General features: G+C 49.7%; 2 protein-coding genes across 2 annotated transcripts in view; both read left to right on the top strand.

Moving 5' to 3' along the window:
• The window catches only part of LOC128826983 (kallikrein-14-like), a 6923-nt gene extending 319 nt beyond the window's left edge, over positions 1-6604 (top strand). The window contains exons 2-5 of the mRNA XM_054010605.1: positions 1363-1534; positions 4532-4785; positions 5652-5788; positions 6437-6604. Of these exons, the coding sequence (XP_053866580.1) occupies positions 1363-1534; positions 4532-4785; positions 5652-5788; positions 6437-6604 (731 nt within the window). The remainder of the gene's footprint in view (positions 1-1362; positions 1535-4531; positions 4786-5651; positions 5789-6436) is intronic.
• A 27474-nt stretch (positions 6605-34078) lies between these two features.
• LOC128826981 (trypsin-like) lies at positions 34079-57248 on the top strand. The gene is made up of 5 exons (XM_054010598.1): positions 34079-34172; positions 36122-36281; positions 54635-54888; positions 56597-56733; positions 56998-57248. Exons 1-5 carry the CDS (start codon positions 34133-34135, stop codon positions 57175-57177), a joined length of 771 nt encoding a protein of 256 aa, XP_053866573.1. The 5' UTR covers positions 34079-34132; the 3' UTR covers positions 57178-57248.
• Positions 57249-70712: the final 13464 nt, after the last annotated feature.

Here is a 70712-nt window from a genome sequence, read left to right as displayed (position 1 = left end):
TTTTGAAATTTCCCACAAAACGAAATGTTTTGAGGGGAAAAAATAAAACTGTTTCACTGAGATTTCGATGTCTTTAAATTTAAATATATTTCAAAATATATAACTTTCACAGAGCAACATTTCTAATATAATGTCCATTCTTTTAAGAAAAACATGGAAACAAAAATTATTTAAAAAAAATAAAAACAAATCAAAATGGCCCTTTCTGATAATGTTCAATGCTCTGGTCAGAATGCCTGTCCCATGAAGCACCATGTACCGCTTGGTGAGGAGAAGTTAGTGCATCATGGAAATTCCTGGCTGTGAGGCATCATGGGAGATGTAGTTTGATTGTGGAGCCGAGCCCATAGAGGAGACTGCTTCGTTTTAAACTTTTTTAAAAAGAATATGCATCACAATCAACACATTCCTGTGGAAATTTTCAATTTTGACAAAATGGCATTTTCCGATGGGAAAGCATTCCATCCGAAAAAGTTTGACAGTTTTAATAATTTGTATTGCAGAAAAGCCTAGAAATGCCAATCACTGACCAACCTCTGCTCTCCTGAGCATGTATAAATTGTGATTTCCAGAGGTTTATAATTTGATCAAATCTAGGTGAATTTTCATGTGAACAGCAAAAGGCACCTCCCTGACTCCAGGGCTATTCCCTTGTAAAATTTCAAGTCCCTGCTGCCAATGCATTAGAGCACTGCAAAAAGTGGTTGGAAAATCATTTGAACATTAAAAAATGAAGTGTCCTCCTGGGTCATCATGACCAGTCCCTGCCACCATGGGCAGCTCGGTCATAGAAATGTATCAAGCTCCATCTTCAAACTCATGAGGGGTTTTGCCTCCTGCCCCTATTCCACAACTTCCTTCCTTCGATGGTTAGTAACCGTCTTCTAATCTCAGCCTAGATTTATCCATGGTGCTTATCCCTATTTGTTCTTGTTCCAATGCTGGTCTCCATCTCCTATAGATCTTCTCCCTCCCTGGTGTTTTTCCCCCACTGTATTTAGAGAGAACAATCAGATGTTGTCTCGGCCTTCTTTTAGGTTAAACCAGCCGAGCTCTTTCCATCTCCCCTTGTAAGATTGGCCCTTCGTTCCCCTGATCATCCGAGTGACACCTGTTCCAGTTGAAATTCCTCTTTCTGGAACACGGGTGACCGAAATTGGAGGTTTTACCAGTGGCATTAACGCCTCCCTATCCCTACTGGAAATACGTCTCCTGGTACAACCTCGAATAGCCTTTTTGAACTGCCGCGTGCAAGTAGTGGCTCATGGTCATCCTGCCACCAGCCAATCCATACGGACGTGACCGATGGTCGCTCCATTTACTACCCCACTTGTGCCTGACGTTTGCCACTCTCCATTGCAGCCTCAGACACAGAGGTAAACCAGATCATTGGCGGGAGCTTCTGCCTCTTTGGTTCGCGGCCCTACCAGGTGGCTCTCCTGAGGAACGGCCGCATCTTCTGTGGCGGGAGCCTTATAGCCCCGAAGTGGGTGCTAACTGCTGCGCACTGCAGCAGACGGATCAGACGGCTCAGGTAAGTCAGTGTGGGGGTGATGGGAGAGAGGGTGATACATGGGAATAACCCACATCCCCAGTCCTTATCGTCTCCCTTCGTGTCCTCCATCCATGCCCAGGTCTCCCTCTGCACCCCACAATCTCCTTCATTTTTTCCCATCCCTCAAACCATTTTTGTGGCTCTCCTCCACACCCTCTGCGGTTTTTCAGCGTCCTTCTTCAAATGTGCCCACCCCACACAGGACACGGCACGCCAGTATCAGTATCTCCCTAGGGCCATGTACAGAGAAAAACTCACCCCCCCGCTCGCCAGCATTACCTCTTGTAGCATCCCACGGGTGGCTCACGTGCAGTTGCTCTAGGACCTGATGGAATGGAGCGGAGCTCCGGGAAATATCTTCCCTTGATTCCAGCCTGATGCTGTTGGCGTTCAACTGGGGGTGTCTGTGGCCCCCCGCTGGTTTCAGGGCATCCACTGGGCACTGCAGCTGAAGCCCGGCACACCTGAGCCCTGGCGCACCCTACAGGGCTGAAGCCCTATGTTCCGGCAGCTCCCACGGGGCTGAAGCCACAAGCCCTGTTGCATCCTGCAGGGCTAAAGCCCAAGTAGCCCCACCCCACAGCTGAAGCCTGGAGCCCCGAATGGAGGTAGGCCATGGGGGGTCTCTGGGAAATACTCAATGAGAATTTAAGGCCTGGAATGAACGCCACGTAGGCTGCAGAAGGTGAGTGCCAGAAAAATTGAAAGCAATTCAGGTTGCCTTTTTAGAGCTCTGTCATTACTGCAGGGCCTGTAGATAGATGTGTCCTTCCCCTCCCCCAGCTTTTCTCTTAACTCTCTTTGTGTGTTAGGACGAAGCTGGTATCTTTGTTATATTTGGAAAAACAAATTAAACCATAAATAATACGTTAAAAATCACAATGTTTTGTGTCGGCATTTTCGAAATGTTTTCATGTTTCCATTCGAAACAACTTTTTCTTTCAAAGTGCCCTGTTAGTTGGTTTTCAGAAACGTTTCGCGATGACTGAAACGAACTTTGCTCCCCCGACTTTTCGATTCGGTGGAAATTTCAAAACTCTTTGACCCAGATTTTACTCTGCAATTCCCACTGCTCCCGCACGTTGGTTTAACTTGGCATGAGCGAGCCGCAGTAGCCCAGGAGAAGGCAAAAGTAAAAATAACCATGTTAAGTGGGTCCCAAAAGTAGGGTGAGCAGATAGTATGTGTGAAAAAGTGGGACACATTTTTTCATTGAAAGGAGAATGGTGGCATATATAAGACAAAACCCCTAATATTATTGGGGCGTCTGGTCAACCTGTGCCAAAGTCGAGGATAAGGACAGCTGTATAAAACCAGGTGCAAGAAGTAATAGTGTCAGAAACAGTGGCTCAGAATGTGTGGAAGGTGACTATAAAGACAGGGAGAAAAGTAACAAAATATGCTGTGTACATGTGGCATGAGAACATAGCATGATATGTACAGGAATTGGGCCTGAAAATAATCTTCCAGTTGGAGGATTGGGCTAAAGGAAATCTGATGAGGCTCAACAAGGACAAGTGCAGAGTCCTGCACTTAGGATGGAAGAATCCCATGCACTGCTACAGACTAGGGACCAAGTGGCTAGGCAGCAGTTCTGCAGAAAAGGACCTAGGGGTTACAGTGGACGAGAAGCTGGATATGAGTCAACAGTGTGCCCTTGTTGCCAAGAAAGCCAATGGTACATTGGGCTGTATTAGTAGGAGCATTGCCAGCAGATCGAGGGACGTGATTATTCCCCTCTATTCGGCACTGGTGAGTGGTGAGGCCACATCTGGAGAATTGCGTCCAGTTTCCCCACACACACACACACACACCTGGAGAATTGCGTCCAGTTCCCTCCCCTCCGTCCCCCCACTACAGAAGGGATGTGGACAAATTGGAGAGAGTCCAGTGGAGGGCACCGAAAATGATCAGGGGGCTGGGGCACATGACTTACAAGGTTAGGCTGAGGGAACTAGGGTTATTTAATCTGCAGAAGAGAAGAGTGGAGGGGGGGTTGATAGTTGATAGCAGCCTTCAACTACCTGAGGAAGGGTTCCAAAGAGGATGGAGCTCGGCTGTTCTCAGTGGTGGCAGAAGACAGAAGAAGCAGCAATGGTCTCAAGTTGCAGTGGGGGAGGTTTAGGTTGGATATTAGGAATCACTATTTCACTAGGAGGGTGGTGAAGCACTGGGATGAAGCACCTAGGGAGGTGGTGGAATCTCCATCCTTAGAGGTTTTTAAGGCCCAGCTTGACAAAGTCCTGGCTGGGATGATTTAGTTGGTGTTGGTCCTGCTTTGAGCAGGGGATTGGACTAGATGACCTCCTGAGGTCTCTTCCAACCCTAATATTCTATGGTTCTATGATAAAGTGCATGATATCATGTAAAATGGAGGATGCATATGCAATACCAACATTCCCCAGAGGGCAGGATCGAACTGGGGCCCTCTACAGCTTAGTGCATGAGCCTCTACAGAATGAGTTAAAACCCAACTGGCTGTTAGCTAACGCTGTAGAGCAGACTCATTAATCTCTAAGTAGTCTCGGTGCCACTAGATGGGACAGAACACCAAACCCAGAAGGTGTGTGGGTTACACATACATTAGAATAGGGACAAAGAGTCCTGTGGCACCTTATAGACTAACAGACGTATTGGAGCATAAGCTTTCGTGGATGAATACCCACTTCGTCAGATACATGTGGTATAGAATAGGGTTAAACTTGTATGTAAAGTAACCAATACTTGTATTCTTTGGATCTGTGGTATGCTCCATACCCACTCCTTATATGTGACTCTGACCAGCTCTGTGGAGTCTAAAAAAATGAGATCAGACAAGATTGGAGTCAACTGAATTCCTGAGGAGCCAAGTTGATGAGATCTTGGAGGCTACCCTAGGATCGAAAAATCCATTATTGGCCCAATTCTAGTTGCTTGCCAACTATGACCTTTGAATAGCCGCCCATTGATCTCTTCCTTTGTCCTCTCTCCATGCAGCTCTCTGCGGGTGCATCTGGGGGATTATAATCTACGGGTGAAAGAACCCACAGAACAGATACGAAGAATCCACAACTTCTTCATGCACCCTGGGTATAACCTTCGTCCTCGTGACAACGACTTCATGCTTCTGGAGTTGGATGAGCCCGCTCAACTCAACAACTACGTGAACACAATCAACGTGACGACCTGTTGTCCCTCTCCTGGAACACGATGCAGTGTTTCGGGATGGGGCACCATCAAGTCCCCCAAAAGTATGGCATGCTGGGGTGTAGAGGCGAGGAGTTGAGGTTGGGCTCAGCTTGGGGAGGTGGTGGAAGATCTTTAAGGAGACCTCGTTAACAGGCTGTCAAGGGTTCTTGGCTTCTTCTTGGAGAAATTTTTCAACAGAAATGATTTGTAGTGAAAAACGCAGCTTCGACAACACCAAAGTGTCCCACAAACTCAGGGCATTTTCACTCATTTCAGAAAAAAATATTCCGAAAAAAGTGAAAATTTTGCATTTTGAAAACACTGAGACACAATGGCTTGATTTTTGAAATGTTTTCTTTTGAAATTTCCTTTCCTATTCAAAACAATTTTAAAACATTACAGACGTGCTTCAAATCACAATGAAATATTATAATATGACATAAAATACTGGATCTAAATGAAACAGTTTGGTTTTTTGGCTTTTCCATTCATCAAAAATTTCCTTTTCGGGAAAATGAATGTGGCCAGATCCCAGCTGGGGTCCATCATCCGTAGCTCCATTGGAGTCAATGGGGCCAGATCCCAGCTGGGGTCAATGGGCCGTAGCTCCATTGGAGTCAATGGAACCAGATCCCAGCTGGGGTCCATCATCCGTAGCTCCATTGGAGTCAATGGGGCCAGATCCCAGCTGGGGTCAATGGGCCGTAGCTCCATTGGAGTCAATGGGGCCAGATCCCAGCTGGGGTCAATGGGCCGTAGCTCCATCGGAGTCAATGGGGCCAGATCCCAGCTGGGATCAATTAGCCATACCTCCATTGGAGTCAGTGGATCTGTGCCAGTTTACACCAGTTGAGGGTCTTACACCAAGTTTTCTTGTCTTGCACCTTGTTCCCCGCTCATGATCTCTTCTTTTTCTGTCATTGCCCAGGGCGGTTCCCAGCCATCATGCAGTGTGCAGATGTCTATAGCGTCAGCCAGGACAGCTGCCAGGAAAGTTACTGTGGCAGGATCACGGAGAACATGCTCTGCGCTGGCGTGGAACAGGGCGGCATAAGCTCGTGCAAGGTAAGGGGCATCCCGGAGAGCGGGGTAGGTGCTGGGTGTAGGAACAGCTCAATACTCTTTATCCCCTACGACCTGCAAACGCTTCTCAGCCTGCTACTGAGGGGCCATCGTCACTCAGCCCCTGGCCCCAGCCAGCCATGGAAGAGCAGCTGATTTGCCCTCTGGCCACACCGAGCCCTAAGGGCTGAGCTTCATCCAACTCCTGGACCCCTGATTCCCAGCACAGGTGTAGCAAGCTGGGGCCATCTGAACCCATTTTTGCTCCTTAAATCCTTCCTGTCCCCGTGTCCCTGCTGCCCCCTGCTGGAGGGGATGGGCCCTGCTCTGGATGTGTGTGTGTGTGTGCGTGCGCGTGTGTCCCTGCTGCCCCCTGCTGGAGGGGATGGACCCTGCTCTGGATGTGTGTGTGTGTGTGTGTGTGCGTGCGCACATGTGTCCCTGCTGCCCCCTGCTGGAGGGGATGGGCCCTGCTCTGCATGTGTGTGTGTGTGTCCCTGCTGCCCCCCTGCTGGAGGGGATGGGCCCTGCTCTGGATGTGTGTGTGTGTGTCCCTGCTGCCCCCTGCTGGAGGGGTTGGGCCCTGCTTTGTGTGTGTGGGCCCTGGGGGCATGGCTCTGTTTTGCTGATGGCTCCACGTTGTCTCTGCAGGGGGATTCAGGAGGCCCACTGGTCTGCAACGGGCAGCTGCAGGGCGTGGTCTCCTGGGGGAAGTCTGTCTGTGCCCTGCCGGGACAGCCCGGTGTCTATGCCAAAGTCTGCAAAGCTGCCCAGTGGGTGAGGAGCACCATAAGGAGGAGGCTCGCCAGATCAGACTGAGAGATCACAGCACGTCTCGCCTGCCACAATTACCCACCAAACGCACGCCCCAGCCACGCCTCTCCTCATCTCGCCACGGCACCCGGGGGGTGCTGAATGGGGTGGGGAGAGCTGGCCCAGGTGGAACGGGGATGGGGGAGCTGCAGTGGGTCAGCCCAAAGCAGCCAACAGTTACTAGCCAGGCCTCACAAAATCCTGAGACTGGGTTAAAAATGTGTGACTGGTTTATAAAAAGGATGAATCAGCCTGAAGATTGGGAGATTGGTTTAAAATGGGGGGTTTTGCTTAAAAATCCTGAATCAGTCTGAAATTCACAAGACTGGTTCAAAAATCAGGAGGTTGACTTTAAAAATCGTAAGATTTGGTTTAGAATCATGGGATTAGCTTGAAAGCCATGAGACTGCTGTAAAAATCGTGAGATCAGCCTGACGACTGTGAGATGGGTTTCAAAATCATGAGATTGGATTAAAAACTGTGAGACGGGTTTTCAAATGCCATAAATAGCGCACGGCTCTTTGATCTGGTGTCTTGCATTAGTTCGGGTGGCATAAGCGGCTATAACTGCTCTGAAGTCACGAACTCTGATGTCTCATGGAGTTCAAGCTTTGTTATATGGAGCTACAACAACATAGCTACAGCAATGGAGCTGTAGCACTTGTAGTGTAGACAAACCCCGGGAGTTCATGTTCAGCTGATTATCCACCACAATCCCTAAATCTTTCTGAGTGTCACCGCTTCTCTGAAGAGAGTCCCCTATATTCTAAGTCTGGTGGACATTCTTTGTTCCTAGATGGATGCATTTACACGTACTGTAGCCATTAACATTCCCACAATTCTCAGGGTAAAACTGCTAGACTTGGCAGTGGTGAGACTCAGTGACTCAAATCTCACGTGCTTTTATGACATGTCTCATGAGGGTGGGTGTGTTTCTTAAAGCCTCGAGCTCCAGGAGTCATGTGATTCCATAAGAATCTGAGCTTTTGTCGGAAAAAGTCACTTTCTAGACCCAGACTTTGGGGAAAGAAAGCTGGGAAACTGACCCTTACAGGCTCAAAAAAAAAACAAACCCTGAAGACACTAGTGGTTTGGGGTTTTTGTTTTGTTTTGTTTTTTTACATCTTCTGATTTTTACACCAATCTCACAATTTTGGGTGGGTCCAGACTTGCAAATTTTGAACTCTTGTGGAAAGAGATACTAACAACCACTGACAAGAGGTGGAAAAAGCACAGGCTGAGCTCAGAGAAGAAGCTATGACAGAGGAGAGATTGACAAAGAGTGAGGCAGTTTGTGCTCACAAACCAGGGCTGAGACTCCCATTCCACGGGAAATTCAGACATTTCAAGTGGTGGGAAGAATCTGTTGTGCATGGGAACGCAAAGCTGAAATTTCTTAACACCCGATGTGGCAAAAATGCCCCCAGAAATGTTTTGCTCATGTTGAAATGTTACATTTCTATAATAAAAGCATGTCATTTCTATAATCCTGCATGAAATGATAGCCCGTTACAGCTGGTGGATCCGCAGGTAGCTAATAAGAACACAAGAACAGCCATACTGGGTCAGACCAAAGGTTCATTGAGCCCAGTATCCTGTCTTCCAACGGTGGCCAATGCCAGGTGCCCCAGAGGGAGTGAACAAAACAGGTAACCATCAAGTGATCTATCCAGTCGCCCATTCCCAGCTTCTGGCTAACAGAGGCTAGGGACACCATCCCTGCCTATTCTGGCTAATAGCCATTGATGGACCTATCCTCCATGAACTTATCTAGTTCATAGTCTTGGCCTTCACAACATCCTCTGGCAAGGAGTTCCACAGGTTGACTGTGCATTGGGTGAAGAAAGACTTCCTTTTGTTTGTTTTAAATCTACTGCCTATTAATTTCATTTGGTGTTGTGTTATGAGAAGGAGTAAATAACACTTCCTGATTTACTTTCTCCACACCAGTCATGATTTTACAGAGCTCTATCATATCCGCCCTTAGTCGTCTCTTTTCCAAGCTGAAAAGTCCCAGTCTTATTAATCGCTCCCAGATGGCAGCCGTTCCATACCCCTAATAATTTTCTGAACGTTTTCTAATTCCAATATATCTTTTTTGAGATGGGGCGATCACATCTACACGCAGTATTCAAGATGTGGGCGTATCATGGATTTATATAGAGGCAATATGATATTTTCTGTCTTATTATTTATCCCTTTCTTAATGATTCCCAACATTCTTTTAGCTTTTTTAACTGCCGCTGCACATTTAGTGGACGCTTTCAGAGAACTCTCCACAATGACTCCAAGATCTCTTTCTTGAGTGGCAACAGCTAATTTAGACCCCATCATTGTACATGTATGGTTGGGATTATGTTTTCCAATGTGCATTACTTTGCATTTATCAACTTTGAATTTCATCTGCCATTTTGTTGCCCAGTCACCCAGTTTTGTGAGATCCTTTTGTAGCTCTTCGCAGTCTGCTTGGATCTTAACTATCTTGAGTAGTTTTGTATCATCTGCAAATTTTGCCACCTCCCTGTTTACCCCTTTTCCCAGATTGTTTATGAATATGTTAAAGAGGACTGGTCCCAGTACAGACCCCTAGGGAACACCACTATTTTCCAGTCTCCATTCTGAAAACTAACCGTTTATTCCTACCCATTGTTTCCTATCTTTTAACCAGTTACCAATCCATGACAGCACCTTCCCTCTTATCCCATGACAAGATCAATCTGGGATCCACAGATCTTATCACTTTGGGGCAGATGGATCCCAGTGGAAGGGGAAGATCCGGATTATTGAATCAGGCTGCACGGCATTCTTTCCTCCTTTCCCATTTCTCCATTTCCTGTTTTCTTCACTGGGTCTCGTAACGCTGGGATCCTTCCCACAAGGTTCTTCTCCATTTCAGGCGCTGGAGGGCTTGGGTTGCCCATAACTCCCCAGTGGCAGAGCAGGTGGACAAAGATGATTTCTCTCAATGTCTGTGAAGGCAGATGAAGGCTGCAGCAGGATGGTGATCTCCAATTGCCTCGATTTCCTGGTGCTTGGATGAAGACCCTCATCCGGCCAAGCACCATGTGGACATTGATGTGCAACGGAGTCTCCATGTTAAAAGAAATCACGCACAGGTGTCTTCCATATTCACATCTAAGTCCTGTGGCGATCGGTGACGGAAACTCCTAGTCAGCGACCAGCACACAAGCGGCGGCTGTCAGAGGGTCATTTTTGCATTTGGACAGAGGCAGCCTGCAACTCAGCAGCCGCAACCACAACTGAGCAGCCCTTTTAGGACCCACTCCGCTGCCCCGCATGGGGAGGGCGGGTCACAAGCAGGAGGTGGGCAGTCTGACCTAGTGCTCAAAGCAGGAGTTGGGAAATCAGGCCAGCCCATGTACCGGGAGGTCAGAGTCTGAGACAGGCCTGAGGGCAAACTCAGAGCAGAGTGTCGGGAGGCAGGGTCCGGTTACCAGGAGATCAGAGGCAGGAGCAAACTTGAGAGCACAACCATGGATCAACACACAGAGTCAGGCCGGGTCAGGATACCAGGGCGAGGGCGAGGATGAGGAAGAGGAAGGCACACACTCCAGAGCAGGGTGGATCCCAGCTGCACGGACTCCTGTGCTGGATTTAAATAGGGGCCGTGGACCAATCAGGGCTCCCCAATGTTTTGCCAATCAGCTCCCAGGATTGGAGCCCTGTGAGTTCAGCTCCTAATCTGCAAGTGCTTAGCAGGTCCCTGGGTGGCAGGTTGGAACCTGCTAGCACCAGAGACCCCTGAGGACCTGGGTTCAAGTCGCTAACATAAGGCTGGAAACGGTGCCCTAAACATAGTCCGCCTTGCCTCCCCCAACTGCATAGCTCTGTTCAAAGGGAACAGGGAAGCTTTACCATTTATGCTGATTATAGTTATAACAATTATAGAGACGAGGTGGCAGAGGTTATATCTTTTAGTTGACCAACCTCTGTTGATGAAAGAGACAAGCGTTCGAGCTTACACAGAGCCTTCATTCTTCAGGTCTGGGAAAGGTCCCTCAGAGAAGTCCCAGCCAAATACGAGGTGGACCAGATTGTTTAGCCTAAGCAGTTAACACATGTTGCAAGAGACCATTCAAGGTGAAGTGGACAGCTAACCCCTTGGCAGTCATAGGACAAAGGTGGGTCAGTGGGTTACAGAGTGTTGTAATGAGCCAGAAATCCAGTGTCTTTACTGAGGCCATGTTGACACTACACAACTGAGTCAACCTAACTTACATTGGCATACAGCCGCCACAGTAATTACATCGCTTGTGTGGATCCACACTTTGCTCCTTGTGTCGACGGTGTGCGTCCTCAGTCTGCGACTCCAGACGTGATGATTTTGGCTTAACCATCTACAAGTAAACGTCTAGTGGTTGCTCTACATTTATATCAGCCGTACGAAGAAGAAAACGGATTGAACTGTGAGGGTGGGGCATTGTGGGATGGATTCTGAAAGCCAGTAACAGTCGACATAAGTGGTGCAATGTCTACACTGGCACTGTGTCGACCTAACTATGTTGACTGTGACTCTACGCCACTCGTGGAGGTGGAGTTGTTAAGTCAGCGTAGCAGGGCAGTTTCATTGACGGGAGCGAAATTTGAGCATAGACACTTACACAGTTAGGTAGACGTGAGCTGACCTAACTCTGTAGTATCAGGGAGTAGCCGTGTTAGTCTGTATCCACAAAAACAACAAGGAGTCCGGTGGCACCTTAAAGACTAACAGATTTATTTGTTTACTCTGTAGTGTAGACCAGGGCTGAGCCCAGGAGTCGTAGGTTTAGCAAAGTTATGAATTGAAGCTCCCCGGCTCATCTTTTGAAGGTGTTGTGCAGGTTCCCTTTGACGACAAGAATGGAGAGGTCAGATATGGAGTTTTTTGCCCAGCTCTAGTTCCAAGAGGATTAAGCTAACTCCGGAAAAGGCACTTTTATCCTGGAATAAGCGTGTCCACATGGACAGCAAATCTGGTCAACTTCCCCATGTAGAATCTTCAAAATGTCGGGCTGGAAGGGACCTTGAGAGGGCATCAAGTCCCGCCCCCTCCACTGACCCAGCACCAAGTAAACCTGGATCATCCCTGACAGGCGCTTGTCCAACCTGTTCTTAAAGCCACCAATGACGACCCAACTGGCTTGTCTTTGGGTATGTCTACACTGCAGCTGGGCATTTCTGACAGCAGGGATATTGTGGGGTCAGGCTGGAGCTCAGGATCTCACCCCCCTGCCTCCGGTTTGCCACGCTCCATATCGTTGTGTAGACAAGACATAAATGTGGCAGGGCGATGACTCACCGGCGCGGCGCCTCCTGCTGGTTGTCCAGGGAATTCGCTCTTTTCCAGCTCCGCAGCGCCCTCTGCCGGCTGATGTCTTGCCTCCCGTTGGCCCCTGTGTCCCTCCCGGACCCCGGTGCCCTTTGCCCAGGGTTTCTGCCCACTGCAGTACCCCCTCATTCTAGGTCTCCCCTCCCAGGGGAACCCCCAACCCCCAATCCCCACCTTGCCTCAGTGGCTACTGCCAGTCTCCATCTAGCCCCTGCTCCCTGGGGCAGACGCCGTCTGTTAACCACTCATCATTAGCAAGGGGGGTTGGAACTGCTGCCTCTGCCAATCTCAGGGCTGCCCCTCCGCAGCCCCAGTTCCCTTTTTGTGGGCCCTTAACTCGGCCTCCAGCCCAGGGCTTAGCTAGGCTAGAGCTCCCCCACTCCTTCTGCCCTTCTCCAGCACTGCTCCACCTCAGGTCCCCTCCTCAGCTTCCCAGGCCGCCAGCTCCTTCTCTCTCAAGAGGCTACAGAGAGTGTCTGTTTGTGCTTCTGTCACACTGCCCTCTTATACGGGCCAGCTGGGCCCTGATTGCACTTGGGCTGCAGCTGTGGCTGCTTCCCCCATCAGCCCAGCTTTTCCCCTGCCACAGCCCTCTCCCGGGGCGTTATGCCGTGAGCCTTCTTTGAAACCCCTTCGCATGCGGTGCCGATGCATTTCCAGACACCCCATGCCACATGCTCGGGCTTGTCCTGTGCCCCGGTGGGATTCAGCCACGCCCTCGCACAATGGCAGGTCGACTCCGGGCATTCATGTTCTGACAGTGTCGGCAGAGGCCAGCAGACGCGTTGGGAGCCTACCTTGGTTCCGGGAGATGGATGCATGCGACGAGTTCAGGGTCCATCCCCTTCCTGGAGCAGAGACAGACACCAGGGTTCACGTGTCGAAACCAGCGCTCTTTCCTGGGTGGTGCTGTTTGAAACAAAACGTACAGGGCGAGATTTTTTTTTTCAGAGGCCATTAATTGTGGCTGCACTTAAAAGCCACTCACATCCCTGAACGTACCCGCTTATCAGCTCGTTAAATTGTTAAGTGACGTAAAATTGCACACACACCACGCCCCCCACTCCCCCGCAGGGCGAAACAACCCACCCACTAATTTGCAGGGAGCAGCTGGGCTGTAAATCAGGGTGGAACCATGACACTTTGAGGAAGCACTGGAGTTCGGGCACGTCCGGCTTTAGCTGGTGGGATGCTCAAATGTTGCATGTATCATGTATGTTAGTGAGGGTCTCATGGGAGACATTGGCCCATAGAGCTAGTGGGGAGTATTTTTATTTTTTTCCCCACCAGGAAAATGCTGATTCCACAAAACCAAAACTTTTTGCAGAAAAGTTCTGACAAAACTTTCGTCACAAAGATTTCTTGGGTCCAGGATGGAATTTACGGTCAAAGCTAGAGCTCAATGACTAATAGCCCAGATTGGACCAATCGTCTGGCAGACCCTGGACCTTTCTGAAGAGGGGCAGGAACCTCCCCCAGGTGCATGCCCTAAGTACACGGAAATCCTTGCGGGGGTGGGGGCTTTCAGTCTCGCCTGCATCAGGGTCGCCAGATTTTTTTCAAGACCACAAGCCTGAAATGAGTCTCAAAAGCAGCCCAAAATTCAAATGGGGCAGGATCAGAGAGCGGTGTGGCGCAAGGAGGCGGGGCTAGAAAATAGCAGGGTTAGAGTTGCCAACTTTCTACTCACACAAAACTGAACACCCTTGCCCTGCCCCTCCTCTGAGGTCCCACCACGCACTCACTCCATCCCCGCTCCCTCTGTTGCTCGCTCTCCCCACGCTCACTCACTCGCTCATTTTCACCGGGCTGGCTCAGAAGGTTGGGGTGCAGGAGGGGTTGAGGGCTCCCGCTGGGGGTGTCGGCTCTGGGGTGGGGCCAGAAATGAGGATTTAGGGTGCGGGAGGGGGCTTTGGGCTGGGGGGTGGAGCAAGATGTTCGGCGCATGAGAGGGGGCTCCGAGCTGAGGCAGGGGGTTGGGATGTGGGAGAGGATGAGGTCTCTGGGCTGGGGGTGCAGGTTCCAGGGTGGGGCCAGAAATGAGGGGTTCAGGGTGTGGGAGGGGGGCTCTGGGCAGGAGGTTAGTATGCAGGGGGGTGAAGGCTCTGGCTGGGGAGGTGGGCTTTGGTGTGGGGCCGGGGATGAGGGATTTGGGGTGCAGGAGGGGGCTCCAGGCTGGGGTTGAAGGGTTGGGGTGCAAGGGTTGGGATGCGGGGGTGGTGAGGACTCTGGCTGGGGGTGGATACATGCAAGACAGCCATACAGGGGCGGGGTCAGACAGTCATGCGGGGGCGGGGGCAGAGAGCAGTGTGGGGGCAGGGGCAGACACCCATGCAGGGGTGGGATCAGATAGCAGTGCGGGGGCAGGGTCAGACAGCCGTGTGGGGGCAGGGTCAAAGAGCCGTTCGGGGGAGGGGTCAGACAGCAGTGTGGCGGTGGGGGCAGAGAGTAGTGCAGGGGCGGGGCGCAGTGTGGGGGCGGGAGCAGACAGCAGTGCGGGGGCAGGATCAGAGAGCACTGTGGGGGCGGGGGCAGAGAGCAGTGCAGGGGTGGAGTCAGAGAGCCGTGCGAGGGCCGGGTCAGACAGCCATGCGGGGGCGGGGTCAGAGAGCAGTGTGGGGGTGGGGTCAGACAGCAGTGCAGGGGCGGGGCCAGACAGCAGTGCGGGGGTGGGGTAAGACAGCAGTGTGGGGGCGGGAGCAGACAGCAGTGTGGGGGCAGGAGCAGAGAGCAGTGTGGGGGGCGGGGTCAGAGAGCTGTGCGAGGGCCGGGTCAGACAGCCATGCAGGGGCAGGGTAAGACAGCAGTGCGGGGACGGGGACAGACAGCAGCACAGGGGTGGGTCAGACAGCCGTGTGGGGGCGGAGGCAGAGAGCAGTGTGGGGGCGGGGGCAGAGAGCAGTGCAGGGGTGGGGGCAGAGAGGTGTGCGAGGGCCGGGTCAGACAACCATGCGAGGGCGGGGTCAGACAGCAGCACAGGGGTGGGTCAGACAGCCGTGTGGGGGCGGAGGCAGAGAGCAGTGTGGGGGCGGGGGCAGAGAGCAGTGCGGGGGTGGGGGCAGAGAGGTGTGCGAGAGCCGGGTCAGACAACCATGCGAGGGCGGGGTCAGACAGCAGCACAGGGGTGGGTCAGACAGCCGTGTGGGGGCGGAGGCAGAGAGCAGTGTGGGGGCGGGGGCAGAGAGCAGTGCAGGGGTGGGGGCAGAGAGGTGTGCGAGGGCCGGGTCAGACAACCATGCGAGGGCGGGGTCAGACAGCAGCACAGGGGTGGGTCAGACAGCCGTGTGGGGGCGGAGGCAGAGAGCAGTGTGGGGGCGGGGGCAGAGAGCAGTGTGGGGGCGGGGGCAGAGAGCAGTGCGGGGGTGGGGGCAGAGAGGTGTGCGAGGGCCGGGTCAGACAACCATGCGAGGGCGGGGTCAGACAGCAGCACAGGGGTGGGTCAGACAGCCGTGTGGGGGCGGAGGCAGAGAGCAGTGTGGGGGCGGGGGCAGAGAGCAGTGTGGGGGCGGGGGCAGAGAGCAGTGCGGGGGTGGGGGCAGAGAGGTGTGCGAGGGCCGGGTCAGACAACCATGCGAGGGCGGGGTCAGACAGCAGCACAGGGGTGGGTCAGACAGCCGTGTGGGGGCGGAGGCAGAGAGCAGTGTGGGGGCGGGGGCAGAGAGCAGTGCAGGGGTGGGGGCAGAGAGGTGTGCGAGGGCCGGGTCAGACAACCATGCGAGGGCGGGGTCAGACAGCAGCACAGGGGTGGGTCAGACAGCCGTGTGGGGGCGGAGGCAGAGAGCAGTGCAGGGGCAGGGGCAGACAGCAGTGCTGCTCTCTGTAATTCGTCACAGTCGTGCTGGGAAGAGGGCAGGGCCGAAGAAAAGAAAACACCCTGTGATGAAGCGGGAGCGCCCCACAGAGTTAAAAAACCAACCAAGCTTCAAACCCATCGACCCACAGTCGCGTCTGGTCAGCGAGCTGCTGGTGCTCATCCCCGTTGTTTAAGTAATCAGATAGTTGCTGGGGCAGGGCAGGGCCGCCACCACTGGGCGGCAGGTTAGGCTTGGGTGGGTTGCTCTGGTGTTCCTGAAAAGTGTCAACAGTCCTCAGTTTCATTCTGGACCAAAAACAAATGTGGACGCATCAGAATTGTTCCTAAAGTGGAATTCCTGTTTTCCAGCCAGCCCTTACCACGCCTGTCCCCTAGGCCCCTCTGGAGACATTTTGACCCCTGCTACATCATGTTCGCTGGGCCCCACACCCTCCCATTTCAGCCACCTTTCCCCCCCTCGCCCCCCGCCATTAGAAGCATTTTGGGGCCCTGGTACAATTGTTCCCATTCCCCGCCCCCCCGTCAGCCCATGGTGTCCCCTAAACTGCCTTTTTTTTCCAACCCCACTGCCCACAGAGTGGGTCTGCGGCATAGATTTCCCCCTTCCCACATGCAGGGCAGCACCGAGGCAGAGAAAAGGGATATTTAGGCAAAGTTCAATTCTAAACCATTTGGAGAAGGGGATAATGGTGTCACAATGGCTGATGGTAATAAGGAGCAGCGATCGGAGCTGCTTAGTGATGATCTACGTTGAGCTGAGCTGGTTCCAAAATCCCAAATCCAGACCCTTGTGTTGCATCTCACCTGGCAGTCCTCAAAGACTCATAGACTTTTAGGCCAGAAGGGACCATCATGATCATCTAGTCTGACCTCCCGCACATGGCAGACCACAAAATCTTGCCCGCCCACTCCTGTAATAGACCCCTACCCTCTAACTGAGTTACTGACGTCCTCAAATCATGATGTAAAGACTTCACGTTACAGAGAACCCGCCATTTACACTAGAGTAAACCTGCAAGTGACCCGTGCCCCATGCTGCAGAGGAAGGCTGGAAAAAAAACCCCAAGGTCTCTGCCAATCTGACCTGGGGGGAAATTCCTTCCCAACCCCCGACATGGCGATCAGTTAGACCCTAAGCATGTGGGCAAGACCCACCAGGCAGATACTTGGGAAAGAATTCGCTGTCATAACTCAGAGCCCTCCCCACCTTGTGTCCCATCACCGGGCCGTTGGAGATATCTGCTGCTAGCAGTCGCAGATCAGCTATGTGCCATTGTCGGCAGCCCCATCGTACCATCCCCTCCATAAACTTATCCAGGTCAGTCTTGAAACAAGTTTTTTGCCCCCATTGCTCCCCTTGGGAGGCTGTTCCAAAACTTCACTCCTCTGAGGGTTAGAAACCTTCAGCTAATTTTAAGTCTAAACTTGCTGATGGCCAGTTTAAAGCCATTTGTTCTTGTGACGTCATTGGCACTTAAATAACTCCTCTCCCTGCCTGGTGTTTATCCCTCTGATGTATTTATAGAGAGCAGTCATATCTCCCCCCAGCCCTCTTTTGGTTAGGCTAAACAAGCCAAGCGCTTTGACTCTCCTCTCATGAGGTAGGTTTTCCGTTCCTCAGATCATCCTAGGAGCCCTTTTGTTTAGTGGTCATCAGTTTCACCCTCCGTGATGGCCGACCAGCAGTTCGAAAATTGCTCTTTCTCTCCAGATGGTGCTCATCTGCCCGGAAAGAGAGGAACCATGGGAGTTTTGGACCCCCAACTCCCAGAAGTCCACTGGCTTCCCACCATGCACTGTGAGAAAAATCCCAGAATGTACGAAGGCCAACAGCGAAGACAAGGCACAGGATCAGGGGATACCTGCCTAAGATGGTCTAACATGATCCAATAGGCCTAACATGGTAGGTCTAACATGATCCAATGGCTGGGGAAGTTGAAACTAGACAAATTCTGAGGAAATGAGGCAGACATTTTTAACGGTGAAAGCAATTAACCATTGGAACAGTTACCAAGGGTTGTGGTGGATTCTGCATCACTGACCATTTTTAAATCCAGTCTGGATGGTTTTCTAATAGCTCCGCTCTAGGAATTATTTGGCGGCAGTTCTCTAACCTGTGTTATGCAGGCGGCCAGACCAGATGATCACAATGTCTTGCCTTGGAATCTATGAACTAGGGGGCAGTTCCTCTCCCATGAATATTTTTGGGGAGTTCAAAATGTTTTCCTGTCTCGAATTGGGACACAAAGTCAAAATCCTGAAAATATTCATGAACCGAAAAAAGGATTTTGGGGTCTCCATTTTGGGTCAATGGAAACATTCCATTTCGATCATTTCAAAATGTTTTGTTTTGATTCTGACCTTTCTTTCTTCTTTTTCTCACTCTCAGTAGCTTAAACTCTGCCTTCTCTGCACGAAACTCCACAGATCGATCTTCTTCAGTCTCTGGTTCTCAGGCTGGTTTTCCAGCTCTTGGATCTCTCCCGTCGCTCTTCTCTGAACCCTCCCCGATTTCCCGACATCTTGTTTGATGTACAGCCCCCTAGAGCTGGGGGAATCTCCAGTCATGATCTCCTCAATGCTGTATCCACAGAGGAGCCCACCTCCCAGCTCCTACTCACTATTCCCCTGCTTCTGCAGCCCAGGGTTGCATTCGGCCTCTTAGCCAAAGCATCTCCCAGGGAGCTCATAGGCCGTTGGCCCCATCAGGTCTCCTGGGTCCTTCCCAGCGTTACCAATCTCCAGGATACAGTCCACCACCTTCAAAATAACTTACTAAGAATGGAACCTCTTTGGAGGCAAGGACCATCTTTTTGTTCTGTGTTTGTACAGCGCCTGGCGCAGTGCGGCCCTGCTCCATGACTGGGGCTCAGAGGCACTTCCACCATAATAACAAGAATAATTAAATAATAAATAAGTGATAACTGCCTTGGAAACCAGAAATATCCCCGTTTATATCAGCTCAATCTAGCCCAGACGTTTTTTAAATAACTGTGCCAGAGCTCCTTCTCCGCCTCAGCGGGTTCCGCGCTTCCGTTTAGCGGCGGGCCGGGGTACACACCTTGCCTGAGCAGGCTTCCTCCCAGCCTCCTTGACAGGGGGAGGGGAAGGAGAGCCTCTTAGTCTCTGGTAGCCCCTCCGGGCATGGTGGCGACAGGCCAGACACCCAGTTCAGTCTCTTCCCTCTGGTGGGGTCTCTTCCCTCAGACCTTCGGGGCCCAAAAGCGCTGTTTGCCCTGTTTCCCCTGCCCTTCGCCCCTGTACCTGTGGGGTTTCCCTCCTGGTTTCCTCCTCTGCACTGCCCAGCTCACCAGTAGCTCGCCTTCCTCCCACAGCTTCTATCCTACGCCTCTATCTGCCTGGAGGGGAGGCTCGTAACAGGTTCTGGCAGGCCCTTGATTGGCCCCAGGTGTCCTAATTAACCTGGAGTAATCCCTGTTCAGTTACCAAGGGAAAAGGGACCTGCTTATCCTTCCAAAACTCTCCTGTAGCCATCTGGCCTGACCTCATCACGCTACCTAATTTCTATTCAAATCAAACTGTTCCCCGAATAGAATCTGCTCCATTTTCCCCTTGGAAAAAAGATAACTCAGGCTCTCAGCAGACCCAGGCAGCATCGCTAGGTCGGGCACGCTCAGGGCAGCTCCCTCCCTCTCCCAGCAACGGGCTCAGGCTCTCTGCAGACCCAAGTAGAGTCAGTTACACCTCTCAGAGCAATGGGCTCTGGCTGACTGTGAACAGCAAGCTCTTATGTACGTTATTTTGCTCCCCAGGCTGGCTATAAACATAACCCACTCCCCTTCCCCTAGGCCTTGGGAATCTGTGCACACCGAGCACCTTTCTGCACATCCATGCAGTCATCCTGACACTCCTGGGTGTGACTGGCATTAGCATCAGTCCCTCCGCGTCCATGGATCCATGATTAAGGGCCTTGCCTGTCATTACCGGCTCTTGGAGCAGCCCAGGGCCAGGCCTGGGTGCTGACTGATTGCCACACCCCTCTTGCAAGCAATAGACCCACCCAGCCCAAGCGTAAGTTAGCACCGGCCCATTCCGAGCTGTCTCTGGGAAGTGGGAGTCCAGCGTGCCTGGCTCCCTGCTGTCCAACAGCTCTCCGGGCTATTTCTAGACACTGCTCGTAACCCGATTCCCCGTTCACTCCCCATGGCATAAATCAGGAGTAACTAATTTCATAGCAGTTGGTGGTGGAAGATATGACTAGATCTGTCTCCGAGGCCACTTCAGCCCTTGTCTCCTTGGTTCAGGGGCACTGCTGGGTACCAGCCACTGACCTCAAATTAATACGGGAATGAGGAAGCCAAGAAGGAGGCAAAGTAAGAACAGAGTGGGGGGACGGTACATTATTGGTCTCCTGCTTTCTGTTCCTTGGGGGATTGCATTGTCCTGCTTTTCTACCCAACCACTGTTTTGCCCAGCTGCAGACTGGCTCCCAGGCCAGTGCACTCTCCCTTAGACCTCACTGCCTCCTCTTTGCAACAACTCCCCCTCAATGCTGCCAGTTTAATCTCTCATCTTATTACCGTCTGTCAAGGCTCCTTCCCCACTCTGAACTTTAGGGTACAGATGTGGGGGCCTGCATGAAAACTTCTAAGCTTAACTACCAGCTTAGATCTGGTCTGCTGCCACCACTCCCAATGTGCTAATTCCCTTCCCTGGGTAGCCTTGAGAGACTCTTCACCAATTCCCTGGTGAATACAGATCCAAACCCCTTGGATCTTAAAACAAGGAGAAATTAACCATCCCCCCTCCTCTCTCCCACCAACTCCTGGTGGATCAAGATCCAACCCCCTTGGATCTAAAAAACAGGGAAAATCAATCAGGTTCTTAAAAAGAAGGCTTTTAATTAAAGAAAAAGGTAAAAATCATTTCTGTAAAATCAGGGTGGAAAATAACTTTATAGGGTAATCAAACTTAAAGAGCCCAGAGGAACTCCCTCTAGCCTTAGATTCAAAGTTACAGCAAACAGAGCTAAACACCCCAGTAAAAAGGTACATTTACAAGTTGAGAAAACAAAGATAAAACTAACATGCCTTGCCTGGCTGTTTACTTACAAGTTTGAAATATGAGAGACTTGTTCAGAAAGATTTGGAGAGCCTGGATTGATGTCTGGTCCCTCTTAGTCCCAAGAGCGAACTTTCCCCAAAAACAAAGAGCACAAACAAAAGCCTTCCCCCCACCAAGATTTGAAAGTATCTTGTCCCTTTATTGGTCCTTTGGGTCAGGTGTCAGCCAAGTTACCTGAGCCTCTTAACCCTTTACAGGTAAAAGGATTTTGGAGTCTTTGGCCAGGAGGGATTTTATAGTATTGTACACAGGACAGCTGTTACCCTTCCCTTTATAGTCATGACACGCCCCCCCAAATCACAGATAGTGTTGGACAGCCGGTTCCACACTGGCTGTGATTTCTTCCTGGAGCTTTAGGAGAAAACAGAGTTAATAAGACACATGCACCTTTAGACATACTACTGATTATATAAAAACTAACAATATGTCCCACATTCCAAGAACAATTTTTAACCAGTTGATTCTGGGAAACTTTCCCGGGAGAGTGCATCAGCCACTTTGTTAGAAGCCCCTGAAATGTGTTGTATTTCAAAATCAAAATTTTGGAGAGCTAAACTCCACCGAAGAAGTTTTTTGTTATTTCCCTTGGCGGTACGAAGCCACTGTAGCGCAGCATGGTCTGTTTGTAGTTGGAAACGCCGTCCCCGAACGTATGGGCGTAGCTTTGCAGCGCGTACACAATGGCGTAGCATTCCTTTTCGCTGATTGACCAGTGGCTTTCCCTCTTAGACAGTTTCTTGCTGAGAAACACGACAGGATGGAATTCTTGATCCGGTCCTTCCTGCATTAAAACTGCTCCCACGCCCCGCTCGGACGCATCTGTGGTTACTAGGAACAGTTTGTCAAAGGCTGGGGTCCTTAGCACAGGGTCAGACATGAGTGTCGCCTTAAGCTGGTTAAAGGCCTTTTGACACTCATCAGTCCACTGAACTGCATTTGGCTGTTTCTTTCTGGTTAGGTCTGTCAGTGGGGCGGCGATTTGGCTGTAGTGTGGTACAAATCACCTATAATATCCGGCCAAGCCTAAGAAGGATTGGACCTGTTTCTTAGACTTTGGAACCGGCCACTTTTGGATAGCATCCACTTTGGCCTGTAGGGGATTTATAGTTTCTTGACCCACCAGGTGCCCCAGGTAAGTCACTCTGTTTTGGCCTATTTGACACTTTTTAGCCTTAAAAGTTAGTCCTGCCTGCTGGATGCGCTCGAAGACTTTTTCCAGGTGCTCCAGGTGTTCTGTCCATGAATCAGAAAAAATGGCCACATCATCGAGGTAGGCAACTGCAGATTCTCCCAATCCCGCTAGGAGACCATCTACAAGTCTTTGGAAGGTGGCGGGTGCATTTCGCAACCTGAAAGGGAGTACATTGAATTTATACACCCCTGCCTAGGTGACGAAGGCTGACCTTTCCTTAGCAGGTTCATCTAGTGGTACTTGCTAGTACCCTTTGGTTAAGTCTAAAGTAGAGATGAATTGGGCATGTCCCAATTTCTCCAATAGCTCATCTGTGTGTGGCATTGGATAGTTGTCAGGACGAGTTACAGCATTTAGCTTACATTAGTCCACGCAAAAGCATATTTCCCCATCTGGTTTGGGAACTAGAACCACTGGAGATGCCCATGCACTATTAGAGGGGTGGATTATACCCATCTGTAGCATGTCCTGGATCTCCCTTTGTATAGCAGTTTGGGCATGAGGTGACTCCCGGTAGGGTGGGGTTCTAATTGGGTGAGCATTACCTGTGTCAATGGAGTGGTATGCCCGTTCAGTCCGTCCTGGAGTGGCTGAGAAAATTGGTGCAAAGCTTGTGCACAGGTCCTTGATCTGCTGTCACTGCAAACGTCCAAGGGTCACTGAGAGGTTTACCTCTTCCACGCCACCATCCCTTTTTCCTTCGTAGTAGACACCTTCAGGCCACTCCGCGTCATCTGTTTCCTGGGCTGTAAACTGGCAAACATTTAATTCTCTGGAATAAAAGGGCTTAAGAGAATTAACATGGTATACCTTAGGCTTTATGTTGGAGGTGGAGGAGGCTATGAGATAGTTAACAGCTCCTAGGCGCTCCTGGACCGTGAATGGTCCTTCCCACGATGCTTCAATTTTATGGGCCTGGAGCACCTTTAAGACCATGACTTGGTCTCCTACTTTGAAGGACTGTTCTCTGGACTGTTTATCATACCAGGCCTTTTGCTCTTCCTGAGAATTCTTTAGGTTTTCTTTAGCAAGGGCTAAAGAGTGTCGGAGGTGCTTTGTAGGTTGCTTACAAAATCTAGAATGTTAGTTCCTGGAGAAGGCGTAAACCCCTCCCATTGCTGCTTCACCAACTGTAATGGCCCCTTAACCTCGCGGCCATACACAAGTTCAAATGGTGAAAACCCTAAACTGGGATGTGGTACAGCCCTGTAGGCAAAAAGCAACTGCTGCAACACTAGGTCCCAATCATTGGAGTCAAGTATCAGGGGGTAGCCGTGTTAGTCTGTATCTACAAAAACAACAAGGAGTCTGGTAGCACCTTAAAGACTAACAGATTTATTTGGGCATGAGCTTTCGTGAGTAAAAACCTCACTTCTTCGGATGCATAGAGTGAAAGTTACAGATGCAGGCATTATATACTGACACATGGAGAGCAGGGAGTTACTTCACAAGTGGAGAACCAGTGTTGACAGGGCCAATTCAATCAGGGTGGATGTAGTCCACTCCCAATAATAGATGAGGAGGTGTCAATTCCAGGAGAGGAAAAGCTGCTTCTGTAGTGAGCCAGCCACTCCCAGTCCCTATTCAAGCCCAGATTAATGGTGTTGAATTTGCAAATGAATTTTAGTTCTGCTGTTTCTCTTTGAAGTCTGTTTCTGACGTTTTTTTGTTCAATGATAGTGACTTTTAAATCTGTAATAGAATGACCAGGGAGATTGAAGTGTTCACTTACTGGCTTGTGTATGTTACCATTCCTGATGTCTGATTTGTGTCCATTTATTCTTTTGCGGAGGGACTGTCCGGTTTGGCCAATGTACATGGCAGAGGGGCATTGCTGGCACATGATGGCATATAAGACATTAGTGGATGTGCAGGTGAATGAGCCCTTGATGGTGTGGCTGATGTGGTTGGGTCCTCTGATGCTGTTGCCAGAGTAGATATGGGGACAGAGTAGGCAACGAGGTTTGTTACAGGGATACTTCCTGGGTTGGTGTTTCTGTGGTGTGGTGTGTAGTTGCTGGTGAGTATTTGCTTCAGGTTGGGGGGTTGTCTGTAAGCGAGGACTGGCCTGCCTCCCAAGGTCTGTGAGAGTGAGGGATCATTTTCCAGGATAGGTTGTAGATCGTGGATAATGTGCTGGAGAGGTTTTAGCTGGGGGCTGTATGTGATGGCCAGTGGTGTTCTGTTATTGTCCTTGTTGGGCCTGTCCTGTAGTAGGTGATTTCTGGGTACCCGTCTTGCTCTGTCAATCTGTTTCCTCACTTCCCCAGGTGGGTATTGTAGTTTTACGAATGCTTGATAAAGATCTTGTAGGTGTTTGTCTCTGTCTGAGGGGTTGGAGCAAATTCGGTTGTATCTTAGGGCTTGGCTGTAGACAATGGATCGTGTGATGTGTCTTGGATGGAAGCTGGAGGCATGTAGGTACGTGTAGCGGTCAGTAGGTTTCCGGTATAGGGTGGTGTTTATGTGACCATCAATTATTTGTACTGTAGTGTCCAGGAAGTGGATCTCTTGTGTGGACTGGTCCAGGCTGAGGTTGATGGTAGGGTGGAAATTGTTGAAGTCCAGGTGGAATTCTTCAAGGGCCTCCTTTCCGTGGGTCCATATGATGAAGATGTCATCAATGTAGCACAAGTAGAGGTGGGGCACTAGGGGACGAGAGCTGAGGAAGTGTTGTTCTAAGTCAGCCATAAAAATGTTGGCATACTGTGGGGCCATGCGGGTACCCATAGCAGTGCCACTGACTTGAAGGTATAAGTGTCCCCAAATCTGAAGTGGTTGTGGGTGAGGACAAAGTCACAAAGCTCAGCCACCAGGCTTGCTGTGGCCTCATCAGGGATACTGTTCCTGACAGCTTGTAGTCCATCCTAATGTGGAATATTGGTATAAAGTGCTTCTACATCCATGGTGGCCAGGATGGTGTTTTCAGGAAGAACATCAATGCATTGTAGTTTCCTCAGGAAGTCGGTGGTGTCTCGAAGATAGCTGGGAGTGCTGGTAGCATAAGGTCTGAGGAGAGAGTCCAAATAGCCAGATAATCCTGCTGTCAGAGTACCAATGCCTGAGATGATGGGGCGTCCAGGGTTTCCAGGTTTATGGATCTTGGGTAGCAGATAGAATACCCCTGGTCGGGGTTCTGGGGGGGTGTCCATGTAGATTTGTTCCCGTACTGTAGCTGGGAGTTTCTTGAGCAGATGGTGTAGTTTCTTATGGTATTCCTCAGTGGGATCAGAGGATAGTGGCCTGTAGAATGTGGTCTTGGAGAGTTGCCTGGCAGCCTCCTGTTCATAATCTGACCTGTTCATTATGACTACAACACCTCCTTTGTCAGCCCCTTTGATGATAATGTCAGAGTTGTTCCTGAGGCTGTGGATGGCATTGCGTTCTGTACGGCTGAGGTTATGGGACAAGTGATGTCGTTTGTCCACAATTTCAGCCTGTGCACGTCTGCGGAAACACTCTATGTAGAGGTCCAGTCTGTCATTTCGACCGTCAGGAGGAGTCCATGCAGAGTTCTTCTTCTTGTAGTGTTGGTAGGAGGGTTCCTGTGGGTCAGTGCACTGTTCAGTGGTGCGTTGAAAATATTCCTTGAGTCGGAGACGAGGAAAGTAGGCTTCCAGATCACCGCAGAACTGTATCATGTTCATGGGGATGGTGGGACAGAAAGAGAGTCCCCGAGATAGGACAGACTCTTCTGCTGGGCTAAGTGTGTGGTTGGAAAGATTGACAATGTTGTTAGATGAGTTGAGGGTACAATTGTTATAGCCCCTAGTGGCAGGTATTAGTTTAGATAGCTTACAGTCCTTTTTCCTCTGTAGAGAAGTGAAATGTGCATTGTAAATGGCTTGTCTCATTTTTGTAAAGTCCAGCCACGTGGAAGTTTGTGTGGAAGGTTGGTATTGTATGAGAGTCTCCAGTTCTGAGAGCTCATTCTTGATCTTCTCCTGTCTGCTGTACAGGATGCTGATCAGGTGGTTCCTCAGTTTCTTTGAGAGTGTGTGGCACAGTCTCTCACCATAGTCAGTGTAGTATGTTGATTGCAATGGATTTTTTTACCTTCAGTCCTTTTGGTATGATATCCATCTGTTTGCATTTGGAGAGGAAGATGATGTCTGTCTGTATCTGTGCAAGTTTTTTGTTGAGGTTGATGGATTTCCACTCCATACGGCTAAATTTAGTGCCTTGCATGGTGTCAAGTATCAGGGGGTAGCCGTGTTAGTCTGTATCTACAAAAACAACAAGGAGTCTGGTGGCACCTTAAAGACTAACAGATTTATTTGGGCATAAGCTTTCGTGAGTAAAAACCTCACTTCTTCGGATGCATAGAGTGAAAGTTACAGATGCAGGCATTATATACTGACACATGGAGAGCAAGGAGTTACTTCACAAGTGGAGAACCAGTGTTGACAGGGCCAATTCAATCAGGGTGGATGTAGTCCACTCCCAATAATAGATGAACATACACAAGCCAGTAAGTGAACACTTCAATCTCCCTGGTCATTCTATTACAGATTTAAAAGTCACTATCATTGAACAAAAAAACTTCAGAGACAGACTTCAAAGAGAAACAGCAGAACTAAAATTCATTTGCAAATTCAACACCATTAATCTGGGCTTGAATAGGGACTGGGAGTGGCTGGCTCACTACAGAAGCAGCTTTTCCTCTCCTGGAATTGACACCTCCTCATCTATTATTGGGAGTGGACTACATCCACCCTGATTGAATTGGCCCTGTCAACACTGGTTCTCCACTTGTGAAGTAACTCCCTGCTCTCCATGTGTCAGTATATAATGCCTGCATCTGTAACTTTCACTCTATGCATCCGAAGAAGTGAGGTTTTTACTCACGAAAGCTCATGCCCAAATAAATCTGTTAGTCTTTAAGGTGCCACCAGACTCCTTGTTGTAATCATTGGAGTGTTCATTTACGAATTTATGTATCATGGCCCCCAAAGTTCCATTAAACCTCTCCACCAGGCCATTGGTTTGATGGTGGTACGGAGTGGCAACCAAGTGATTCACCCCATGAGCTTCCCACAGGTTTTTCATGGTCCCTGCCAGGAAATTAGTTCCCGAATCTGTAAGGATGTCGGAGGGCCAACCTACCCTGGCAAAAATGTCTGTTAATGCCTGGCACACACTTTTAGCCCTGGTGTTGCTTAAGGGTACTGCTTCCGGCCATCGGGTAGCAAAATCCAGGAAAGTCAGTATGTACTGCTTTCCTCTGGGGTCTTCTTTGGGAAAGGACCCAGAATATCCACAGATACTTGCTGAAATGGGACCTCAATTATGGGTAGTGGCTGGAGAGGGGCTTTGACCTGGTCTTGGGGCTTTCCCACTCGTTGGCACACCTCACAAGACCGGACATAATTAGCAACGTCCTTGCCCATTCCCTCCCAGTGGAAGGACTTCCCCAACCGGTCTTTGGTTCTGTTCACCCCAGAATGGCCACTGGGATGATCATGGGCTAAGCTCAAGAGCTTTACCCGATACTTAGTGGGAACTACCAACTGTCGGTTGAGGATGTCAGTCTTCCTGGTGCCCACCAGAAAGAGTCTCCTTGTATAAAAGTCCTTGTTTTACAACAAACCGGGATCGGTTAGAAGAGCTGAGAGGCGGTGGGGTGCTCCGTGCCGCCGCCCAAGCTTTCTGAAGGCTGTCACCTGCTTCCTGCTTGGCCTGGAACTGTTCCCTTGATGCTGGAGACATCAGTTCCTCCTTGGACTGTGGACTGGGGCTTGGTCCCTCTGGAAGTGATGCAGGTGCTGGGGCTGTTCCCATTGACTGTGAACCGCTGTCCGCTGGTGCACTATGTGGTATTTCAGGCTCTGGCTGAGCCTCTTGGGTAGAGTTATCTGCTTCTTCTGCCAGTTCAGACTCGCTGGTGCCCTCTGGTATTGGAGTTGTAGACGGATTTGCAAACGCTGTATTCAGTGCTGGCAACTGTTCTGGTGCTGGTTGTTTTGCCAGTTCCGGTTCTGGGACTGGCTTTGGCTGGGTCTCTGGTATTGGATCCACTACGGCTGTTGCAGTCGTTGGCAGGGGATCCGGTTCCACCACCTCTGTCTGGGTCTCTGGTAACACAGATGGGGCCCTGGTGGACGGCTCAGGAACAGGGATGGGTGTGAAAGCTTGCTTAGCCTGGCTGCAGGTGACCATTCCCACCCTCTTGGCTAGCTTCACATGGTTGGCCAAGTCTTCCCCCAGCAGCATGGGGATGGGATAATTGTCATAGACTGCAAAAGTCCACATTCCTGACTAGCCCTTGTACTGGACATGTAACTTGGCTGTAGGCAAGGTTACAGAGTGTGACATGAAGGGTTGAATTGTCACTGGAGCATCCGGGTTGATGAGTTTGGTGTCTACTAGGGATTGGTGGATTGTCGACACTTGTGCCCCAGTGTCCCTCCAAGCGATAACCTTCTTTCTGCCCACTCTCAAGGTTTCCCTTCGCTCCGAGGGTATGAGAGAGGCATCTGGGCCTGGGGATCTTTGCTGTGATTGTGGTGTAATGAACTGTAATCGGTTGGGGTTCTTGGGGCAGTGGGCTATTTTATGTCCCAGTTCATTACATTTAAAACATCGCCCTGCTAAGGAATCACCGGGGCGATGTTGGTTGGTGGAGACTGGTGTGGTGGGGTGAGAAGGCGTCTGGGGTTTCCCTTGGGATGTAGGTGGGGTTTTGGGTTGTCCCCGGTGGTAAAGTTTTGTTTCGGGTTGCCCCTTCTGATATTCGCTTCAACTGCTACTAGTTTTTTTCTTTTCTGCCCCTCCACCCATTTGGCTCCAATCTCCCCTGCCTCGGTTACAGTTTTGGGCTTCCCATCTAGGATGTACCTTTTTATTTCCTCAGGAACCACCCTCTAAAAACTGCTCCATTTGCATTAGGAAGGGCAACTCTTCCGTAGATTTAACATTTGCTCCTGATATCCAGGCATTCCAATTTTTCCCAGTGTGGTAGGCATGTCGGGTAAATGACACATTTGGGTTTCACCTTAGGGCTCTGAACCACCGACGGGCATGTTCAGGTGTTAGTCCCATTCTGATTGTGGTCTTGTTTTTAAAAAGTTCATAACTGTTCATGTGTTTCTTAGGCATTTCAGCCGCCACCTCTGCTAAGGGTCCACTGAGCTGTGACCTCAGTTCTACCATGTACTGGTCTGTAGTGATGCTGTACCCAAGGCAGGCCCTTTCAAAATTTTCTAAGAAGGCCTCAGTATCATTGCCTGCCTTGTAGGTGGGGAATTTTCTGGGATGGGAAGCGGTACCTGGAGAGGGGTTGCTAGGGTTGGCTGGATTATTCTGCCTAGCCCTTGCTAATTCCAGTTCATGCTTCCTCTCTCTTTCTCTCTCCTCCATATCTTTTTCTCTCTGCTCCATAGCTCTCTCATCAGCTTCTTTCTCGAGTTTTTTTAACTGGAGCAGTCTCTGATGTTTCTTTTCATTTTCTTCTGCTTCTAGTCTGGCCAGTTCTAGTTTGTTAGCTGCTTCACTGGTAGTCATTTTTCTGTTTTCTTGTGCTGGGCCACACCCCTCTGCAGTTCACTGAAACTGGGATGCACTCAGCTCAGGGCTGCTTAGGTAACAGAGACTTTCTAACTAGCTAACCCCGAGAGGTAGAAAGAAAAAAAACCAATTCAGCTTGTAAATTCCTTTTACCAGCTGTTTGCTCACTGATTGAACCCTTCTCTTAACAAAGACCCATGTTAAAAAAAACTTAACACCTCTGCATTTAGGCAAGGAGAGATAAGATATGCATCTACCTTCAGCTCCGCTTTTCAAGCAGCTAGAAAGGAGAAAAAAAATCTTACTGGCTTTTGGTTTAAAATGATCCCACCGCTCTGCCACCATGTCAAGGCTCCTTCTCCACTCTGAACTTTAGGATACAGATGTGAGGGCCTGCATGAAAACTTCTAAGCTTAACTACCAGCTTAGATCTGGTCTGCTGCCACCACTCCCAATGTGCTAATTCCCTTCCCTGGGTAGCCTTGAGAGACTCTTCACCAATTCCCTGGTGAATACAGATCCAAACCCTTGGATCTTAAAACAAGGAGAAATTAACCATCCCCCCTCCTTCCTCCCACCAACTCCTGGTGGATCAAGATCCAACCCCCTTGGATCTAAAAAACAGGGAAAAATCAATCAGGTTCTTAAAAAGAAGGCTTTTAATTAAAGAAAAAGGTAAAAATCATTTCTGTAAAATCAGGATGGAAAATAACTTTACAGGGTAATCAAACTTAAAGAGCCCAGAGGAACTCCCTCTAGCCTTAGGTTCAAAGTTACAGCAAACAGAGGTAAACACCCTAGTAAAAAGGTACATTTACAAGTTGAGAAAACACAGATAAAACTAACACGCGCTGCCTGGCTGTTCACTTACAAGTTTGAAATATGAGAGACTTGTTCAGAAAGATTTGGAGAGCCTGGATTGATGTCTGGTCCCTCTCAGTCCCAAGAGCGAACTTTCCCCCAAAACAAAGAGCACAAAAAAATCTTCCCCCCACCAAGATTTGAAAGTATCTTGTCCCCTTATTGGTCCTTTAGGTCAGATGCCAGCCAGGTTACCTGAGCTTCTTAACCCTTTACAGGGAAAAGGATTTTGGAGTCTTTGGCCAGGAGGGATTTTATAGTACAGTACACAGGTATAGTATTTTACAGTATTGTTACCCTTCCCTTTATAGTTATGACACCGTCACTTCATCTGGGAACTTGGCAGACAGAAAGGCGACACTCCCACTGAGGGATAGTAGCTAGCAGGGGATAGGACAGCCCCAAGCAACTCCTGGGATGACACACACAGAGCTATTTTCAGAACCTGTTGCACAAACTACCAGTGGGATTTGAACCTTCAGCCTTCACACATTTCACAGTCAGTTCTGGGCTTGTCTGCCTTTCCCCTGGTTTCCCCGAGGTTTTATACCCTAGCCAGCATGACTCCTGACTGGAGTGATTTTTTTTTTTCAATTTGGATGGTTCCAAACTTTTGGGATCGCTATTTAACTCAAACGCCATCTAAACTCTTGGGTGGAGAGCGGTCTTGGTTAAATGTTCAGTTATGAAGGCTTCCAGTCCACTTCTCTCAACCCTAAAGGGAAGGAAAAATTGCATATCCTTCTATTTTGCAAGTTGTATGCAAGAGCATGGATGGGTTTGTGGGAAAGGTACTAAACGAGCCCTCCACAGATCTGTGTTTGATACCTCACACCACCAAAGACTTTCTCTGTGACCATGGCCCCATCCCTGCACTGCCCTGTGCCTCAGTTTCCCCTCTCTACAATGGGGATCATAGCCCTGCTTTACTTAAAAATAACACCAGTGCCAGTGTTATCCCAATAAAAACTAGCAGGATCTTATTAAAGGGGACAAGATAAAGATGCCACATTTATTATAACAATTTGATTTATGACCAATAACTAATATCTTAATTCTTATACACAGACATTATACCTAATACCTATACACACACACACACATTCACATACATTTACACACACACACATCCATCAGATGTTCTGCAGCTGCTGCATAGTTACCAGTTCTGCTTGAGTCTGTGGCTTGAGTTTGCAGCTTGGGTTCGTAGCTTGTGGTGGCTAACTGGCCAGGAAAGCCGGGCACAAGGACGAGCTGGGTCTCTGTTGGGCGTGCACCGATGCCCTTCCATGTTGGCAGCAGAATGTTTACCCTCCTCCAAAGTTTTACATCTCACCCATCCTTTTTGTAGGTTTTAGTTTGAATCCAGAGTCTATAGGTCTTGCTGTGTCACGCTGCCTCTGGGTTTGGTGATTGATCACCCGTCAATTGCAGACATGACTTTCAGCCTTGGACCGGGCTTTGATCTTCCTTCTATTGTACCTTTTCTTTTTAGGGTGGATTCTTCTTACTTTGTTAGGGCTCTTGTCTGCATCTTCAGCCCTTGGTGTTTGAACTCTATTTCATCAGGACAGGCTGGGGCTGGAGGTTGATTCCATCATCCATACATACCTCATTCACACATTTAAACTAAACTAATAAGATTACAGCAGGGTTTGCCAAAATGAAGGTTGCAGCAAGCCCTTACAAAATGGAGTAAGCATTTTAAAATGGGGTTTGAATTACAATATGGCAAACAGTGAACAGAAGTTGCACTGTAGGCAAGTGTAATAAATGGTGAACAGAAGTTACAATACTGAAACAGTGCAAGTCTCAGTGATTTAAGCAGGAATTGGATTGATAGTGAAACTTACAAAGGCAGCTAACTGAACAGCTATGGCTCTTAACAAGCATCTTAACTGTTAATTAGCCAGTTATTGGGGTAACCGGTTTTATGAATGAATATTGTTTCATTCATAAAACTTTACTTATGAAGTTACATTAATAAAAAGAACAATTAAAAACAATTTCATTCATCAGTTCTACACCAGGGTGAATGCCTGTATTTGTTTGCTTTATTATTGCTAATAATAAAAATTATTATACACTAAGCACTTAGCTAGCTTAAGTTGATTAGAACCAGGTTTAATGAAACCAGGTTAGACTACTGTAAAGGAGAAAATCCCTACACCCAAGCTTTCCACAACTGATATCTGATTCTAGGACAACATAAAGGGACCCAGTTTTCAGAGCAATTGAATGTCCATCCTCGGAAATCCAGGTGGCTTTAAGTAACTAGGCACGGCCCAGTCACACAGTGAGAGACAGGCCCTGCCCCAGTTGAGATTAGGGCCCCGTTGTGCCAGCTGCTGCCCATACACATCAAGGGGTGGTCCCTGCCCCAGCTGAGATCAGGCCCCCATCATACCAGAATCGCAGGCAGGCAGTAAAGGATTGAGAGTGATTTGCCTGTGGGCAGTGAAGGATTCTGGGTAATTTGCTGGTGGGCAGCGAAGAAGGATCATGGGTAATTTTGAATGGGCTGCAAAGGTTTGTGGGTGGTTTGCAGGTGGGCAGCTCTGTTTTTTGCATAAGGAAAGGCCAGTTTTTTGCCATTAAAACACCAACCTAGGACCCGGGTTCGAATCCTGACTCCCACCTCAGACTGTGGGGGCAAGTTAATGAGTCTCATCGTGCCTCAGTTTCCCTACCTCTAAAACAACCTATTGGGGGGGCGCACTGTAAGGATAAAGTCCACTAATGTTTGTGAGGCACTTCTTTGGGGCATGAGGGCAGGGGGGGATGGGACAGATACATCTGTAGACTAATGTGTGACACCCATGACCAAAACAGCATATGTGTAGACATGCTTAGACCTTTATTAATTTTTTGCTAGATGCATTAATTGAACCTACCCGTCTTCAGATATTTCCCTCCCCTCCCCCCCCATCACCTGGGCAGCTGGGGAAACTGAGGCATGGAGCAACTCAGTGACCTTCTCGAGGAGTCAGAGGCAGAGGAGAGAATTAAACGCAGCCCCGTGGCAATCCCAGGTGAGGGCCCTAATGCTCAGCCTGTCGGCTGCCGGGGCCACACTGCCACTGCTGTGTGAGCTGGGCCGGCCTGAGGGAACATGGTGCCCTGGGCAAACTTGTTTTTTGCCACCCTTTCTTTGCGTTGGAGACCAGCAGCATGAGGCACGGGGCGAGAACCAGCTCCTGGCCCCAGAGCCCAGCCGGGAGAAGTTTCTGAGCCTGGGGCCTCTCCCGGCCATACCCCCCCGACTACCTAACAGGGAGAGCCCCTCTGCCTGTGCTTCCTTGCCAGGCTGGCGGGTCCCCCGGCCCGCCTGGCCCGGGGCTCCAGCCCCCAGGCTTGCCCGCACTCAGCCTAGGCCCTCCAGTTTGCGGCACTCCCCGTCAACCATGGCACCCAGGCGGTGGCCCACATCTCCCACCTGTAAGGCCAGCCCTGTGTCCAAACTTCGTGGCGCCCACCCCAGTGGCCTCCGAGTCACGGATCGGGAGCCCCAGGAAGGCCGGGAAAGCGAGGGCAGTTTCTGCTCTGCCTCTCGGGCAAGGCATCCACCTGGAGGGCGTGTTCCCCGCCAAACAAGCTTCATCTCTTCCTGGCCGGGTGCCAAGGAAAGGCGGGGCCGGCAGGGATTTAAAGGTGATGAATTTCCCTGCTAATAAACCATCTGCTCCCCGCCGCCCAGCCCTGTGCAGCCAGGAGGCCAGGCCGCCGAGCCGCCCGCCCGCCCGAGACATGGTCCTGCTGGCCGTGGCGATGCTGTTGCTGGCTTCAGGTGAAAGGGGTCTGGGGGTGAGTGTGCGTCTGTGCACCTGCGGGGGGCAACTGTGCATTTGGGGGTGTGGATGTGAGTGTGTGTGACTGTGCGAGTGTCTGTGTGCGTGTATGTCTGTATATGTCACAGGCAAGTGTGTAAATGTCTGTGTATGAGTGTGTGTCAGCATGTGCAGGGATGTGTGTGTGTCTCTATGTGTGCACATGTGTGTATACATGAGTAAAGTAATTGTATATGTGTGTGCATGAGTGTTTCTGTGTCTGTGTGTGTAGCCACAGGGCTGTGTATATGTGTGTGTGTACATGTTAAAAGTGTACACATGAGTGTGGGGGGGCATGTGCAGATGCATGTGTGTGTTACTGGGTTTGTGCATATGTATTACTGTATATTTTGTATGTTTGTTACTGTGTGCGCATGTGTTACAGTGTGTGTAACTCTGTATATGTGTTACTGTGCGTGTGCATGCATGTTTGTCCATTACTGTATATGTGTGTGTTATAGTGTGTGTCACTGTATGTATGTGTGCATTACTGCGTGTTACTGCATGTGTGTTACTGTGTGTGTGTTACTGTATATGTATGTGCATTACTCTGTATGCGTGTTACTTTATATCATGTGTGTTACTGTGTCTGTGCATGCATGTGTTTGTCCATTACAGTATATGTGTGTGTTGCTGAGTGTGTGCATATGTGTGTCACTGTTTATGTGTGTGCGTTACTGTATGTGCATGTGTGTGTTACCGTGCATGTGTTACTGGATGTGTGCCTGCGTGTGTATGTGTATGCCAGGGTGTCTGTCTGCCTGTGGGGCGAGTAGGAGGCCCCAGCATTGACGAGCTCCCGCTGGGTGACCCTGGGCGGTAGCAGAGCAGAGCTCGCAGGGAGATCTCAGGGGCTGGCTCTTGTGAGGGGACATGGGGGGTTCAGACATGAGGGGATGGCTGGGCAAGGACAGTTAATGCCTCAGGAAGAATGTTTGTGCATCCCCAATGTACTCCCCTGCCCCACACCTGTGCTCCCCACGCCACGTACTCCCCCACCCCACCCCACGTACTCCCCACACCCCTTGCCCTCGAGCCTATGGTGCCATGAGCAGGAGCCTCCACCAACCATTTAATATGGTCCGTACATGTCTGTTGTACATCTTCAAACAAGGGGTGAGTGTCCCCCAGTCCCTACACCCCTGCACTCCCCCATAGACCCCCCATGATCCCAGCTCCCCCCATCCCTCTGCCCTGTCCCCTGTAGCATTCCAGGTCCCGGCCCAGACCCAGGGGCCCCTGCCCAGCTCAGGGGTGGCTCCTAGGAGAAGGCGCAGACAGGGGGTCTCCATGTGCTGCACTCGCCCCGAGCGCCGACTCCGCAGCTCCCATTGGCCTGGAAGAGGGAATCGCAGCCAATGGGAGCTGCGGGGGCGGTGCCTGCAGGCAGGAGCAGTGCGCAGAACCGCCTGGTTGCCCGTGAGCCTAGGAGATGCTGCCGGACATGCCACAGGGAGCCTACCGGGAGCCTCCCATAGTAAGCACTGTTTGGCCAGAATCTGCATCCCTCACCGCTTCCTGCAGCCCAACCCCCTGCCCCAGCCCTGATCCCCCTCCTGCACTCAAACTCCCTCCCACACCCCAATCCCCTGCCTCAGGAGCAGCCCAGAGCCCCCTCCCACACTCCGAACCCTTCAGCCCCACTCCTCAACCCAGAGCCCGCACCCCCTACCGCACCCCAATCTCCTGCCCCAGCCCGGTGAAAGTGAGTGGGGGTGGGGCAGAGTGAGCAACAGAGGGAGGGGGGCTGGAATGAGTGGGGGCGGGGCCTCGGAGGAAGGGCAGGGGCGGGGCCTTGGGGAAGGGGTGGGACAGGGGCGGGGCAAGGGTGGTTGGGTTGGTGCAATTAGACAGTTGGCAACCCTAGCTCGGACACTGACATTTCCCCCCCCACACACACACACTTTAGTGGCTGCTGAGGACGAGCGGATCATCGGGGGACAGTCCTGTGGCCGGCACCAGCAGGCCTACCAGGTGGCCCTGATGGGCTCTCCCAACACCGTGCGCTGCGGGGGGGTGTTGATCAACCCCGGCTGGGTGCTGACGGCTGCCCACTGCGACACCGCGCGGTAAGGAGCCCAGGGCCGGGAGGGGGGACGCAGGGAGGAAGGACACAGGGAGGGGGATGCAGGGAGGGGAGGCCCGTCGGTTAGAGCAGGAGCCGAGCGCTCAGGACACCCAGCTTCCATTCCCTGCTCGACGCTGACTTCCCTTGGGCGGCTCACTGAGCCGGCTTGTGCCTCAGTTTCCCCCATCTGGACAATGGGGATACCAGCCCTGCCCTGCTTCACAGGGGGCTGGTGAGGGGAAAGAGGCCTAGACGCTATGGCGCTGGGAGCTGTATAAGGACCCTAGCTAGCTGTGCTCTATGTGGGAGGTGGGAGATTCAAAACATGTTTCGCCTCCTTCTCCTGCTCTCTGTTGGGGCCTTGGTTTTGTAGAGTGTAAGAGCTTCCAGGCAGGGCCTCTCTGGCTGTGTCTGGGCAGTGCCCGGCACGATGGGGCCCTGATCCCACCTGGGGCAGGGACAGTCCCTGGCTGTGTGTCTGTGCAATGCCCAGCACAATGGGACCCTGATCTGTATAGGGTACTTGGAAATGTGACCTAGATCCTCAGATGGCATAAATTTGCTCCAATGGGGTTACAACCAATTGACACCAGGTGGGGGATCTGGCCCAGTGTTGCTATTTTACCACTAGTCCCCCAGTAGTTAGTGGCACTTTTCTCCAAGTCCTAGCCCCTGGAGTCCAGTGACTATAAGAGTATCTCGGCTTCCATTATAACACGAAAAGTAAGTTTCCACCTTCATGGTTGGGGAGAAAAGCTGGAAAATTTGAGAAATCTAAAGAGTCTGAAACCAGGTGGTAAATTTAAACAGATAATAAAAATCTGCACTCCTTGCTGTATTTGGTCTGTAGTTTTAAAAAATTACAAGTAATTTCCTGATTTTTAAGCCAATCTCATGATTTTGGGGGGCTGGACTCATGACTTTGGAATGTGTGGGATTGGCAGTTCTGGAAGCAGAAGGGAAATGTCTCCCTCGATATCCATTTTGATGCTGTGCAAAGAATCGATTTTTCGGTCCACTGGCAATGCTGAAAAATCGGGGGGAAATGGTTTGGGGTTGACATTTTTCACAATGTACAACAAATCGAAAAGTATAACAACACTTTTTTTGTTTCGGGCGGGATGGAACGTTTTGTTTGACCTGAAAGGGAAGATTTAATTTTGTCATTGAGCGTTTTTTAATGTTTTTTCAAAATTAAATGAAGGGAAATTTTGAACCAAAATAATCAAAATTTCCAACTGTTGACACAAAACATTTTGTTTTTTTCATATTTTGGGTTTTAAATTAACAATTTGGAAACCAACACAAATTCATAAAATAGTCAGTGTTGCCGAATCTGTATTTTTCACCTGAAAAAAAGTTCTGGCTGAAAAATATTGGCTAGCTCCAGTCACGATAAATGTCATTTCTAGCATATTAGCAACCCTGATTTCCCCAACATTTAAGCCCTTTACGAAACCAGCAAAACACTATAATGAAGATCTGGAGTTAGGCTGGGATTTGAAAGCCAGTCACTGGATTTTGATGCCCAGTTCACATTTATTTGACTGGGAATTGGGCAACGCAATGCATTAAATGGCTTTGAAGTTATCAGCCAGAATTCACAGTTTGCATCATTATGACTAGAAACAATCGGCCATGCGGCATCCGCTTCTGATGGAATGATTTATTGTATATAACCAATCAGGGATGAAAGTTAAATCACATGTCCTATTGTAACCAACCAATAATGCATACATTGGGAGCGTGTGTCATGAATTGTTCAGGAAAAAGAAGAGGTTTTATACCGAGTCTCACAATATTTGATCTTTTTTTCTAAGGCTTCCATTGGTGGAGTCAAGAGAATCCCAGTTTTCATTTTTCAAAAGTTTCTAGTCTTCATGAGTGCAGAGCAAAAGGAATCCAAATTGCTCCAAAAACAGAACACAAACAAACAAACCCTTAAACCTTTTATTTCAAAATAACTGACGATTTTTAAGCCAATCTTTTGACTAGACTTGGGCAACTCTTTTGACTAAAACCTTTTTTTTTAATTTTGGTGAATAATGCAGATATTTTTCAGCTAAAAATGCAGATTTCATTAATTCATGTTGATTTTACCTAATTGCTTCGGGGGGGAAATCCTAAAATACAAAAATTCAGAAAAAAAATCAAAATATTGCATTCTGACATTTTTGAAATGACACGTTTTCATTTTTCAATTCGAAAGGACTTTTTTGTTTAGAAATTTCCTGCAGGATTTTATTTTTTAAAATTAAATATGTCACAAAAGGATTGAAATGAAATATTTATTTTCAGGACAAATGAAACATTATGTTTGGTCTGCGATAATTTTTTCAGCTTTTGGATTCTCTGAAAATTTCGAAAAAATTCATTTTCGGTTCAACCCGAAATAATTGGGGGGGGGGGGGGGGGATTTTTCAGAATTGCCGGTGAACGAAAAATCCATTCTTTTCCCAGCTCTTCTAATGATTTTGGGGCCTGACTCGTGATTTTCAAATGCTTCGGGTTGACGACTGGGAGAATTTCTCCTTGTGGAGAAGCTTGTGTATACTTGCAGTGTTTTGTACTTGGTTCAAGGGGAAAGACAGATGCAATATGTCAGCATGGGCTGTGGGTGAACAGGGCCAGCTCTAGATTTTTTTGCCGCCCCAAGCAAAAAAAATTTTGGGCTCCCCCCGTCCCAGCCCTGGGCTTCTTGCCGCACCCCCCTGCTGCCCCAGCCCTGGGCTCTCCCCACCCACCCATCCACACCCCCTGCCACCCCAGCTCTGGGCTCTCTCCCCCCTTCCCCACCTGCACCCTCCTTCTGCCACAGCCCTGGGTCACTGGTAACTCGCTCCCAGGGTGGGTCATTCAGCAGGAATTTTAGATGTGCACAGAACACAGGCAGGATTGGTTCCCATATGGTTACAGAACTGCAGTAAAGTGGAACAATTTTCAGCTTGTGTGATTGGAGGATATCTGGATGCCTATTATAAGACTGTCCTACATAAATGAGGAAAAGTTGAGGTGCCTTTATTATTCTTTTGTTCCACTTTTTCTTTCTATGGGAAATTTGCCAATGCAAAATCACTGTCTTCCTTTTAAACAAACAAACAAACGAAAAGGCAATGGCTGTTGAAAATAGCAATTCCAGTCCTAATAACCACTGGGAAGCATTTCTTGCTCAGTTTTATCCTACTTTTTCTACAGAAAGTTAGAGTGGATCAGTATATTTGATTTGGGAGAAATGAAGTAACAGCCACCCAAACTGAGCTTGAGCACTCCTGAATTTTGAGGTGTTCAAATCTGGAAGGCAGGTGCTGGGGGGCGGAAGGGGGCTGTGGCTCTGCGGGGGAGAACGGCAGCATGTATGCAGCAGTGTGTCTGGCGCTGCGCGGAGCCAGACACGCTGGTCTGACTGGCATGTTAAGGGGACTGGGGGGTTGAATGGGGCGGAGGTTCGGGGGGGCAGTCAGGGGCAGGGAGAAGAGGGGGTTAGATGGGTCAGGAGTTTGGGGGGGCAGTCAGGGGCCAGGCAGTGGTTGGATAGGCAAGGGAGTCCCGGGGATTTGTCAGGGGACAGGTAGGGGGTGGGGTCCTGGGTGGGAAGTTGGGGCGGTCTCAGGAGGGGGCAGTTGGGGATAAGGAGAAGGGAGGCTTAGATAGGGGGTGGGGTGCTGGGGGGCAGTTGGGGCAGGAGTCCCAGGAGGGGGCAATCAGGGGACAAGGAGCAGCAGTGCTTAGATAGGGGGTGGGGTCCTGGGGGGCAGTTGGGGCAGGGGTCCCGGGAGGGGGTGATCAGGGGACGGGGGGGTTGGATGGGTTGGGGTTTCTGTGGGGGGCAGTCAGAGGGAGGGGATGGGGGCAGGGTGGGGCTACCCTCCCTCCCTGTGGAGTGTCCTATTTTTTGAATGTTAAAATATGGTCCCCCCTACTCCCAGTGCAGCTCTCCATTCACAGCAGGCTGCAGCATGAGGTCTCAGCTCCCGCACTCCCTCCCCCTCTTCCCTGTTGGTAGTGGCCAGGGGAATGCTGGGAAATGTAGTTCTTTCCCTGCCCCAGGGCTGGCTCTATAGGCAGGGAGCTAACCAAGGAACTACAGCGCCCAGGGCCCCCTGTTGGTTCTCAGCTCCCAGGCTGGATCCCTGCCGCCCCTGCAAATGGGCTGCCCCAAGCACGTGCTTGCTTTGCTGGTGCCTAGAGCCGCCCCTGTGTGTGAAGCACAGGCTTGGGGAGGCTAGCCCTCGGCCCAGTCCAGCCCTTCTGCCCGAGGCCCACCCGCCAAAGTCCAGAGCCCCTCCTTCCCCCTCCCCTAGCCCCAGGCCACCCAAATGCCTCCAGCCCCAGAGTGCCAGGCAGGTGGGCAGCACGCAGCCCCCAGCCCTGGAGTGCCAGGTAAGCAGCATGGCCCCCAGCCCTCCCCTAGCACAGGGCAGGTAGTCACCCAGGGGGACCCCAGCGCTGGGCAGCCTCAACCACCCCGAGTCCCAGTTACAGGCTGGCTGCCCGAGCCCCAGTGCCCGGACTCTTCCCAGAAAAGGAGCAGTCGGCCTGGGCTGGGCTAAGGGGAGAGCAGCAAGTGGGGGGGGGGGAGTCTCAGGGCGGGGCCACGCAGGGCTGTTTGGGGGGGCACAGCCTTGCCTAGCCTACGAAACGCGCTGCCCATGTGTGTCAGAAAAATGATGTGTTGCAAATGATTTGCTCAGCTCTAGAAAGGGGTCACATCAAACAAACATATTACATATGCAATGTCCCCTTTATGACTTTCTCTCCATGTTGGCAATGGCACCTAAGTCCCCCTCCCCCCCCCCCAAAAAAAAAGTCTTGGGCCAAATCTATTCATTGAATTTGTGTTCGAGTCACAAATAATTTAAGGGCAACCCAAACTCCATTTTTCAGCAAATCAATTATTCACGGTCCAAAAAATATTTGTCCAGAAAATTTTGTCTTTGTGATACTTCTATTCTAGGCAAAGTTAGCATTGTGCGTCCAGTGAATTAGGCCTGTCCTATGTGTATCCCACAACCGGGAGCTCTTTTGCGTTGGTAAATCACCAAACTAAAGTGAACCTTTTGAGGAATTAATTCATAGACTCCAAGCCCAGAAGGGATCATCTGATCTGCCCTCCTGTGTCACGCAGGCCAGAGAACTGCCCCAAAATAATTCCTAGAAACACATCCGCTCTTGATTTAAAAGTTAGCAGTGATGGAGACTCCACCGTAACCCATGGTAAGTTGTCCCAGTGGTTAATTACCTTCACTGTTAAAATGTACACCTTATTTAGCCAGTTTCAGCTGTGCTGCATTAGAAGTTTGCACCAGTTAAACTATTGTTAGGGGTGATTTAATTCATATAAGATCAGGGTTGGAAGGGATCTTAGGAGATCATTTAGTCCAACCCCCTGCTTGAAGCAGAACTAATCCCCAAACAGATTTTTGCCCTGATCCCTAAATGGCCCTCTCAAGGGTTGAACTCACAACCCTGGGTTTAGTAGGGCAATGTTCAAACCACTGAGCTATCCTTGCCCCAAGTTGTCTTTGTTAATTCAACCAGTGCAACTTCAGGCCGGCCTTTGCACTATTAGTAGCCTTGGGAGAATTCCATTTTTATTTTTTTTTATAATTTTGATGGATAACATTGATACTTATTTTTAATCAATTTTATTTTGTTTTAAAATTCGTCTAGATTTCAATTTACAACATTTCACAAAATTAAGCATTTTTTCTATTTAAATCGATTTACATTTTCACAATTCTGGGGGGAATCAGACAGCAGGGGCTTAAGACAATAATTATTTAATGACACTAGACCTGGAAATTCAAAAAGTTAAAACACAAACTGTCAGCATCCCATGTCGAAACCTACAGAGTAAAGATCCTGAAATCAAACTCTAGTTAGTTCTCAAGCAGCATCTTTTTTCACTTTGCCCCACTGTCCATTTCGATTATTGTCAGTGGAAATGTTTTTTCATCGGTTTGTGTGTGTGCGGTGAAATCGATGTTTACTGACATTTAGCAATAAAAATCGACTCCTTCCAAGCCTAATAATGAATGACAAATTAAATGGATGGGGGGGGGGGTTATGTATAGTACCACTGGTAACCCTGTACAGTGCTTACGGTGGGGCAGGTGGTGGAAGTCAGGATTCCTGGGTTCTATCCCCAGCTGTGGGAGGAGAGTGGGGCCTAGTAGTTAGATGACTGGAAGCTGGGTCTCCTGGCTTCTATCCCTGGCTATGGGAGGGGAGCTGGGTCTAGTGGTTAGAATGGGAGGGACTGGGAGTCAGGACTCCTGGGTTCTAGTCACAGGAGAGCAGGGAGCAGCAGCTGTTTTCCCCAACAAAAGCTAAGGTTACCTTGTCCTGACATGACTGAAGGAGCCAGGAATGTAGCAATCCCAGCACCTATCACAAGACTGGGCAGCTAGCCAAAGGGTGAGTCTAGAATCTTATGGACAGCACTTTGCCAGACTGGAGCTTGGAGAGTGGAGTGGAAGGGTGGCCCTGTGGTTAGGCCCCTGGCCTAGACTTGGGGAGAGCTGCGTTCGAGGCCTTGCTCTGCTACATACTTCCTAGATGACTTTGGGCAAGTCACTTAGCCTCAGTTTCCCGCTCAGGGAGAATAGTCCTCCCAGCTAACGAAGCAGGATTTCCGAAGGATGCCCAGGAATTTATACCCATCGAAACAGACGATACAAAACCCTCAGCGCCGAGTCTCAGCTGATTTGGTCTGCGGGGCTAAGAACTGCAGTGTGGCTGTTCGGATCCGGGTTCTGAGACCCTCCCTTTCTTGGGGTGCCTGAGCCCACGCCTCTACGCTGCAATTTTGTAGCCCCACGGCCCGAGCCCCGGGCCAGCAATGCCATGGATCTTTTATCGTGGCATAGATGCACCCTAAATACTGTAGCCCAGCCCAGCCTTTGCCTTTCCCTCCAAAATCAGTTCCTCTGCCTTCTAGATCATTTCCCGGCCTCTTGGCTAGAACGCCCCACGTCTCTCGGCCTCGGTGCCTCGCTGGGCGGGAGTTAAGCACTGAAATATCTTGAGGGAGCTGAGGCTTAGCGCCTCGCCCCGGACGTGCTGCCTGGAGCGGAACAGAGCCGTGCAGCGTCTCGGTGTGTCTTTGTGCAGCGCCTGGCGTAATGGGGCACCTGTAATCACTAATAACATGAACAATCTGCAATAAGTATGCAGCCCAGTGTACCAATGGCTTTTGCATGTATTCTCGGTTGCAGTCCTATCAATTGCAAATCTCTGTCTAATTTGCTGTCTGCCCCGCTGTCTAATTCCCTGGACTCAGGGCTCTTTTAAATACCATTAAGTTAGCACAGTAGCCTCCAAGGACGACGTCCACCTGACATTTCCCCCTGCCTCTAGGCCATTAACACAATGAGGCAAGATCCCCAGCAGGGGTCAATCAGCCATAGTTCCAGTGGAGTCAGTGGGGCCAGGCCCCCAGCACCTCTCTTCCTTCCCCAGCAAATCTCTGCTCCGTGGCTCAACGCCTGGATCTGCCATTACCCACACAGCTGACGATTTCAAAACCGCCTTCACTCCCCTGAATTGCACAAAGGTGATGCTGCGCGGGGGCGTGAGACGCAGACAGAACCGCCCTGTGTAGGTGTATCTCTGTAGCCTCAGGCAGGAAGGGCTGGAAATCCAGAGGGCTGGTATGGCACAAATGCAGGCAGGGAAAAGATTGTCCCTTGCTTTCAGATGTCTACTTCACTGCAAAGCCAGCAGTGTCGTCACCTCAAAGCCCTGAGAAAAAGCACCAGATTGGCATAAAAAGCCCTGAGACTGGCTTTGTATGCCAAGAAATGAGATTGGCATCAGAAAACCACAAGACTGATTTAAAAATCATGAAATTGGCATAACATCAGGAGATTGCTTTAAAAATTACTGAACTGTCAGGAAAACATCATGAGATTATAATGAACAGGGGTTAAATTTATGAAACGGTGATTAAAAAAAAATCACGAGACTGGCAGAAAAAAAGTCCTGAGATAGGCATCCAAAACTGAGTTTGGCATAAAAAAACCCGACAGGCGTGATTCAAAAATTCTGAGATTGGCAGAAAAAATCATGAGATTATCACTGTCAGCGGGGAAGCTGTTTGTAATGGGAAACTTAGATCTTGAAGCATGAGCCCCTGTGGTGCAGGAAGGTCAGACGTGGCCTCTGGACTATGTTTGGCCGGCAGCCGACACGACATCTACAGATTCTGCAGGTTCATAGTTTTCATTAAAACAAAGGTAAATTTCTAGCCCTTGTGGCTGCAGAGTATAACTGTGGGTATAACTCGTGTGGTGATGTCCTCATCTCGGTTGGGTTCTGTGCAGCGCCCAGCACAATCAGATCGGCAAACGCCCCTTGTCCTTTATCCATCTAATTGGGTCACTTCAGTGTCAATGTGACCTATTTAATCACCAGTCCTTGTGCTGGATGGAATGGGTGGGGGCAAGGGGATTGGGAGTTAAGTGCCTTCTGTTTTCAGTGCTTGAAAAATACTACATCTCTCATGATGCACTGTGACTTGTGAGTTGCTGTAGTGCAGCATGGGAGATGTAGTCCAGAGGGGGAGCCTAGCCCATAAAGGCAAACAGTGGCATGACGCCAGGGCCAGTGCTACCATTAGGCAAAGTAGGCGGTTGTCTAGGGCGCCAAGATTTGGAGGTGCCAAAAAGCGGTGCCCCCAAATTTTTTTTACAGCGTTCCTATGCCCCCTCCCCGAGCGCACGGTTGCAACTCCACTTCTCCTGCCTCCCAGGCTTGCAACGCCAATCAGCTGTTTGGCGCCGCAAGCCTGGGAGGGGAGAAGAATTCGAGCGGGGGCGGCATGCTCGGGGAGGAGGCAAGCAGAGGTGAGCTGGGGTGGGGAGCTGCTGCACAGCTCCGGGAGGAGAGGAACTTCCGCGGGGGAGGGGGGGCTGCCGCAGGGCTGAGGGGCGCAAGGTGGAAGTTTTGCCTAGGGCACGAAACTTCCTTGCACTGGCCCTGCATGACGCGACTAAACTGCAGTTCCCGTGAGGCACTGAGACAGTGAAGTTTTGCCATTTTTAGATACAACTTGCTGGTTTTGGGGTGTTCTCTTTGTGATGCAATGTCAAAATTCTCCCAGAAAGCAGACACTTTTCACAGTAAAATTTTGCACTGTCAAAAAAAAATTTTCCATCAAAAAACAGTTTCCACTGAAAAATTTAGACCATCCCTGATGGAGAAAAGGGAAAAAGGAAACAAAGGAAAAGGAAAAAAATGTGGATGTGAGTGGAGGGAGGGAATGTCCACACAACTCCTAGATCCCGTTCACCCTGTGGCCTTAAGTGGCGGAAAATCGGGGAAACCCCAAATCTGAATGTCTGATTTCGTACCTCGGCCCATCATTAAACATGGAATTAGGTCTTTTCTTCTGAATGAATGCCATCTCCATAGTCTGCTCCCGGTGGCATCTGGGAAACAATTAAAGGCCTTGTGTACTCAGCTGGATTTGCACACCTGCATGTCTGTGCCAGCTGGCATGAGCGTTACTGACAACGAGCGCCCGAGGACGGTGAATGCCGGCCAATGGTATCAGGGCAACGAGGTGTATGTGCGGAGTATATAAGAGCAATACAGGAATTGTTAGAGATGGAACAATGGGCCAGTCCAGGCCGGGATCCCCACCCACTCCTTGCTGCCCTGGATGCAGACTGGTATCCACCACCCTTCCCTGCCCCCCTGAATCAGACCCATGGATCCATCTTGCCCAGTCCCCCCTCCCACGTCAGGTCAGACCCATGGGTCTGTCTAACCCAGTGTCCCTCACCCCAGATCAGATACAGAGGCTCATCTAAGTGGGTGTCCCCCACCCCAGAACAGATCCATGAGCTCATAAAATGGAGAAGGTTCAGAGAAGAGCCATGAGAATGATTAAAGGTTAGAAAATCTGCCTTAGAGTGAGAGACTCCAGGAGCTCCGTCTATTACAACATAAGAACGGCCACACTGGGTCAGACCAAAGGTCCATCCGGCCCAGTATCCTGTCTGCCGACAGTGGCCAATGTCAGGTGCCCCAGAGGGAATGAACAGAACAGGGAATCATCAAGTGATCCACCCCCTGTCGCCCATTCCCAGCTTCTGGCAAACAAAGTCTAGGGTCACCATCCCTGCCCATCCCGGCTAAAGTGACCTATTGATGGACCTATCCTCCAGGAACTGATCAAGTTCTTTTTTGAACCCTGTTGTAGTCCTGGCCTTCACAACATCCTCTGGCAAGAAGTTCCACAGGTTGACTGTGCGTTGTGTGAAGTATTTCCTTTTGATTGTTTTAAACTGCTGCCTATTAATTTCATTAGATGACCCCTAGTTCTTGTGTTATGAGAAGGAGTAAATAACACTTCCTTATCTACTTTCTCCACAACAGTCATGATCTTAGAGACCTCTATCATACCCCCCTTAATCGTCTCTTTTCCAAGCTAAAAAGTCCCAGTCTTATTAATCTCTCCTCATACGGAAGCTGTTCCATTCTCCTAATCATTTTTGTTGCCCTTTTCTGAACCTTTTCCAATTCCAATCTATCTTTTTTGAGATGGGGCAACCACATCTGCATGCAGTGTTCAATGTGTGGGCGTACCATGGATTTGTATAGAGGCAGTATGAGATTTTCTGTCTTATTATCTATCCCTTTCTTAATTCTGTTTGCTTTTTTGACTGCTGCTGCACGTTGAGCAGATGTTTTCAGAGAACTATCACAATGACTCCAAGATCTCTCTCTTGAGGGGTAACAGCTAATTTAGATCCCACCATTGTACATGTATGGTTGGGATTATGTTTTCCAATGTGCATTACTTTGCATTTATCAACATTGAATTTCATCTGCCTTAACAAAGCTTAACAAAGAGAATGGTCATGGGTGACGTGATCCCCGTCTATAAGCACTTACATGAGGAACAAATATTGGCTAATGGGCTCGTCAATCTCGCAAAGTTAGGTCTAACACCACGCAGCTGCTGGAAGCTGAAGCTAGACAAATTCAGGCAGAAAAGATGGCGTAATTAACCATGGGAACGATTTACCAAGGGTCATGGTGGGTTCTCAATCACTGAAAGATTTTAAATCAACACTGGCTGTTTTTCTAAAAGATCCACTTTGGGAATTAGTTTTGGGGCAGGTCTCTGGCCTGAGCTCTGCAGGGGGTCAGACTAGATGATCACAATGGACCATTCCAGCCTTGGAATCTAGGCCTCTATGAATCTAGCTTAGCCGCATGGTCTGTCTAGCTTAGGGTATTCCCTCCCCCTACTTCTAGGGTTGGCTCCTGGCCGGTTTTCAACCAACCGGGCCGATTTTTGTTCTGCCAGTTCAAAGATTTAATATGTCAGTGGCGCAACCTGAGACACGTTGGAGCGCTTGCCAATCCACACCCCTGTCTTCCAGCTTGTGCCGCGTGAGAATAAGGTAAGGAAAATGATAACATCCAAATACATATATTGTGGGCGGTGTTTTGTTGTTCGTTTGTTAGCCCAGCGTCCCCCATCTCCTCACCCCATTTCAGACACAGGGGACCACCCCGCCAGGTATCTCCCAGCCTTCAACTCATATCAGATCCAGGGTCCAGCCAGCCTACCCTCCTGCATCTTTGGGCTTGGCAGAATTTGGCTTTTCTTTTTTGATAATTTTGAAGGGCAATATTGATACTTCTTTGTAGGTTTTCTTTTTATTTTACATTTTCACAGTTGTGCAAAACGATACGTTTCCAGCGTCTTTTCCCCCCTGTTCTTAGTTATTGAAATTTTCGTCATTGCGGGGGGCAGACAACGGGAAGGGACCAAACGATTATTTAATGGCAGTCGATGTGGGGAGTCAAAAAGTTAACGCTGTGTAGCCGTTAAAACACAAATTGCCAGCATCGCATGTCAAGCCGGACAAAGCAAATCCAAAGGGCTTGAGATGCACTTTTCTTACTTTGCCTTTCACTATATTTTGATCAGCATCCATGGAAATATTTGCCCCACGGTTTGTGTGTGTGCGGTGCAATCACCACTGATTAATAAAAATCGTATCCTTCCAAGCCTAGGCGGATTGCATTTTAGGAATTCCCCTTTGCCAGATGTCCTGGAGCAGATCTGAGCTGGCTTTAATTTATTTGATTATAGATAAGATGCACTGCAGCAAGATACAGCAGAGGCCCACGCGGATTTGCCAGGGAGGTTAAAGTTTAGAGGCTTGCCTCTTCTGGAAAAGCTGCTCTTACTTTAACTCAACTGTTGTTAGGTCCGTCTAGAGCAGTGGTCCCCAAACTGTGGGATGGGGTGTGGAGGAACATCCAGGGGGGCACAGCGAGGCCCGTGCCAGCCCCCATGGCCCCAGCCCCCTCTGAGCTGTGGCCCGGCTCGATTCTGAGCCCATGGCCCTGGCTGTCGCCCTGCTACCAGCTGCAGCCCTTGACCCCTGCTCCTGGATGCAGCTTGGCCCCCACTCTGAGCTTCTGCTTGGCCACCGGCCCCCACTCCCAGCCCCTGCTTTCAGCCACCAGCCCCCTGGCCACCACGCTTGGCCCCTGCGCCTGGCCATGGCTTAGGGTTGCCAGGCCCAGTCAAAAAGGGACCCGGGCGGCTAGGGTGACCAGATGAGGGAAAGCAAATATCGGGACACATGCGGTGGGGTGCCCGCCGGCGGAGGGGGAAAAAAAAGCGGCGAGTCAGTCCCTGCCAGCGGAGCAAAAAAAACAAAAAACGCTGCCGGCGGATATCAGGACAATTTGCGTCCTGGCTGAAGATTGGGAAGAAATATCGGGGCGGTCCCGATTTTATCGGGATGTCTGGTCACCCGACTGGCGGCTCCAGGCAGCGTCGCTGACCACACTGTTAAAGTCCTGTTGGCCCCAGGCAGGATGGGGCACGGGAAGGGGTCGGGGCATGGGCTCTGGGCGGTGCTGACCTCAGGCGGCTCTCGGAAGTAGCCGGCATATCCCTCCAGCTCCTAAGCACAGGGGTGGCCAGGGGGCTCTGTGCACTGCCCCCACCCACAGACACCGCCTCTGCAGCTCCCATTGGCCATGGTTCCCAGCCAATGATAGCTGCGGAGTGAGCGCTTGGGGAGCAGCGCATGGCACCTCCCTGGCCTCACCTCTGCCTTGGAGCCAGAGGGACGTATCAGCCACTTCCAGGAGCCGCCTGAGTTGAGCACCACCTGCCTGCACCTCAAATTCGTTCCTGCGCCCCAACCCCCCACCCCAGCTCAGAACCCCCTGCCCCACTCCTGAGCCCCCTCCCACACTCCGAACCCCTCGGCCCCACCCCCAGCCCAGAGCCCCTTCTGCACCCCAAGCCCCTCATCGCTGGCCCCACCCTAGAGCCCTCACCCCACACCCCCTCCTGCACTCAAACTCCCTGCCCCACCCCTGAGCCCCCTCCTGCACTCTGAACCCCTCGGCCTCTGATAGGAGTCCCTTCCTGAATCCCAAACCGCGCATCCCTGGCCGCATCCCAGAGCCCACACCCGCAGCCAGAACCCTCACCCCCTCCTGCACCCCAACCCCCTGCCCCAGCCCAGTGAAAACACACAAGTGAGCGAGGATGGGGAAAGCAAGCGACCGGGGGGAGTGAGCGGGCAGTGGGGCCTTGAAGAAGGGGTGGAACAGGGGGCGGGGCAAGGGTGTTCGGTTTTCTGCAAATAGAAAGTTGGCAACCCTACCGCGGCGGTCAAGGCTAATTCCTCACTCTGGCACTTCGAGTGCAGAAGTGGGGCCTGCAAGGATTCTAAAAATTAATACTGGCCACTCCAGGCTTGTATTAAACTCCCAAGGTTACAGCTTTTCTTTGACCCTGGATTGGTAAATGCTGCCACCACCCAAGTGCACAACCCCTTGGAGAGCCCAGGAAGGCACACTTGGGAATTCCTTTCTGTGGGGTGCCCTCAAGCCCTTTCACACACACACACACACCGCTGGGGTAGAGCTGAGATAGACAAAAAAAACGGAAATCAGCTATTTCCACCAGCTAACTAAAAAACATGTGCACAACCTCTTAAAACACAGAAATCCAATCCTGTTCTTAAAAAAGGTAAATTTTATTTAAAAAAAGAGGAAGAAAATACATTTGGAAACTCAGGCATTTGCTAGATTTTAAAAGAGTAACTACAAGGATTAAGCACCAAGAATAGCAATAGAGTGTCTCGAGGTCCCGCTTAAAGGTTACAAGCAAAACTAAAGCACCTGGGTTTAGCACAGAGGAGTCCACAAGCCATAAAGAAATCAAAAGCGTTAAACCTAATCACGTCTCCCTAGACATTTCCTGATCTACTTACATATCTGGGGTTTCAAATGAGTAGTTTCTAGGTATAATATCGAGGATTTTTCATACCTGGCCCCAAGTGTCTTACAGCATAGCTCTGTCTGCCTCTTCCCGGGAGAACATCAACAGACAGACAAAAGGGGGGTCTTTTTTCAATTTTAAAAAGTTCTAGCCTTCTCATTGGCTCTTTTGGCCAGGTGCCCACTCACTTCCTTTTACCTCTGCATAGCAGTGAGACTTTTTAACCCTTTACTGGTAGAGCAATTAGCGAACAGCTACTAAGAGGGATTTTATAGCTACTGGCTGGCTGGGTGTCCCCCCCCCCTTCATTTATCACAGCGGTTCTGCTCCCGGCCACAGCCCCCAGCCTGGCCATGACTCTGCTCCCGGCCCGGGGGGCATGGACATCAGTTACTGGTCAGGGGGACGTGGGCACCACTGGTGTAGATGAACTGGCGGGATACCCTGCTCCCCACAATGTGGACACACTGAAACTGGTTTAACCCTCCCTCAAATCAGGTCAGTAATTATTTAAGTTGGGCAGCTTTTCTCAGGCAGAGTAGGCCTTAGTCACCAGATTGCTTGGGATGATAAATCTCACTCGGCGGCTTTGTGACCTGCCTCTGGTTGCAATCACCACCCAGCCACAACCAGTTGCTGGCGTCTCTGCTTAAAAGCGTCCTACATGGAAAGACAGAGGATTAGGAGACCTTGCAAAGGGAGCCGGGCTCATCCGCCCTTCCCCTCCCTCTGGAGAGGTGTGTACAACTGGGGCTGGTGAGGAAATGATTTTTTTTTCCCCTCCAGTGAAAACAGAGGGGGAAAAATCATCTTTGTGCACATTTTCCACAGGAAATTTTGAGGGCTTTTTAACAAAAAATCTAAGATCTGAAATATTTCGATATGGAAAGTCACCGCAGTGCCTTATGGGAGATGTAGGCTGAGTGTCTCACACCTCTCCACTTGTATTCTCCTCTATAGGCTGGATTTCCTGGTCGGATTATATCTCCCATGATGCACTACAGTGTCTCCTCTAGCATAGGGTGAGCTGACAAGTGTTAATATCACACGGCCACAGTGTATCACAAGAGGTGTAGTTGGGTTGCATTGCGCGCCCATTCTCTTCTATAGGCTGGATTCCCTGATTGGTCTGCATCTCCCATGATGCAACATGCTTTTAGGGTTAAATGTTGCACTGCTGCAGAGCATCGTGGGAGCTGTAGCCCAGCCGGAGACCCTGGAAAGTAGAGGAGAATGGGGGTGGAGGGTAGGGCACAAGGTTCCCATGCTTGTGGAGGGAGGGATAGCTCAGTGGTTTGAACATTGACCTGCTAAACCCAGGGTTGTGAGTTCAATCCTTGAGGAGGCCACTTAGGGATGTGGTCTTGCTAGTGAAGGCAGGGGGCTGGACTCAATGACTTTTCAAGGTCCCTTCCAGTTCTAGGAGATGGGATATCTCCATTTATTTATTTATGCTATAACTCTCATGAGGTGCAGCGGTGCCATTTCAGAATAAAGCAACAGAGGGTCCTGTGGCACCTTTAAGACTAATAGAAGTATTGGGAGCATAAGCTTTCGTGGGTAAGAACCTCACTTCTTCAGATGCAAGACATTTCAGAATAAAACTATCTGTCTACCTATCCATCTATATGTGGCCAAATTTTTGACGGTTTGGGGCATTTTGTTTTTTGACAAAAATTGGCATTTTCAGTGGGAAATTTGTGTGAAAAATGTCATTGAGCCAGAAATCCAATATTCCCTCAAAAAAACATACATTTTTTAACCTGCCCTAATGGTAGTACAAACCCAGCCAAGGACTCCAGAAAAAATGCACAAAAGCAGCATACAAGATTGGCTCTTCTAGGATGAGAAGATATTGTTGGGAGCCTGGAAGAATCTCATGGTTTATGGGGCTGAGATGAAATTCACAGCTCATTGTCCTTGCTGTGCAACTGACTTCAGACTGTAATCAATCCCTGCCTCAGTTTCCTCATCTGGGGTTAATGTCATTTGCTTCACTTTCTCACAGAGCCATGTTCATGCGTGTGCAATGTTTGGAACATGACCTCTATATTATGATTATATAATGATAATAATAATAATTATATTCCCATATTCCATTAAGCGTAATTATCATTAATAGAGTTGGGTGAACAGCAAAAAAATCCCTGAGCTGGGAAGAAATGAAGCTTTAAACACAGCTCTTTGTTGATCACTCTAAAGTGCTTACATGGCCCCCAGCACTGTGGTGTCAGAGTCATTGTATTTATCTTTATAACAGTCCTCAGAACTAGGGCAGTGTAGAGATAGGGAAACTAAGGCACAGAGAATTTAAGTGACTTGGCAAAGGAGGGAATAGAACTTAGGTCCTTCAAGAGCAGGATAGTCTTACCATAACCTCTAGGCCAGCCATCTTCTTTACTAAAATGGAGGTGCTTGTGTTAGTCCTTTGTTGTGCGTTTCACACACAGCCTCACAGAAATGCGCTATTCAGTATGTGCTATGCACTAGTCTCCCATTGTGACGAGTTATGGGATTACTAGCTCTTGTGGCTTGAAAGATGTAGATATAGCCAACATTTTTCAGTTGAAAAGTAATTTTAGGTGGGAAAACGACTTTTCATCAGACGGAATTTTTAAGCAGTCTCGTTTGCAGCTAAATTTCTCAGTTTTTGAACAAAAACCATACACTTGTACCAAAAATGGTTTTCAAAAAATGTTGGGTTTGGACAGAAAATGGTTTTCAAAGGCAGGCTTTTTAATGAAAAACAGTTTTCAAAAAATGATTTTTTTTAACCAAGAGGGTATTTGAAACCGAAACAAACCAAAACACCCTGTAAATTATTTTTGCAACTGTTTTCCACCAAAAATGGGTTTCAAAATTTTTACCAAAAACATTTTTTGGAAAACTGATTCCCACCCCACCAAAGGTATTTAAAAACATTGCAATTTTTACCCCAAAAGTTTCTTTTGAAACAATTTTTTTCTCTGGAAATAGTGACACAAAAATGGATTTTTTTACCAAAAACATTTTCAAAAAGTGAAGCATTTTACCAAAAATGTTTCTGAAAAACAGTGTGGGAAAGATAAAAAACGGTATTAAAAATTCAACTTTTTTTTAGCAGAGTTGATATTCAAAGAACATTTTTAACTGAAAATAGTTTTCAAATTTAAACAAAAAAATTCAAGTTTTCATCTAAAAATTTTCAAGTGGAAATTTCTACGAAAACAGGCGGCAAAAATGTTTGTTTGGGTTGTTTTTTATTTAAATTCTTGCAGAACGAATCACCATATTCCAAGCAGTTTAGATTCACAGAGTCATATATCCCAAGGCCAGAAGAGACAATTGTGATCATCTAGTCTGACCTCCGGTACCACACGGACCAGAGAACTGCCCCAAAATAATTCCTAGAGCAAAGCTTTTAGAAAAATATCCAGTCTTGATTTAAAAATTCCCAATGATGACGAATCCACCACCAGACCCCTTGGTAAATTGTTCCACTGGTTAATTACTCTCACCATTCAAAATGTGTGCTTTATTTCCCATCTGAATTTGTTTAGCTTCAGCTTCCAGCTGGTGGATTGTGTTAGACCTTCCTCTGCTAGATTGAAGAGCCTGTAATTAAATATTTGTTCCATATCTAGGTATTTATACACTGGGATCAAGTCACACCTCAACCTTCTCTTTGTTAAACTAACTAGATTGAGTTCCTGGAGTCTGTCACTATAAGGCAGATTTTCTAATCCTTTAATCATTCTCCTGGCTCTTCTCTGAACCTTCTCCAATTGATCAAAATCCTTCTTGAATTAAGGACACAGGATTCCAGCTATGGTCACACCAGGGCCAAATATAAAGGAAAAATAACCTCTCTGCTCCTACTGAAGGTCCCACTGTTTATGCCTTCCAGGATCGCATTAGCTGTTTGGGCCACAGCTCATGTGCCACCAATTACCCACCATGACCCCCAAATCTTTTTCAGAGTCACTGCTACCCAGGAGAAAGTCCCCAGCTGTAGAAGGAGGAAAGGTGGGAAGAGGGGAGGTCCCAGGCAAGGGTGCAGCTATTTTTATCTTGCTCCCTGTGCCGTGTCCCTGCTACAGCCCCATCTCCATTCGCCTGGGGGAGTACAGCCTGAGGACCAGCGAGGGGACGGAGCAGTGCATCAAATCAACCCAGTCCTTCCCTCACCCCAACTACAACCTCACCTCGCACGACTACGACATCATGCTGCTGAAGCTGCAGAACACCGCCAACCTCAACAACTACGTCAAAACCATCAGCCTGCCTGACAGATGCCCTGAACCCAACACGGAATGCCTGGTGTCCGGATGGGGCACGACCCAGACCCCTAAACGTACAGGAGCAATCTGCAATGGGACGCTGGGGGGCAGAAGGGAGGTGGAGGGAATATGGGGTCCTGCAGGAATGAGGATGAGGACCATAGATGTTCTGCAGTGAGAGTTCTTTCAACACCCTTGCAATGGCCTTTCAGACCTCTCTGGAGCTCCTCCGACATACTACGGCAGCCATGCACTGGGTAGACACACCATTAGATAGGTGTTCCTGGCCAAGATAGATAGATAAATAGATGGGGGGAGGGGGCAGGGTATGGAGATAGATAGATAGATAGATAGATAGATAGATAGATAGATAGATAGATAGATAGATAGATAGATAGATAGAGGGGGTGGATGGGGATAGATAGATAGACAGTTGGTGTGTGTGGGGATAGATAGACAGACAGATAGATAGACGGGTGGGTGGGGATAGATAGATAGATAGATAGATAGATAGATAGATAGATAGATAGATAGATAGATAGATAGATAGGGTGTACGGCGAGAGAGAGAGAGAGAGGGTGTACGGAGATAGATAGATAGATAGATAGATAGATAGATAGATAGATAGAGGGGGTGTACATAGATAGATAGATAGATAGATAGATAGATAGATAGATAGATAGATAGATAGATAGATAAACAAAGGGGGCGTATGGGATAGATAGAGGGGGTGTATGGAGATAGATAGATAGAGAGAGAGAGAGAGAGGGTGTACGGAGATAGATAGATAGATAGATAGATAGATAGATGTGCATCATGATGGATGGATGGAAGTGTCTGAAGAGAGATGGATGGGTGTGGATGAGGGTGGATGGATGGATGGATGTGTATGAAGAGAGAAGGATGGATGATAGGTATGTGTAAAGAGAGATGAATGTGTATAAGGATGGATGGATATACAGATACTTTCTGAGGCACTTTGAATTCTGTGACAGTAACAAATCAGATGTTTCTGTGTTTGTCCCTTTATTTCAAAGCCAACATTTTTCCAGTCTGAGGTCCTCCCTACCTAATATTCACTGCCATGTATCTACAATTTTTGTGACCATTTCCCATCTATTTTTCAACTGACTGGTCAAATTTTGAACGTTTAGAAATTCTGATGAGATTTTCAAATTTCAAAATTTTGACAAGATTTCCAAATTTCAGTTTTTCAATGTGACTACCAGAATTCAATATTTCAATGAGATTTGCAAGGCAGATCTTTCGATATGCTTGCCAAATTTCACCAAGATTTCACTTTTCAAAATCTCAACAAGCTTCCAAATTTTGAATTCCAGCGAGAGTCCAAATTTCCAAATGTTGATGCGCTCCCCAGATTTCAAAAAGTTGGCAAGATTTCCAAATTTTGACATGATTTCCAAATTTCAAACGTTTGATACATTTTTTATTTTCAATGACACAACTGTGAAAAAAACATTTGGAAACAATGTTGCAATCCCCACTCTCCTTCTCCCCCGTTTGCCGCCAGCCCTAACCACGAAGGCTGGGATTTTGTGCACCTAACTCACCTAGGCCTCTCTGAAATTCCCAGGGAAAGATTCCGCTCCTATAAGTTAGAATTTATCACACAGCCCCAATGCTTTCTCAGCTGGAGCTCCCCTTGGAACCAAAGTGCTGAGTGCTGACTGAGACACAGATGCTGTTTGCGTCTAGATGGGCGAAAGCGTTTTCTCTCACCCTTTAACTCATCAGTGAACTTCTGGGGACTTTTTGTTCTAGTGCAGTACCCCAACATTCTGCAATGTGGGAAAGTCTACATCCAGCCCAACGCGGACTGCGATAAATCTTACCCCGACGCCGTTACCGAAAACATGCTGTGTGCTGGTGTGAAGGAAGGAGGCGTGGATTCATGCCAGGTAAGAGGGGGGGCAGGGCTGAGGACAGTGTGGGGAAGGGGGACCTCTCAAATGAGAGCAAAACCCCTAGGTCGCCTCTTGGGAGTTTTCCATAGGAATTGGAAGTGCCTCTCAACCGGATTGCTAATGGATCCCGATCTCCTTTGTAAAGTTTTTTGAGATCTACTGATGAGGTGAGCTCAGTGGTCTTATCATTACCATGGAAATGCTTTCTCTGTCTCTCCTCACTTCCCCATCCCCCTTTCCCCCACGCCCCCCGTGCAGGGTGACTCCGGCGGCCCGCTGGTCTGCAACGGGAAACTCCAGGGCATCGTCTCGTGGGGATCACAGGTTTGCGCGCCGAAAGGCAAGCCAGGTGTCTACACCAAAGTCTGCAGATTCACCGGTTGGATCCGGGGCATTATAAGGGAGAACTCCAGCAACCGAGCCTCCATCACCTGCTAGAAGCAAGCCACAGCTGCCACTGCCCCTTCCCCAGGGAACTGAGATTCCTGTAATAAACAGTGTGAAACACACCCGTGGCTCATTGCCTCCTTTGCACCAGGACCGGATCTACCAGCCTCTGTCACTTTCTTGTCTGCATCTGCTCTCTTCCTCCATCTGAGACATAGCCCCTCTTTCCCCTCCCCATAGGAAGTCTTGCTGTCGATGCACCCATGCGGGAGGTTGACAGTAGGGATTGAACCCACGACCTCTACATCTAAAATCCTGGGCTGCTGCTGCCTGAGCTAAAAGAACCAGCTCTGTTAGAAGGCTTATCAACTTCTAGATCGGGGTTGGCAACCTTTCAGAAGGGGTGTGCCGAGTCTTCATTTATTCACTCTAATTTGAGGTTTCGCGTGCCGGTAATACATTTTAACGTTTTTAGAAGGTCTCTTTCTATTAGTCTATAATATAGAACTAAACTATTGTATGTAAAGTAAACAAGGTTTTCAAAATGTTTAAGAAGCGTCATTTAAAATTAAATTAAAATGCTGATCTTACGCCACCCGCCTGCTCAGCTCGCTGCCAGCCTGGGGTTCTGTTCACCTAGACCGGCAGCGGGCTGAGCAGGGCCTATGGCCGGGACCCCAGACCTGGGGGTGTGTGTTTCAGGGGTCAGGGCAGAGGGCTGGGGGAGGGAGTTCAGGGCAGAAGGCTGGGGTGTGTGGGGGGGGTTCAAGGATCAGGGCAGAGGGCTGGGGGTGTGTGTGGGGTGTAGGGCAGAAGGCTGGGTGTGGGGGGGTTCAAGGGTCAGGGCAGAGGGCTGGGTGTGTGGGAGGGGTGCAGGGCAGAAGGCTGGGTGTGTGGGGGGTTCAGGGCAGAGGGATGGGGCTGTGGGGGTGCAGGGAAGAAGGCTGGGTGTGTGTTGGGGTGGGAGGGTTCAGGGGAGAGGGATGGGGCTGTGGGGGTGCAGGGCAGAAGGCTGAGTGTGTGTTGGGGTGTGGGGGGGTTCAAGGGTCAGGGAAGAGGGCTGGGGGTGTGTTGGTGTGGGGGTTCAGGGCAGAGGGCTGGGGTGTGGGGGGGTGCAGGGCAGAAGGCTGGGTGTGTGTTGGGGTGTGGGGGGTTCAGGGCAGAGGGCTGGGTGTGGGGGGGTGCAGGGCAGAAGGCTGGGGGGTTCAAGGGTCAGGGCAGAGGCCTGGGGGTATCGGGGGTGCAGGGCAGAAGGCTGAGTGGGTGTGGGGGGTTCAGGGCAGAGGGCTGGGTGTGTGGGGGGGTGCAGGGCAGAAGGCTGAGTGTGTGGGGGGGGTTCAGGGCAGAGGGCTGGGTGTGTGTTGGGGTGTGGGGGGTTCAAGGGTCAGGGCAGAGGGCTGGGGGGTGTGGGGGGTGCAGGGCAGAAGGCTGGGGTGCTCGGCTCGTGGGGGTGCTCCCAGCCCCCTGCCCTGAGCGGCTCATGGCAGGGGGCTGGAAGGGATATGCCCTGTTCCACCCCCTTCCCCCAGGCTCCGTCCCTACCTCTCTCTGCCTCCTCTACGGAGCTGTGTGCACGCTGCCGCTCTTCCCCCTCCTCCTCGCTAGGGCCATCAGCTGATTGGCGCAGGGACGGAGAGGAGGAGGGGCAGGAAAGCACCACGCTGGGGGAAGAAGCGGGGGAGGGGGGAAGTTTGGCTGCTGCAGGACGGAGCTTCTGCCTCCTGCCCCCGCAGGGGAGGGGGGGCTGAGTGGGGCGGGGGGCCGGGACCGCGGCAGGGAGCTGCGTGCCACACAAAATCAGCTCGCGTGCCATAGGTTGCCGACCCCTGTTCTAGATGCATCCCAGCCACCTGAAGAGGGGGACAGCGCACCACAATGAGTGGGTGTGGCTTAAACAGCAAGTGGGCGTGGCATACATAACAGTGGTAACAGCTTTATCTAAATGATCTGGAAAAAGGGGTAAACAGTGAGGTGGCAAAGTTTGTAGATGATACAAAATGACTCAAGCTAGTTAAGTCCAAAGCAGACTGCGAAAAGTTGCAAAGGGATCTCACAGAACTGGGGGTGACTGGGCAACAAAACGGCAGATGAAATTCAACACTGATAAGCGCAAAGTAATGCATGTTGGAAAACATAATCCCAACTGTACATATCAAATGATGGGGTTGAAATTAGCCATTACCATGCAAGAAAGGGATCTTGGAGTCATTGCGGATAGTTCTCTGAAAACATACACTCAATGTGCATCAGCAGTTAAAAAAATCTCATAGAATGCTAGGAAACATTAGGAAAGGGATAGATAATAAGACAGAAAATATCATAATGCCTCTATATAAATCCATGGTATGACCACACCTTGAATACTACGTGTAGTTCTGGTTGCCCCATCTGAGAAAAGATATATTAGGATAGGACAAGGTGAAGAGAAGGGCAATAAAAATGATGAGGGGTATGGAACAGCTTCCATCTGAGGAGAGATTAAAAAGGCTGGGATTGTTCAACTTGGAAAAGAGACACCTAAGGGGGGATATGAAGGAGCTCTATAAAATAATGTGGGTGTGGAGAAAGTAAATAAGCAAGTGTTATTTACCCCTTCTCATAACACAAGAACCAGAGGTCATCCAATGAAATTAATAGGCAGAAGATTTAAAACAAACAAAAGGAAGTCTTTCTTCACCCAATGCACAGTCAACCTGTGGAACTCTTTGCCAGGGGATGTTGTGAGGTCAAAATTATAACAGGGTTCAGAAAAGAACTAGATATGTTCCTGGAGGATAGGTCCATCAATGACTATTAGCCAGGATGGTCAGGAAGGCAATCCCATTCTCTGGGTGTCCCTAAGTCTCAGACTGCCGGAAGGTGGGACTAGATGACAGAGGATGAATCATTCATTGATTGTCTGTTCTGTTCGTTCCCTCTCAAGCACCTGGTACCGGACACTGTCAGAAGACAGATTACTGGGCTACGTGGAACATTGCTTTGACCCATGTGGCCATTCTTATGTACCAACAGGTCATGCCAGTGGAAATTTTTTCCTGGAAAAAGTTTTGCCAGCAAAAAATATGGTTGTAGCCAAGATTTTTTTGCGAGGGGGCAAAATGCCAGTTCTGAGGTGGGGGGGAAAATCCAATTTTCCCATGAGAAACATCCAAAGGGAAAAAACACGTGAAACATTTCAACTTAAAATCTTGTTTTTTTGCTTTTATAACCAAAACAAAATTCTAAGTCAAAGCAAGACAGACGTTTTAATTTCGAAACGGAGAGTCAAATCACAAATTGAATCAGTTTGAAACATCAACTTAAAAGCCAACCGCTTGTCAATCAAAATTTCTCACGGAAAAAATAATCTGTTTTCCAACCACTTTTATGTGCAGTATAATGATGCTATTCTACCTCCATGCTAGTAGATGGCGCACTTTATACCTCCCAACTACAAACACACACACCATTGCCAACTCTGAAGATTTAAGCATGACGGTCATGATTCTTAGTGTATTTCTTAAAGCCCCAGTTGCTGCTGTCATGATTACAGATGAACTAATAATGGATTATTCAGCTCGGTGGCCAAAATGAAAAAAAAAATCTGAGACAAACAAATAATTTCAGGTCAGCCCTAAATGGATTTTTGTTGTTTTTTCTACTGAAATTAAAAACAAGAAAAATTAATTTTATGTTGAATGATTGAGGTTGGGGGGGTATTGTATTGTTTTGTTTCATTTTGTTTCAGTTTCAGGTGGGTTTTTGTTTCTTTTTTGCGTGGTTTTTGAATAAATCTAGCTAAATTGCAAAACGAAACATTCTTTTGAAACAGACGTTTGAAGCGTTTCATTTGGAAAACATCTAAACAAAATGTTTTGTCTTTTTAGAAAAAAAAATCGTATATTTTGGGCAGCTGAAACTATTTGCCTAATTCGACTGTAATTCACAAAATAGTCGACCCCCAAGCTGCATTTTTCAGCAAATAATCTATTCGTCCGAAAAATTTCAGCTAGTGCTAATTATGACAGTGCATGAGGATCTTAGCTTTCCTTTAGGAAAAAAAAATAAAAACATACATCTCTCGCCCTCACGACTGCAAATAAAAGCCTGAAAATATATTTTTTCCTGAATCACGAGCTACCCGAGTCATGGAAATGCAAACCAATTATGGCCCTAATGCAACGGTCCCCAGACTGTAGGGTGTGTCCCCCTGGGGGCATGGAGGAATGTTCAGGGAGCACAGTGGGGTCCAAGCCAATCCCCACGGGGGTTGGGGAAGTAGCGCCACCCACAGGGTCGGCTCCAGGCACCAGCTTAACAAGCAGGTGCTTGGGGCGGCCGAGGGAGAGGGGCGGCACGTGCGGCAATTCGGGGGCGGCAGGTCCCTCACTCCCTCTAGGAGCGAAGGACCTGGCGCCGAACTGCCGTCGCCGATCGCGGCTTTTTTTTTTTTTTTTTTTTTGCTTGGGGCGGCAGAAATGCTGGAGCCGGCCCTGGCCACCCAGTCCTGCTCTGCCCCCAGCTCTGCTCCGGCCCTGCTCCTATCTGCAGCTCCGACTCCCAGCTGCGGCCCTGGCCTCAGCCCCTCCACCCCTGACTCCCAGCCCAGCCACGGCTCCGCCCCCAGCCGCAGCTCCGCTCCTGGCTCCAGACCCACCCTCAGCTGTGGCCCCCGCCTCCGCTCCTGCTTGCAGCCAAGCCACCGCTCTGGCCCCAGCCTCAGCCCCCTTACCTCTGTCCACACACACACACACCCCTCCGACCATGGCTTGCGGGGGGGCATGGATAGGGGTAAGGGAGGGTGAGATCTAAAAAGTTTGGGGACCACTGCCCTAACAGTTCAGGAGCCAGAGGCAAATAAAAAGAGCCCAACATTTAAAAGGCAAATCTGCGGCCCGAGAACCTCCCCACTGCGGCCCGCGGAGGAAAGACGCATGCAGACACGCTGCCGGCAATGTCTGCTGCAGGCACCGCCCCCCACAGCTCCCATTGGCTGGGGGAGATGGCCAAAGATACCATCACTAGTCACCAGGCAGAGTCAGCCATCGAGCCAGCATCATTAGTTGCCGGGCAGAGTCAGCCATGGAGGCAGCATCACTTTTTTCCACAATGAATATAAACAAGTCAAAATACCGAACAGAACTATCTGATGCAGCCCTGGCTGCTATCCTGAAGGTTTCAAACTGCTCAGTCACTGAGGCCAAACATCAACAAACTGACAGAACTGAAGCATTGCCAGGTGTCTGGCAAACACTAAAAACGCTCTGGCAGGCGAAGAATTGTATGAAGTTGTATGACAGTTTTATTATTGCTAAGAAATACGAAATAAAAAACACGATATAATTTTTTTTCTGCACACCATCTTCAGTGACATCATTGGCCCGCTGGGAGGATTTGAGAACTGACACTGGCCCAAGGGTAAATTGAGTTTGAAATCCCTAGTCTAGAGGAACTATCCACGTGAATTCTGCCTTAGGTACCTGCATGACCCCCATTAGCATCCAATCTGAGCACCTCACAATCTTTAAGGTGTTTATTTGTAACTGTGAGGCGAGGCAGAGCTGTTATCCCCACTGTTCAGAAGGGGAAACTGAGGCACTGACTGAGGGATGTTGTGGCCTGCAGATCCTGCCTCCAGCCCAGATTTGGGGGTAGAGCTAGAGAAGTGGTTTTCAACCTGTGGTCTGTGGACTCATGGGGGTCCACAGACTATGTCTATGATTTCCAAAGGGATTTGCACCTCCACTCGGAATTTTTTAGGGGTCCGCAAATCAAAAAGGTTGAAAACCACTGAACTAGAGGGCCCTTAACTCCACCCCTTGGCATGTGCGTCCTTAACTCCACCCCTTTGTAGATTTCAAGCCCATCTCTTATGGTTGAGCTAGAGCAGAGCTTTTAGAGAGACGCCCGCTCTTGCCGGGAAGGCTCCAAGTGATGGTGAATCCACCCCATGCCTGGGGCAGTTGTTCCCAGGGTTAATTCCTTTTTAATTGCACTTCATTTCCAAACACATGCCAAGGCGAGAGGGTTGCATGACTCATCCCTCCAGTTCTGCTCAGCAGCACGCTCGGCCTAATTACCGACTTGTCGGCACGGGAATCACTGCAGCTGGCACAGGATACCATTACAAATCTCAGCACCTCCCCCCCACACACTCCTTTCCCCGGCCCCTCACTTACCCTGATCCCCAGGGTGGGAAATTCCACATGGAAGGACAATTCCCTTGGCGGGGCCAGGACGATTCCAGAGCTTGGCCCGGCAGCTTTTGGGCAAAGATAGATAGATAGATGCAGGGTGTGGGGACAGATAGATAGATAGATAGATAGATAGATAGATAGATAGATAGATGCAGGGTGTGGGGATAGATAGATAGATAGATAGATAGATAGATAGATAGATAGATAGATAGATAGATAGATAGATAGGGCGTGGGGGGATAGACAGACTGACTGACTACAGTCAAGCTCTAAGATACAACCGCATTTGCTCCAATCCCTCAGACAGAGATAAACACCTACAAGATCTTTATCAAGCATTCTTAAAACTACAATATCCACCTGCTGAAGTAAAAAAACAGATTGACAGAGCCAGAAGAATACCCAGAAGTCACCTACTACAGGACAGGCCCAACAAAGAAAATAACAGAACGCCACTAGCCGCCACCTTCAGCCCCCAACTAAAACCTCTCCAGCACATCATCAAAGATCTACAACCTATCCTGAAGGACGATCCCTCACTCTCACAGATTTTGGGAGACAGACCTGTCCTCACTTACAGACAGCCCCCAACCTGAAGCAAATACTCACCAGCAACTGCACACCATACAATATAAACACCAACCCAGGAACCTATCCTTGCAACAAAGCCCGATGCCAACTCTGTCCCCATATCTATTCAAGTGACACCATCATAGGACCTAATCACATCAGCCATACCATCAGGGGCTCGTTCACCTGCACATCTACCAATGTGATATATGCCATCATGTGCCAGCAATGCCCCTCTGCCATGTACATTGGCCAAACTGGACAGTCTCTACGGAAAAGAATAAATGGACACAAATCTGACATCAGGAATCATAACATTCAAAAACCAATAGGAGAACACTTCAACCTCTCTAACCACTCAGTGACAGACTTGAAGGTGGCAATTTTGCAACAAAAAAACTTCAAAAACAGACTCCAAAGAGAGACTGCTGAACTCGAATTAATATGCAAATTAGATACAATTAACTTAGGTTTGAACAGAAACTGGCAATGGTTGGGTCATTACACTAACTGAATCTATTTCCCCATGTTAAGTTATCCTCACACCTTCTATGGGCCATCTCGAAAAAAAGGTTTTTTTCTCCTGCTGATGATAGCTCATCTCAATTGATTGGCCTCTTACAGTTGGTATGGCTACTCCCACCTTTTCATGTTCTCTGTATGTATCAATAGCTTCTGTCTGTGTGTTCCATTCTATGCATCCGATGAAGTGGGTTCTAGCCCACGAAAGCTTATGTTCAAATAAATGTGTTAGTCTCTAAGGTGCCACAAGTACTCCTGTTCTTTTTGCGGATACAGACTAACACGGATGCTACTCTGAAGACTGACTGACTGACTCCCAGTGCCCTATTCCAGTCTCATCTGCATCTCCCAACCCGTCACCCTCTCCCACAAACACCCATCACCTCCTGATTTCAATTTCACCACAAATAGATTCCCTCCACCTGCAGGCTACAGCATCTCTCCCAGTCTCTTGAGCACAACTTCATGGAGCCCGCATGTAGGCAATGCTGCCCTCTCGTGGTTCGGCAGCCCAAGCGTTGTGTCTGTCCGTCTGTCGACCTGTGGTTCCTTTTTCTTTGCACTTTTTCCTTTCTCTGGTTTTCCCTTTTCCTGCTCTGGGACTTTCCGAAACCTCCCCTGCTTCAGCAAAGGGACCAAGCACTTCATAGCAGTGATTGTGGGCCGCAGGTTGAGAACCCCTGCGCCAGACACACATGGGCCCTGTGCTGCCGGCATGCCCCTTCCCCTCGTGGGCAGACCGGCACCACACCAACCCCCTGCCCAGCACCCTCCCGACTCCCTGTGCCCAGCGCTCCCCCGTCCAGAGACACCCCCGCACAGACCCCCGTGCCCAGCGCTCCCCCGTCCAGAGACACCCCTGCATGGACCCCCGTGCCCAGCGCTCCCCCGTCCAGAGACACCCCTGCATGGACCCCCGTGCCCAGCGCTCCCCCATCCAGAGACACCCCCGCACAGACCCCCGTGCCCGGCGCTCCCCCGTCCAGAGACACCCCCGCACAGACCCCCATACCCAGCGCTCCCCCGTCCAGAGACACCCCTGCATGGACCCCCGTGCCCAGCGCTCCCCCGTCCAGAGACACCCCCGCACAGACCCCCATACCCAGCGCTCCCCCGTCCAGAGACACCCCTGCACAGACCCCTGTGCCCAGTGGCCCCTCCCTGACCAAAGATCCCTCCACAGAGCAGGGCCAGGAGCAGAGCCCCTGAGCATGGGCCAGGAGCGGGGACCCAGGCGCGGGGCCATAGGTCGACCAGACAGCAAATGTGAAAAAACGGGACGAGGGGTGGGGGGTAATAGAAGCCTATATAAGAAAAAGACCCAAAAATCGGGACTGTCCCTATAAAATCGGGACATCTGGTCACTCTACAGGGCCAGGAGCGGGGACCCGGGCAGGGGGGGAATTGAATTATTAATTTCATTGCACTCACTGCGAAAAAGGGGGAGGGGCATGGAAAAATTCAGACTTTTTCTCTTGGGTCTCCGCCAGGGGCTCCAGAACAGGGCGGGGTCAGGGGACCATGGCCCCATCACTTTTAAATGTGGGAGGGCTTTCTCCTACTTTTTACCAGCCATAAGGGTGAGCGACGGGGGGAGGGGGCTGAGAGGAGAGAGAGAAGGGGCAGGGCGGGGGCAGGGCCTCGGGGAGAAGGGGAGGGGCGAGTGTGGGGAAGGGGCAGGGCCTTGTGGAGAAGGGGGGGTGAGGGCGGGAGAAGGGGCGGGAAGGGGCCTTGGGAAGAAGGGGTGGAGTGGGGGTCTTTGCGCTGCGTACAACATTCACTCCATGGGAAAACAACTGGCTCCCCAGAGCCACATTCACTCCCTGTAGCCGCTGTACATTTCTCATGAAAGGAGGCTGGAAGAATTTTGCTTGTTTCAGCCAGCAAAGCAAAGGCTCCCACCCTGTGAACACACATAGCAGGGTGAAGGGCAATTTAAGCTACCGGATGATGCTGGCACAAGAACTGGACAGATTTAAGAGCACGCTTGTATGACGAGATTGCTTGTGATGGTGGGGGGTAGGGTGCACTTGTGGTTTAGCTCTCATATTCCTAACACTCATGCTTCAGGGCTTCCGATGGTCCATCAGCAGGGGTCAGGAAGGGATTTTGTGCCCCAACATAGTTTTTGTTTTTTTTTAATCTTCTTCTGAAGCATGAGGGGTGGCTACGTCTGGAGACGTGACGCTGGGAAGAAGCCAGTGCTCTGATCTCTCTCAGGCACTTGGCTGGCTGGTTACTGTTCCCATGCTTAGGGTCTAGCTGCTCATCAGATGTGAGGCAAGTGAGGATTTTTCCTCCAGGTCAGATTGGCAGGGACCTTCGGGTTTTTTTCTCCTTCCTCTGCGGCGTGTGGGTGTGGATTATTGGGGCGTATCGCGTTCCCCTGCGGCACCTCGGTTCCTCCTAGTCTCCTCCTGTGGCGTAGCACAGCCTAGCCTCCTGGTCTCACTTCAGTGGGCGAGTTTAGTGGGGGGGTGCTGGGGGGGCTGGGGGGGGACTGTGCTCCCCAGAGTTAGACCATCTGGTGATCCCTCTTAAACTCCGTGAATCCCGTGGGGGAAACAAGCCCAAGCGACAGCTGGCCACTGCTGCTTTGTTAGGTTCCGGTGGTGCTTGCAGCAGAACATGGTGAGCATCACCAGAACTCTCACAGGCTATTTAAAGGAACGTCGTCCAATTTCTATAAACTGGGATTTTCTTTCAAAAAAACCAACGAACCGAAGTTTTTCAAACACCGCTCTCCAAAAACGGTTCCCGTTTGAACCCACAAAACGGAAACTCTTGTCAAAATGTTGGGAGAGGCGGAGGATTACAAGATTCCTTTTCCATTTTTCCTACTAGCCATGCCATGGTTCCCTTCTGGATTTGCACCCAGAAGCGGCCGTGTAAATTGGATACATCCCTGTGTTGCTAACAGAAAACTGGCATTACCCCGGGAGGCTTGGAAATGTGCTGTGGTGAGAAAACGAGGCTGGAAAAAGATGAATTAGCAAATAAATTGTTTTCTGTGCTAATTATGCCCTCTAATCATCCCCGCCAGAACATTCATTCGTTGTAGGTGGCTGTGGCTGGAAAGATGCAGCTCTCTGCAAGGTTGAGTGGAAGGACTTTTTTGGAAGGTTTATTGGCACATCTGTGTGTTATTCAGAGATACCATTTCTGTGGCTCTGGGAGTGCCGCTGAACCCTGGACATCCATTCTCTGTCCAACACAATTCAACAGCCTGATCAATCTGGAGGCAAATATAAAATTGTCACTGGTAAAATTTGCAGATGACATGAACACCAGTGGATTTCGCAGATCGCTGGCAATACCGAAAAATCAGGGAAAAAATCGTTATGGGTGAAACTGAAATGGAAAATTCTGGAAATTTCCGGCAAATCCAAAAGTGAGGGGAAATATTATTTGGCATCAAACCAAAAATGAAAAATTGGGACATTTTTAGCAAATCCAAAATTTGTGGGAAAAACCAATCATTTTGGGTGAAACTGAAAACTTTTGAAATTTTCTGCAAATGAAAAAAGCAGGAAAAAATGTTGCAGGTCAAGCAAAGTGTTTCATTTTGACCCTTTTAAATGACTCTCGATTGGTTTGGGTTTTTTAATAAACTGAAGGACATTTTGAAATGAGAAGTTGTTTCAACCAAAACAATTTAAAGCTTTTGTTTGAAAAATGTCCAAAGGAAACATTTTGATTCTTCACAATTTTTTCTTTCTTTTTTTTTTTTTTTTTGGCTTTCTATTGAAACAATTCAGTGAACCAACATGAATCCAACCTACATCTCAGAGTTGCTGAATCGATATTTTTTGCCAAAACAAGTTTTGGCTGAAAAATTTCAACCAGCTCTAAAAATGATAAAGGCGGGGTCAGTTCTATACCTCTGTGGATCGCAGGGTAAACTGGGCATAATCAAAGGGGATTTAATAGAGACATACACAAGGTCATAAGAACAGAGACACATGGGTAGACCAATGGTCCATGTAGCCCAGTATCCTGCCTTCTGACAGTAACTAGTGCCAGGTGCTTCAGAGGGAATGAACAGAACAGGGCAACTACTGATCCATCCCATTGTCCAGTCCCTGAGGCTTAGGGAAACCCAGAGCACAGAGCTGCAACCCTGACCATCTTGGCTAATAGCCATTGATGGACCTATCTCCAGGAACTCATTTAATTCTTTTTTGAACCCAGTTAGACTTTTGTCCTTCACAACATCCCCTGGTGACGAGTTCCACTGGTTGATTGTGCATTGGGTGAAGAAATACCTCCTTACCTTTGTTTTAAACCTGCTGCCTAGTAAATCTAGGAACCAAGGACAACGGTCACACGTACAGGCTGGGATTCTCTGTCCTGGACACTGAAAAGGACTCGGGACACCTGGTGGGAACCAGCCGAGCATGGACTCCTGGTGATTAGGTGCGAAGAGGCTGGGTACAGAGCTGGTCAGACCCACACTGGAATGTTGCGTCCAGTTCTAGCGTCAGCATTTTTAAGACTGTTAAAAAATTGGTGCGGGGGGGTGCAGAGAGGAGCCATGGAAATGATCCAAGGCTGGGGTGGGGGACACCTTACCGTGAAGGACTGGAAGAAGTTAAAGCCAAGCAAAATCCAGTTAGAAAAAAGGCACCATTCTGTAACAGGAAGGGTGATCCCCGCCTCTTCCCCCTGTGTCCCTGCCCCCTGGACCTCCCACCCAGGGCACGCAGAGGGTCCGTGCTGAAGCTCTCCACAGCTGCCCACGTGGCTCATACCATGGTTGGGTTGCGGCCGGAGATAGAGGGCAGACAGAGGCATGGTGCAGAGGCAAAGTCAGGAATCGGAGCCAAGGGTCAGAACTGAGCTACCCAAATTGAGGCAATGCAGGGTCAGGGCTGGGAACAAGCAGGTAAGGAGCTGTCTGCTGACTCTTCCCACCAAGCAGACTAGCTGCACTCACTTGTTAGGTCGCCCGGAGACTGGCCCTGATTCCTGACAGCTGCTCTAACCATTGGACCATCCCCCCTTTCCAGCCAGCTGTTGTCAAAGCCTTGGTCTGGTCTGTTTGTGGCACCCTCACACACTAGATCTAAGCATAAAATCCTCTCTCTGGCTGGTTGCAACATCACACGACTTTATTTTTTAGAATCCAGAACGAAACCACACAAGCCCCAAAAACAGAGTGAGACGAAGCAGGCTGCTCCCAGAGGTGGCGAGGCCCAACTCACCCCCACCTTGCTCTAGGCTGGCTCTTTGCAGACCAATTCAGATTGCAAGCTTCCCTACTGAGCCCCCCAGGAAAACCTCTTGCAAATTAAAACAATCGGTTGTCACGGGAACACAGTTTTCCATACACCACAAGATCTTGCTAAGAGAGCATTAATTTGAGCTTGTTGGGTGTAACCGTGTATCTTGAAATGATACCTTCCCCATGCTTCTTTTCTCGTCCCTCCCAGCCGCGCCCCATCATTATGGGATCTTGGCCAGATCTAAATGTTGGGGGTTTGGGACGGCGGCGTGTGTAGCTGTGCCTGCATTGTGTCACACTCAGCTCACCCAGTCCTCGTGGAACCGGCTGTGGGGAGCTCCACTGGCACACCCATTGCGGCTGCACTGTCACCCCTTTGGCCCGAGTGGCACGCCCAGATTTGGGGCCTGGCACACTTGTGCCCGGCAGAAGGAATTGCTGCCGTGAGTCAGTTCTTGAGGGAATCTGGTTCATTCCCCCAAGACCATCCCCACAGACCTGCTTTCCTGAGCACAGTAGGCCATTCCCTGGCTCGGAAATCCCCACGCCTACCCCTCAAGAGGTCCTATGCCCAAAGAGCTCCATCTCTCGTTTCCTCCCAGGGTCTCCATCGCAGCTCCTGCCTCCCATGCGCACTGGCTGCTGCCGAATCGCCTCGCCCCTGCATTTGCAACCAGAGAGCTCTCTCACCCCACACGGCTCCTAGCATGAGTGCCTGCCCAATGCCAGAGGAAGGGTGGGACGAGCACCCACTCCACACAGGGGTGGCTCCAGGCACCAGTGCAGCAAGCGCGTGCCTGGGGCAGCAAGCCCAGGGGGTGGCCTCTCGGTCACTGTGAGGGCGGCAGTGAGGCCGCCTTTGACGGCATGCCTGCGGCCGGTCCCACAGATTTGGTGGCAATTCGGCGGCGGGTACGCCGAAGGCATGGGACCGGCGGACCTCCCACAGGCATGCCGCTGAATCAGCGTGACCAGCGGACCTCCCGCAGGCGCCCTGCCGAAAGCCGCCTGACTGCCTTGCTTGGGGTGGCAAAAAACATAGAGCCGCCCCTGCCTCCACAGCCTCCTGTTCCCAACCAGTCCTCCACAGGAGC

This window comes from Malaclemys terrapin, chromosome 21, assembly GCF_027887155.1.
Source record: "Malaclemys terrapin pileata isolate rMalTer1 chromosome 21, rMalTer1.hap1, whole genome shotgun sequence".
Lineage (NCBI taxonomy): Eukaryota > Metazoa > Chordata > Testudines > Emydidae > Malaclemys > Malaclemys terrapin.
Note: the sequence above shows the minus strand (reverse complement) of the source record. Positions and strands in the feature narration are given on the sequence as shown.

Bases quoted from the DNA above. Each gene is read 5' to 3' on its own strand.
- LOC128826981 (XM_054010598.1), top strand. From the start codon at position 34,133: ATGGTCCTGCTGGCCGTGGCGATGCTGTTGCTGGCTTCAG. The intron at 34,173-36,121 runs GTGAAAGGGGTC...CACACACTTTAG, and splicing joins GATGCTGTTGCTGGCTTCAG to TGGCTGCTGAGGACGAGCGG. The intron at 54,889-56,596 runs GTACAGGAGCAA...TTTTTGTTCTAG, and splicing joins CACGACCCAGACCCCTAAAC to TGCAGTACCCCAACATTCTG.